At 35.6% G+C, this 72,089-nt stretch overlaps 3 protein-coding genes across 3 annotated transcripts; all 3 read left to right on the forward strand.

The window, feature by feature from the left end:
• The first annotated feature begins 14,884 nt into the window (after positions 1-14,884).
• Positions 14,885-17,347, forward strand: LOC145165286 (BTB/POZ domain-containing protein At1g63850-like). Its single transcript, XM_079083997.1, has 2 exons — positions 14,885-16,068; positions 16,150-17,347. The coding sequence occupies exons 1-2, from the start codon at positions 15,046-15,048 to the stop codon at positions 17,056-17,058; spliced, it is 1,932 nt and encodes a 643-aa protein (XP_078940123.1). The 5' UTR covers positions 14,885-15,045; the 3' UTR covers positions 17,059-17,347.
• An 868-nt stretch (positions 17,348-18,215) lies between these two features.
• On the forward strand, positions 18,216-20,828 carry LOC145163319 (uncharacterized). Its single transcript, XM_079082159.1, has 3 exons — positions 18,216-19,385; positions 19,461-19,877; positions 20,010-20,828. Exons 1-3 carry the CDS (start codon positions 18,216-18,218, stop codon positions 20,826-20,828), a joined length of 2,406 nt encoding a protein of 801 aa, XP_078938285.1.
• A 16,242-nt stretch (positions 20,829-37,070) lies between these two features.
• LOC145165288 (uncharacterized) lies at positions 37,071-41,961 on the forward strand. The gene is made up of 4 exons (XM_079083998.1): positions 37,071-37,207; positions 38,106-38,270; positions 38,385-40,375; positions 40,473-41,961. Exons 2-4 carry the CDS (start codon positions 38,226-38,228, stop codon positions 41,533-41,535), a joined length of 3,099 nt encoding a protein of 1,032 aa, XP_078940124.1. The 5' UTR covers positions 37,071-37,207; positions 38,106-38,225; the 3' UTR covers positions 41,536-41,961.
• The last annotated feature ends 30,128 nt before the right edge of the window (positions 41,962-72,089 follow it).

Genomic DNA, 72,089 nt, shown 5'->3' on the forward strand with positions numbered 1-72,089 from the left:
AAACTTGGGCTAAGGCCCAAAGTTGAGTGAATATACTTATTGGGTTATATTTTGAGTTTACACGAGGGAGTTCTGACTAGAAATACAAATTCTTGGATGTATAAATTCGTATTGTATTGATATTACTTATACTACACATAGAGTTACATGGTTACACCAAGGAATTAGTTGTACATGGATATAAATTTCTAGTCCTAAGATGCTAGTTGTGACATCATCCCCCCGTTAAAGGGAAATTCGTCCCGAAATTCTTTCGTGAGATACCCTTAAGAGCTAGAAAAGAGGTGAGGGTACTTTTTCCTCCTTTGATCCTCGCGCTCCCATGTGAACTCAGGTCCGCGTTTGGCACTTCATCAAACATTCACAATCGGGATACGACTTTGTTTCGTACGCTTCACCTCCCTATCCATGATTTCGACTGGTTCCTCAATGAAATGGATATCCTAATTCACCCGAATCTCATCGAGTGGAACAACGAGGGTTTCATCTGATAAGCATTTCTTGAGGTTTGACACGTGGAAGACAGGGTGTACGTTGCTGAGCTCTGAGGGTAGGTGCAGCTTGTAGGCTACGGGACCGATCCTGGCAAGGACTTCGAATCGTCCGATGTATCGTGGGTTTAGCTTTCCCCGCTTTCCAAACCGTATCATCCCTTTCCAGGGAGAGACTTTTAGCAGCACGTGATCACCTACCTGGAATTCCAACGGCTTTCATCTTTTGTCTGCGTAGCTCTTCTATCTATCCCGAGATGCTTGGAGTCGTGCCCTGATTTGGACGATCTTCTCAGTTGTTTCTCGGATGATCTTAGGTCCTGTGAGTGTGCTGTTCGGTACCTGTCCCCTTGCCAACTGGGTGTCTCCTACCTCAGCCCAACAGAGAGGTGATCTACATCTCCAACCGTACAAGGCCTCGAAGGGAGCAACTTTAATGCTTGTGTGATAGCTGTTGTTGTAGGAGAATTCGATTAGTGGCAAGTGGGTATCCCATTCCTTGCTAAAATCTATCACACAAGCTCCGAGAGTAAATGAGTATGTCATCAATGAAGACGATCACAAAGTTGTCGAGGAATGGTCGGCAAACTCGATGCATGAGGTCCATAAATACTGCAGGTGCATTTGTCAGACCGAAGGGCATTGCCACGAACTCGAAGTGTCCGTAGCGGGTTCGCAAGGCAGTTTTGGGGATATCTTCTTCTCGGGCCCGTATTTGGTGATATCCGGACCTTAGATCTATTTTGGAAAAGTAACTGGCTCCTTGAAGCTGGTCGAATAAATCATCAATCCGGGGGAGAGGGTATCGGTTCTTGATAGTGAGCTTGTTTAACTCCCGATAATCGATGCACATTCTGAAAGATCCATCCTTCTTCTTGACAAACAAGACCGGAGCTCCCCAGGGTGAGAAGCTTGGCCTGATGAATCCTTTGTCGAGGAGTTCGCTTAGTTGGCTTGATAACTCCTGCATTTCTGCAGGAGCTAACCTATAGGGTGATTTGGCAATTGATGTGGTTCCAGGTATCAGGTCAATTCGAAATTTGACCTGTCTCTTAGGAGGTAATCCCGGGAGATCTTCCAGAAATACGTCTGGAAAGTCGCGCACCTTCGGAATATCGTTAATGTTCTTTTCCCCTTTTTGTTTGTCCACTACGTGGGCTAGGAAGACATGATTTTTCTTGTGCAGGCACTTTTGTGTGACATCCCCATTTTACGGCCAGAAAAGATCGATTTCTTTTATGCTTTTTAATAAAAATCAGAGTAACTTCTTAAGAAAAGTGTTGCGGAATTTGTTCCCAAAACAAAATATGATATAAATTTCTCAAAGCATTTCTTAAATAAATGTATTTTCATTATATTACAAAAACTCGGGATGTCAATCATCGATACAGACCATAAGCATAAACCAAAAAGAAATAAACATCTTAGGCCACAAAACAAAATCTGGCCTCAAATCCATAATCTCTCGTTAAGTCATCCAACTATGCTTTTGCCACTACCTGTAATACAAGAAAACTGAGTGCGTCAGGCTGGGGAGCCTGGTGAGCATATATGGTTTTCAACCCACAATAATAAGTTCATAATTATTTTCATCAAATCACTAACCCGATTACCCGTTCCCGTTATCCTCACTTTACGTCTCTAAAGCATCTATTATAAGGGACCTATCCTAAGGAATTTCATTGGGATGGGCACTACTGCTAAGGGATTCCTCAGCCATATGTGTCCGTAAGGCAACCATGGGGGGGGGGGGATGGAGTACATCTTCAAAAACACCTACAGGTTGCGAGCCTGCTAGCGTTCCACTGGACTGCCTAGAAAAGTCTGTGGTCGTGATCTATACTCCGCTAGACGACTGGATCATCTTAAACATCGTAACATTGAGGCCTCTCATCATTTGAACACACATCATCTATTTCATCTACCCATTGTTCTACCCAACATATTTGTAGATATAAATACATACACAGTCCAGATCTGAAAAACAATGTTTACATCTTTCATCCAGCATAACTTTCAAAGCATAAAATATTTACACAGTCTAGATCTGAAAAATAATGTTTACATCTTTCATCCAGCATAACTTTCAAAGCTTGAAATACATATACGGTCTAGATCTGAAGAAAAAGTTCAGATCTGAAGGAAAGAAGTTCAGATCTTTCATCCAACATAGATCTCAAAGTATACAGTTTAGATCTGAAGAAAGAGCTTATATCTGAGATGAGAAAGTGTAGATCTGAAGGAAAAAGTTTCAGATCTGAAAGAAAGAAGTATAGATCTTTCATCCAACAAACATCTTAGGTAAACAGATAACATATATATACACATAGCACATAATTTATATAAAATACTTCATATCTATGTGTAAGATGAAAGTGACTATACACTCACTTGATACGGAATGATTCGGGCAGCACCTCGCTTCTAAAAATAATCTTCTTTGACAAAACCGGAAAGTTTTCTTGTAAACCGGGCTCTGCACGGGCAGAGTTTCAAACCGAAAAACTCTTTTTCTTGGAGCCTTCGGGCTCTCCGGGGCTTCCTTCGGGGGCTAGGGGGTTTTCCTAGGCTTTAGGGGGGTTAGGGAGGCTAGAGAGAGAAAGTAGTGAGAGAGAGAGAAGAGATTTTGGTGTGAAAAGAATGGCAACCCTCGACCTCTATTTATAGTTGCGAGACTTCGGATTACGTTGGGCGTAATCCTCGGCTACGCTACGCGTAGTCTCGGATAAGGACGACACATGGCGAGGCTTTGGTGGGGTGTCGTGGCTATCTTCTGGTCCGCACACTTCCAAGAACGCGAGGCGTAGAACCTCATACGCAGGGCGTACTTCGGTACGCTTAGCGCCGAAGGTATGCTGGGCGTACCCTCCTCGCACAGTCTCGCAATTTCATACTCCGACTTCAAAAATTCATATATTTCACGTACGAGCTTCGTTTTCGATGTTATTTATATCCACACGTAGGCGGGACCGTACTCTACAACTTTCATTTAGACTCCGTCGGCTAATTTTGACTTTATTTTAAAAGTTATTTTTTAACAGGTCGGGACAGGATTGGTCCGTTAAAATCCATAACTTCTTCGTCCGACGTCCGTTTTCGTCTGTATTTTTATCATTACGCTACTATTAACGAGATCTTCGATTCTCGTTTAGGTTGTGTCGACTAAAAACCGCTCGATCTAATATTCGAACTTCGGGTTGTACACTGCTAAGCCGAAACTTCGAAAAATCATAACTTCCTCATACGAAGTCAGATTTGGGCGTTCTTTTTATGGACGCTCTCGGTTTAACATATTCTACGACTTTCGTTTAGATTGCTAATGCTAAAAATCGCTCTATCGTAAATTCGCTATTTACGCTTCCCGGTGTCGTGCCGGTTCCGTCGCGAAACTTTGACAGATCATAACTTCTTCGTTATAACTCGGATTTCAGCGTTCTTTATATCTCCGGAATCTTTGTTTCGACCACTACAACTTTATTTAAAGATATCGGGTTTACCTCACATTTTATTTTTGACGCTTATTTTTATCCTTTATTTATTATATTGTTATAAACAAGTAATAAGCACACAAAAGCACACAATTCACATAGTATTCAAGTAATTCATCTTTATTACTTTAAAATGAGTTACAATGGTTGACCTAGACTATTACATCATCTACTAATGCTTAGCCCCGAAACACGGGCGTTACATTTTGTGCCTGATGCACGAGATAAGACGAAGATTTACACCAGGTTTATCGCTGTAAATGATTAGAGTTTCGCTGGTGGGTAGGTGAAGGAGAATGGCCTTCTCGTGGCACATAATATCGGCATGGTGGGGGCTTAACCAATTCATGCCGATGATCACATCAAAACTTCGAATATTAACCGGCATCAAGTCGATTGAAAACGAGTGGTTATATAGTGTTATCGTGCATCCTACGTAAATGTTTTTGGTTGTTTCAGTCTTACCATTAGCCATCTCCACCGTGAAGGCTTCTCTTAGCTTTTGGGGTTGTTGATTTAGTAGGTGTTTGAATTTGTGACTCACAAAACTCCTCTCAGCCCTACTATCGAACAAAATGCATGCATAAGTGTTGTTTAGGAGAAACGTACCATTGAATCCAACCGTCAATTCCTCATTACAGACTAAAATTCATAAATGAATTTCGGTTCTCAGAAAATATTTTTTATGTTTTTGATTTTTCAGAGCACTAAAATAATAAAATAAAATTATTTTTGATTTTTTTTTATTTTGAAAAGAAAATATAGAAACGAATAAAATATTTTTGGAATTTTGTTTTTCTGAAAAGAATAAAACAGAAATAAAGAAAAGAAAAAAAGATGTATAAAGAGAAAAGATTCTGGAACACAAATGAACAGTTACTTCAGAACCATTCTGAAGATCGGAACAAGTCGGAATTGAACAGTTGATTCTGATAGCTTCCTCGGAACCATTCGGAAGTCAGTAGTAAAATCTGACAACTTGCGAAGATCGGAACCATTCAGAATGCTATAGTGACCCTAACTTTTACGATGTGGATTTCGGAACAGATTCAGCTTTGATCATTTCCCAAGCCTTGTAGAATCCGATTGATTGATACTTATGGTAAGGCCTTCGTAAAGATATCTACTAACTGATCTGAGGATCGAACAAATTGAACTTCCACATTACCATCTTCGACGTGGTCCTTTATAAAGTGGTATCTCAATGCTATATGTTTTGTCTTGGAATGTTGTACCGGATTGTGGCAGATTCGTATGGCACTTTCGGAATCGCAATATAATGGAATTCGTTTTATATTGATTTCGTAGTCTCTTAGTTGATTCTGAATCCAAACCACTTGTGATGTACATGATGCTGCTGCAATGTATTCTGCTTCAGCTGTGGATAAGGAAACACATGTTTGCTTCTTAGTTTTCCAGCTAACAAGCTTGTCATCCAGAAACGGACATCCACCTGATGTGCTTTTACGATCAATACCACAACCCACTAAGTCAGCATCGGAGTACGCTTGCATAAAGAATCCCGAATTGGATGGATACCATACACCAAGAGAAGTAGTTTGCTTCAGATACCGGAATATGTTCTTAACTGCCAACATGTGAGGTTCTCGAGGATTCGCTTGAAACCTGGCACGGTAACAAACAAGAAACATTATATCAGGACAACTAGATGTCAGATACAACAAAGATCCGATCATCTGACGAAACAAGGTAATATCCGTTGCTGGTTTATCAAGAGATGGAGTGATTTTCGTTCCAAACGCCATAGGGGCTTTGACTTTTGAATCACCCACCATTTGGAATTTGGCCAATAACGCCTTTTTGAATGCTTCTTGATTGATGAATATTCCCTCCAAACTCTGTCTTATATTTAAACCAAGGAAAAAGTTAATTTTACCCATAAAACTAATTTCAAATTTTGTTTCCATTAATTTTCGGAATTCACTAGTTAAGTTGGGAATAGTTGATCCAAAAATAATGTCATCAACATAAATCTGAACTATCATTAGATGGTCACTCTCTTTCTTCTGAAAGAAGGTAGGATCAACTGAACCTTGTATGAATTTAGACTGTTTTAGAAAACGAGTTAGAGTTTCATACCATACTCATGGAGCTTGTTTAAGAACATAAACTGCTTTGTCCAGAATATAACAGTGATTCAGAAAATTTTCATTCACAAAACCTGGAGGTTGTTCAACGTAGAGTGTTTCTTCAAGTTCTCCATTTAGAAATGCACACTTCACATCCATTTGATATACATCAAAGTTTTTATGGGCACCATAGGCTAGAAATATGCAAACTGGTTCAAGTCTAGCCACAGGAGCGAACGTCTCTTCGTAATCGATGCCTTCTTCTTGACAATATCTTTTGACGACCAGACGTTCTTTATGGCGAATTACATTCCCTTCTTTGTCCATCTTATTTCTGAATACCCATTTCATACCAACCACAAATGCATTTTCTGGAGTGGGAACCAATAGCCAAACTTTGTTACGATCAAATTCATTAAGTTCTTCTTGCATTGCTTGAACCCAATCTGCATGATCAAGAGCAATTTTAACAGTTTTAGGTTCAAATTTTGAAATAAAAGAATTAAACATGCAAAATTTCAATTTATAAAATAATGCAGTTTGCTTCGCTTTTTGTTGTTGAGCCCGAGTGAGAACTCCTGAAAAAGAATCTCCGATCACTTGAGACCGAGGATGATCTTTGGTCCATTTTGTTATTGGTGATAGTTCTGATCGTAGACTGGATCAATTTCAGCAACGGTTTATTCAAATTCCGATTGAGCATCCAAGTCATTATTTTCATTATTCTCCCCCTGGAAATTTTCATGTGACCCATCATTCGGATTTGAGTTCTCCCCCTGAAGTTGAACATCTGTATTAAAGTTTGGAGTGGAACTCTCCCCCTGGATTGGAACATCAAGAGATTCTGATTGAGTTGGGATTCCAGTTGCATTCGGAATAGGTTGCTCGTGAGGAGTCTCTATTTATTCAACAAATTCATCAACAATCTTTATTAATTCATCCTCATGATTATCCTTGGCTTTTGATTATGAGGATATTGCCCTTTCAGGTTCATCAAACAAATTTCGAAAATCCTCATATAGATTCATAAGAGGAATAGTCTTAGAATTTGTTGATGGGAAGATTTCTTCAGTTTGATAATCACCCTTTTGATATTTCTTCATGTAATTGTCATCAAACATAACATAATAGCTTTCTTCAATCTTCTTTGATTTCTTGTTTAGAACACGATATGGCTTTGATGCCAATGAATATCCCAAAAAGATTCCTTCATCAGCTTTCACATCAAATTTGTTCCGATTTTCTTTGGAATTGTGTAAAAACACTTGGATCCAAACACATGAAAGAATTTAACATTAGGCTTTAAGGGAAAAAGTTACATATTCATTGCCTTATTGGGCCTAACCTATCAAGGCCCATATGCTACGCCACGAAGCCCAAAAGACAATCTATGTCCAAAATGGGACAAGCCCAAAGGCCCATCACAGAAAATCTTACGGCCCAACAAGGGCCCAAAGTTCCTAAGTCCCACAAATGGCCCGAAATAAAGCCTAAAGTCAACTCTAAAGAGTACGCTCATCAAATCAGTACGCTCGACGTACTCATGACTCTTGCCTAGTCGGCACCTCAGACGTGTACACGCAACGTACCCCTAGGTACGCCCGGCGTACACTGCAACTGGCCAAACCTCATTCTAAGGTCTTAATCAGTTAAGAACCAACATCTAGTTTTAGATCTAGGCTTATTAAAGTGTATTAATCCATAAAGTTGCCAACTTTATGCTTTTGCATGTCTTAATGGGGCAATTCTTGGATTTAACCACTTTATCTTCATGAAGCCACCTTCAATCCTTGCATGATTGAACTTAATCCATCAAGACTCCATTTTTATGCTCAACGGACGTTAGAAACACTAGGATCTAACATTATAACTTTTTGGAGTAGCTCATACTCTCAAGAAATACCTTAAGGACCATTTTATGATGAAATAAGCCCTAAACTAAAAACTAACACATGGAGTCATCAAGGTAGAAGCTTTTTACCTCCAATAAGGTAGAAATGATGAGAAACCTCTGGATCTACAAGCTCTTTCTGATTCAAAGCTTCTTCACAAGTCTCATTCTTCTTATCTAAGCACCACACACCCAAAACACACATACAAGCTCAAACTTTAGGGAAAATAGATTAGGGTTTTGAGATATGGCTCAAGAGGCAAAGGAGGCTGATAAGGTGATAGACTTGAGGGACTTAATGAGCTTAAATAGGGTGCAAACCCTAAAAATTAGGGTTTGCTTCTGGCTTAAATACGCCCTGCGTACGTATGGGTATGCCCAACGTACGTAAGGGTCACCCTGATTCGCGCATGCATAGGAGTACGTCGTGCGTACCAAGTGTACACCCAACGTACTCATGTCTAGACCATGGATAAAACTTGAAATAACTAGCAAAGACATGCCAAGACGGGTGTTGCACCTTGAGTGCGCTTTCCATGAATTGAAACTTGAATTACATGTCGGTGAGGGATGTGGTGGTGTATATATCTGAATTGAACCCAATTTTTATAAGATGGGTGTGAAGCATTTGACCATGAGGGAGTAGTTTGAGCTTCAAGCATGCTTTAAGAAGGAAATGAAAGGTGAATTCGTTGAGGATGTGACTGAAAATGAAGCTTTGAAAAAAAAAACATATGCATTTAATTGATGCATTGTTTTTTTCTCCTCCTTCACTTTTGATATCAACATTATTCTCAACACTATTTGTCATTTATATTATCCAAAAAAAATAAAAAGTAAAAAAATTACTATTTTTTTCAAATATACATGAAATATTCCAATAGAATATTATACTATAAATATTCAAATCGAATTTTTAGAATGTTACAATATTCTAGTTGAATATTAAACTATAAACATTCAAAACATGCTAATTGAATATTAGAATATTCTAACAAATCTAACAATGCTAGTAATATTAGAATATTTTAACATATTTACCAAATTTAGTAGAATATTAGAATATTCTAAAATTCTAAAAATTCGATTTGATTATTTACAGTGTAATATTCTATTAGAATATTTCACGTATATTTTGAAAAAAAGGGTAAATTTTTTATTTATTTTTTTGGATAAAGTAAATAACGAAAATACTATTTACAAAAAGAATTTTAGGATTTTTCTTTTTATTTTGCATTTTACAGGTTTTATTTTTATTTTTTGATCTCCAAGATGAGTGGTTAGGATCGTGTCATTATGTCTTACAAAATTAGCATGGTTATATATATATATATATATATATATATATATATATATATATATATATATATATATATATATATATAGGTGAGATCCGTTGAGAACTCATAGTTTCTCGAGAAACCGAGAACTAAAAGTGGAGCGTTAAATCAAAATCAACTCATTAAGGGAATGATCGTCATCTTACGTTGGTATGATACTACCGTGGTATTGAAAACTTTGTACTAATAGGGTACCATGATTACTCAATTGGTACATATTGGTTACCGACATTTTTGGTTCGGTTAGTAACATGTTGGTTGGTTTTCTGTGGTACATATTTATCACCTTAGTAGCTATCGTATATTGATTTTTACAACCTTTGTGTACAATGTATTTTTTTAAAGTTTTTTACAAAAATTACGATGTGTATATTATCATGATTACGGTGTTGAGTTGATCATTTTGATTTGCCACTGAAGATGAAGAAATGATGAAGGATTATGCCAAGTTGTGTTCATTGATATTATGAGGAGCCAACGGAGATGGATTAGTTTTTTTTTTTTTTTTAAAGTTTGTAATTTAATATAATTGTAATAATGATATTTTAAAAATGACAATAAAATGGATGGAGTTAAGGACTCAAGAAGGAACCTTGCAATAAAAACCAATATTTTAAAAACCGGTTCGAAGCCATCGATCGAATTGAGACCTGGGTAAATGAACGGTTCATCTATCACTGATTTTATGTAAATTTATAGTCCAGATCGAACCAGACATTTTCTTCAAGAACCAAGTTAATAGAACCGATAAATAACCATTTGAACCGGTTTATTGGACTTAGATAATTAGATTTATTTAGCACCTAAAAACACCTCATTTCCAAAGAAAATTAAATATCTTGATCTATGTAAAACTTATTATTATGTGTTTTTTTAAATGTATTTGGATTGATCTACCATTTATTGTTATGTATTTATGTGTATTTTTAATGTTTGAATATGTTGATGTCGAATTCTTGGTTTTTTAAATATATTTATCCAGTAAAATAAATAAGGGAAAACTGCAATAAAGTCCTTACATATTGGCCTCATAATCGATTTAGTCATTATATATATTTTTTATTCAATTAAGTCCCAAATACCGGTAATCGTATTCAATTTAACCCATTGACCCGGTCAACAGGTCATCCAATTTACGAAAATTACATTTTTGGCCCAGATTTCAATTTTTATTACAAATTTGGTCCAAAAATTACACTTTTGGCCCAAATTTTAAATTTTGTTACAAATTTGATCCAAACTTTACCCTTTTTGCCCAAATATTAGAATTTTTTTATGAATTCATCCTAACTTTAGTTTTTTTTACAACTTTTTTTCTCAAAATTTTGTTTCTAATGTGTTTTTTCTGTATAAAATCATATTTATACAAAAAAAACATATTTTCACATAAAAATCTTATATTTTCTATATAAAAAAAGTTTTAAAAAGTTTTTTGTATATGAAATATCTACTTATAAAAATAGGTATTTATTAAGTACATAAATATATACAAATCCGTTTTTATAAAAAAAATGTATGTTTTTTTTTATAAAATCGTGTTTGTTTACATTTCTTTTATAAAAACGTGTTTGAATAATTTTTTATATAATATGTGTTTGTATATATTGTATAAAATCGTGTTTGTATACATTTTATAAAAACGTGTTTGAATAATTTTTTATATAATACGTTTTTGTATACATTTTATAAAATCGTGTTTGTATACATTTTATAAAAACGTGTTTGAATATTTTTTTAATATAATACGTGTTTGTATACATTTTATAAAATCGTGTTTGTATACATTTTATAAAACCGTGTTTGAATAATTTTTTATATAATACTTGTTTGTATATATTTTATAAAATCGTGTTTGTATACATTTTATAAAAACGTGTTTGAATATTTTTTTTATATAATACGTGTTTGTATACATTTATAATAAAATAGGTGTTTGCATACATTTTTTTGTAAAATACGTGTTTTTATACATTTTTTATAAAAACGGATTTGTATATATTTGTATACTTAATAAATACCTATTTTTATAGTAGATATTTCATATACAAAAAACTTTTTAAAAAAAGCTTTTATATAGAAAATATAAGATTTTTATGTAAAAATATGTTTTTTTTGTATAAATATGATTTTATAAAGAAAAAACATATTAGAAACAAATTTTTGAGAAAACAAAGTTATAAAAAAACTAATGTTATGATGAATTCATAATAAAATTCTAAAATTTGGGCAAAAAGGGTAAAGTTTGGACCAAATTTGTAACAAAATTTAAAATCTGGGCCAAAAGTGTAAATTTTGGACCAAATTTGTAATAAATTTTGAAATCTGGGCCAAAAATATAATTTTCGAAAGTTGGATGACCGATTAACCGGGTCAAAGGGTTAAATTGAATACGATTACCGGTATTTGGGAGTTAATTGAATAAAAAAAATATATAAGGACTAAATCGATTATGAGGCCAATATGTAAGAACTTTATTGCAGTTTTCTCAATAAATAATATATAATTTTTTTAAAAATTGGATTGAATCTGGTCGCTGACCGGTTTCATCTAAAAAACGGGTTTCAAAACATGGAAAGAAAACAAGCTAAAAGAAAATTGACGCAAGAAAAGTAATTTGAAGTGAAGTTGCAGTGAACCATCAAACGAAAGGGACCATTTATGTAATTTAGTGTTATTCCTATCAACAGTTGAACACGCAAGTCTCAGGTACGGAGAAAATATCAGTTTTGTCCCAATTGTGTGTTCTTTCATCGTCAAATGGTCCTTGTTTTTCAATAGCATAGCAGTGGTATTTGATTTTTCAAGTTTCAAACGATATCTGAATTATTGTCATATGTATTTGAAGGGTGATTCTAAGCGCACGAACAAATATCTACCTACACGAATGAACCAATTGAATTGATGTATTTGACCTTTTACTGTGAGTTTTTAATCATTTTTTACCTAAATTTTTATTGTTTTTTATTATTTAAATGATGGTGGAGTGTAAACGTTTTACTCTTAACATATCACATTTCGATTTATATCACTTTAATAAATATGCACGTAAGTTATAGTGTTATACATCATTTATTTTGATTTTTCTAATTTATTTTTCCTTATTAATGTTTTATCCCTTTTTTGCTTTTTTTTTGTTTTCTTTAATCTTAATAATTTTAATAAATAAACATTATTATTATTATTAACATTAAGAATATATTTTTTTTGTTCGTTCAAACTATTTTTGTATTATTTTTTTCATCGAAACTATCACTATTTTTCTGTTTGGATTATTATGTATGAGAAATTAATTATCCTCATATTTTTTTCTTTCATATCCATCATTCTATCAACTTTAGATAATGACAAATGTAATAAAAATTTATTAATTTTATTAAATATGACAAATATCACAATCTTAAGTGTATAGGAAAATGACAGAACAAATAGGATGATATTTGATTTCTCATTATACATATTATTATTTCATTTTCACTATTCATTTATTATTCTTTTGTTCAAATTATATTCATGTTATTTTTTTTCGTTACGATTATTTTTGTTTGTTTTTTGGTCGGATTATCTCGTGTTAGTTTTTCCGTTCGGACTATCCATGTGTTATTTTTTTTTCGTATAGACTATTTTTGTGTTATTTTTTTTGGTTTCGACTATTCTTGTTGTTATTTTTCAGTTCGAACTATTGATGTGTTGTTTTATCATTCAGATTATCTTTTTGTTATTTTTTCGTTATGATCATCATTGTGTTATTTTTTTTTTTTTTGTTTTGACTATTCTTGCCTTGTTTTTTTCGGTTGGATTATCTTCATGTTATTTTTTCCGTTCAGACTATCTTTGTGTTATTTTTTTCGTTCCGACCATCTTTATGTTTTTTTCGACTATCTATGTGTTATTTTTTGTTTGGATTTTCATTATGTTTTTTTTATTCTGACTATCCATATGTTAGTTTTTTCGTTTGATCCACTACTAGAAAACTGGTGCAATAGCTACAGCAAAATCCGTAGCTATAAGTGGATAGCTATGGAATTGCTACGGAAAAATGCATGTAGCATAATGGCCCGTGGCTAAATTATAGCTACGGATTATCTACGGAATCACTGCGGAATAGCTACAGAAATAAATAGCTACGGATTTTCTACGGAATAGCTACGGAATTGAATAGCTACGGAATAGCTACGGAATTAAATAGCTACGGATTTAAATAGCTACGGAATAACTACGGAACTAAATAGCTACGTAATACCTACAGTTCTATTTAGCGACGAAAATCCGTAGCTATTCAATCAATTTCAAACTTGCATCATGTACGTTTCAATGTCAAAGGATTTACCAATAGGTAGGGCATGTCACATCCAACTACAAGGGCTCCTTAAGTCTTCTTAGACAATTACGAATTCCATTCCTTTATTATTATGCATTCCGTTAGAACTCCGTAGCTAATTAGTTACAGATTAGTTACATAATTTTTTTATTTTCGATTTTTCGGGCACCAAACGTCATTTTTTCAGCTTTGTTTATTTTCACATCTCTATTATACATGATTATCTATATTTTAACCAACTTATAGCTGATAGTATCATTCATAAAGTCGTGTGCACCTTCGGGATCCATTACTCATTTAATGGTTTAACACTATAATGTTTATTAATACATTCACATATAAATACTTACAAACACGTATACATACACATATACCACAACTCATTCATGTATATAAATATACATATACAAACATAAACTCATCATAAGTTGGTGAAAAGTATATGCATTACAATGTTAAACCGTTAAACGAGTACTTGATCCCGAAGGTGCACAAGACTTTATGAACGATATTAATAGCTATAAGTTGGTGAAAATACAGATAATCATGTATAATAGAGGTGTGAAAAAAACGAAGCGGAAAAAATGACGTTTGGTGCCCGAAAAATCGAAAATAAGAAAAATACGTACACACACATACATACACATACATACATACATAAATACATACATACACATACAAATATACATGTGATAATTGTGTTAATTTTTAGTTCGAACTATCTGGTGTTATTATTTTTTTATTCACATTATCCATGTGATAATTTATAGTTCGAACTATTTTTGTGTTAATTTTTAGTTCGAAATAACAAATGTATAGTCTAGGTGAGTTGGAAAAATTACAAATTGGCTGGTCATTAAAAATGTAAATTAAAATAATAAAATATCTCTTTAACGTTTAGTGAAAGATAAACTTTATTGAAAATGAATTTGTATTTATATTGACAACAAAAATAAAAAATTATCAACATATATATTTTAAGATTTTTAGTATTTATTTTTATATGTGTATTACATATAAAGTTGTTGAATTTAAAAAGAATAAAAAGTAGAAGGGTTTGTTTTGTAACTTACATCTAATTTAAAGGATTAAAATGAAAAAATATAAAAACAATTGAAATTAAGAAATTGACAAATATGATGGGATTAATTGTTCACTATTCAAATTAATCTAATCATTGTTTATACACGAATTTATTCGTGCTAATAGGAGCACCCCTAAATCCAATATGGATCGGATCTTCTTGTTGTCTATGACATATCGTATGTAAACTGTGACAGCTGTCAGTTTCTCTCTCACACACAACATCATTACACATAGTGTCTTGTATCAACCGCCGTTAACAAACAAGATTTACAAGATATCTTGATCTGTACAACTTAGATGCCAAATTAACCTAAAAAACAACAAAAGACCACCCCATTCATATGGCAGCTACTGCCTCTTCACAGTCAAACAACCACCCTCAGAAGAAGAAACCCACAGCCACCATTAGTTTCAGACGCCGCCGTATCAAAGAAACCACCATTTCCACCTCCGCGACTTCTAATACAACCACCACTCACCACCATCACCCATCTGCTGTTTCCCCTGAAAACACCTCCTGGTGCTGCCCTCCCGCTGTCTCTTCCTACAAACCCCCACCTCCACCGTCGGTAACAACCGCCATTAATCCACAACCCATTTCAATTCCACCAGCAGAGTCTCCCTCACCGGAATCTTTATCCACTGAAAAGACTCAATCTTCACATTTCAATTATCGGTCAAATCTTGAAAAACCCAGATCGATACCCACAATGACAACTACCACCACTGTCTACGGCGCCGCCGGCAACAATCAAGAAGCATTACCGTCTTCCTTTACCCAATTTAACTCTGCCCTCACTGCCGGACTTTTAAATCCCGTATCGTCGCCACCACCGACCACCGATAAAACCCGATCCAGCCCTACCCTTTTCGAAATGATGGCTAACGAACCCGATTCTAAGATCCCCAACAATGGTTCAATTACAACTCCAAAAAGACCCAGTAATGGCCATGCGATCCCACCGCCGATGATAATTGACAAGCAAATTTTGATGCAACAAAGACTGTCTGATATTCTGTCCTGTCGTAGCCCCGGAAATCAGTTCAATGATCCAAATTCGAGTGATGTGAAGCTCACTTTGAGCTCCAAAGATGGGTTTAGTGTTTCTATGAATGTTCATCGGCAGATCTTAGTTGTTCACAGTCGTTTTTTCGCAGATAAGCTATCTGATTATCGTCGGAAATTGGGTCTACAAGGGCAACAATTAAAAGGTTTAATTGATAATGTTAATCCGTTCGTTGTTGAGATTTCTGATTGTGATGATATCGAGGTGTACATAGAGTCGATTAGGTTGATGTATTGTAAAGATTTAAGGAGGAAGCTAATGAAGGATGATGTTCCTAGGGTTCTTGGTATCTTGAAGGTAAAATCACAGTAATATATTTATTACATTGCATTATTATAAAGCTTAATTATTGAATCAATTACAAGTACTGTGAGACAGGTATCAGCAGCAATCGGATTCGATGCTGGAGTTTTATCTTGTTTGGAGTACTTAGAAGCTGCTCCTTGGGCCGAGGATGAAGAAGAAAAGGTTGCAGCTTTATTATCTGAGCTCAGGCTTGAAGGAGTCGGTGCATGTGAAGTTTTAAAAAGGGTTTCCATAGATGTTACACCTGGAGAAGATGACACCAACGACAACCAAGAAGTACTACTTAAGCTTTTACACGTTGTTCTCGAAGGAAAAGATGAAAAAGCAAGAAGAGAGATGAAAGTTTTGGTCTCAAAAATGCTTCATGAAAATTCATCAAGAAACGATTTGAAGAAAGAATCTTTGTATTCGGCTTGTGATAAATGTTTAAATTTGTTACGACACCATTTCTTGAAAGCTTCTAAAGGAGACTTTGAAGAAGTGGCTCAAATCACACGACAATCGGGTAATCTACATTGGCTTCTTGATATTTTAATCGATAGACAAATATCCGAGGATTTTTTAAAGATATGGGGATCACAGACTGAATTATCTCAAGTCCATTCCAAAGTGCCTGCCCTTCATAGATACGAAATCAGTAGAGTTACAGCAAGATTCTTTGTTGGGATTGGAAAAGGTCAACTCTTGGCTTCGAAAGAGTCAAGATGCTTGCTTTTACAAACATGGTTGGTCCCTTTTTATGATGATTTTGCTTGGATGAGGAGAGGGTTGAAAGGGCTAGATCGTAATTTAGTTGAAGATGGGTTGAGCAATACTATATTGACTTTGCCTCTTGCTTGGCAACAAGAAATCTTGATGTCTTGGTTTGACCGGTTTTTAAACTCGGGTGATGATTGCCCGAATATACAAAGAGGGTTTGAAGTTTGGTGGAAAAGAGCGTTTTGGAGAAAGCCCCAAATGCCAAATGTTTGGAACACATGATTGCTCAACCATGGTGTGTTTGTTTAATTTCTTTTTTCATATAGTAACCAATGTCATTGCTATCTCAATTAATTTTGCATTTTTTCACTTAATTTATATCTGATACGGGTCTTGATGAGTATCTTGATGGTAAGTAGGTGAAAAATCCATGAGAAATCTCTCTTGTTATATTGTGATTTAACTTTCTCATATTGGCCGGTGGACCAAAGTCCACGGATGGTGTATACCTTATATATAAGGGTGGTGTATACCTTTATATAAATACAAGAAGTTACATTTTTTTTTCTTACTTGGTTTGTAGTTTAATGGATATTCGATCAAAAAAGTTTGAACAATCTTACTTTCTTAGTGTCGTGAAGCTTTTGGTCTTCATAACATCTTCAATTAGACTTGATATTTTATATGGAGTATATGTGTCTTTTCTTCATATGCGGATGAAATGGTCAAATGCACCTTTTTACGAATGTTATATAATGCACCTTTTTACGAGTATGAAATGGTCAAATGCGGATGGTATTTGGTTTCAAGTCTAGGTGTTATTTTCCTGTTCTTAGGAACATTGTGAAAGTTATATTCAGTATGTTAATTATTTATAAAATCTGAAAGAAAGTAGACAATAAATGTTGGAAGATTAATATAATAATATGATCCCACCGATTTAACAAATATTATCACTTACTTGATCTATTACGTCACTAGTCCAATGTATCAACCATAGAAATTCCTGATTTATTGTATTTTTGTGGTTAATTGATATTAATATTGGTTTTTTTAATCTTATATTTTCAAAAACTGTTTTTTTTAAAGAAAAAAACTAGAAGCTAAAAACTCGCTGCTAACATGCCCTTAAGTATTAGGGAAAACTGCAATAAAGTCCCTATGTATTGTCCGTATAATCGATTTAGTCCCTATATTTTTTTTTTGCAATTTAGTTCTAAATACCGGTAAACGTAATCAAAACGAGATATTTAATGGGTTAGCCGGTATCCCACCGGTATTATGCGCATGTGGCACCTTACGTGTACAAGAGAGTTTTACCCTTCCATTTCCACTGCATTCGACGTCTGGTAAATCAATTGAGAGAAAAAGTTAGGGTTTTTACAGAGTGAAACACGAAGGAAGTAGGGTTTTACTGAGAGAAACGAAGGTAAAACCCAATGGCTGTCGAATCAGAGGAAGTTCACCATGAGTCATCTAAAGAATACGACTCTGAAGAATACGAAGATGATGAGGAGGTGCTCGATACTGAGCACATAGATGTGGAAATGGAAGAAGATGATTTCAAGACACAGGGTAAAGAGAGATGCAAGGATGCTTTCCTTAACTTCAGTTCCGATTATGAAGATAATGAAGTCGATGAAGACAATGACTTAGTTGATGAAGATGAAGAAGGGTTTGGTTCAGAAGAGGAAATCGATGACACAGCAGGGGCTAATGATCTTGATTTGGGAGATGCGGTTGGTGCAGGCTTCCCCATTCATGACCCATCAGTTAAGTGGAATAAGATGAAGCCCCTTCTTGGTGAAAGGTATGAATCACCACATCAGTTGCAACAATGTCTCACTAATTATGCTATTAAGTCAGGGTATAACATTAAATTTGCGAAGTGTGACACTGTGAGATTAACTGCCAAATGTGGTTCTAAGATGAAGTCTCAACCCTGTCCATTCAGAGTTCATGCTTCCTGGATGACTCAAGAAAAGTATTTTCAGATTAAAACCTTAGTCGATGAGCACAAATGTGTTAGAAATTTCAATATTTCAAATTTACTGAGTCCCAGCTGGCTAGCAAGACACTTTTTTAAGGAGTTGATAATGAAACCTAACTTGAAGTGTAAGGAGATGCAATCAATAATTAGGACCAAATTTCATTGTGGTGTGTCTTGGTCTAAGGCTTACAGAACAAGGTGTAGAGCAATAACCATTATAGATGGTAAACTCACAGAACATTATGCTAGGGTGTGGGACTATTGTCATGAGTTACTAAGGTCAAATCCTGGTAGCACTGTCCAAGTGGGTGTCACTGTAAATCCAGATCAAACAACATACTTTCACAGGATGTATTTGTGTTTTAAAGCAATCAAGGAAGGTTGGAAAATAGGGTGTCGTAGGGTAATTGGTCTAGATGAATCTTTCTTGAAAGGGACATGTAAAGGAGAATTACTCACAACAATAGGGAGGGATGCAAACAACCAAGTTTATCCAATTGCTTGGGCAGTTGTTGACATTGAAAACAAAGCTAATTGGAAATGGTTTCTGGAACTGCTCACAGAGGATCTTAATCTGCTAGATGGAGGAGGGTTTACTGTAATATCTGATCAACATAAGGTTTGTAATTTCTTAGCATATTTATTGTTTTTCCTTACCATCATCTTATATGTTTATGTATTCATTACATTGTAGGGATTGCTTGAAGCAACCAAGGAAGTACTACCAAATGTGGAGCATAGACAGTGTGCAAGACACATATATGCTAACTTTAGGAAGACCTATTCTGGAGTGGAGTTCAAGAATATGTTCTGGGCAGCTTCCTTTTCAACTGTAGAGAGTGAATTTCTGAGGAAAATGGATGATATAAAAGAGGTTAATCCCAATGCTTATGAACATTTTCTAGCAAGACATCCTCAGACATGGTGCAGGGCATTTTTTAGGACTGATGTAGCATGTGAGGCAATTGAAAATGGCATTGCACAATGCTTCAACGCCATCATATTGGATGCTAGAAAGAAACCCCTTCTAGCAATGTTTGAAGAAATTAGGTTGTACATGATGGATAGGTTCTACCATATGTTACAAAAGGCAAAAAAGTGGGAATCAGTGGTTTGTCCAGCTGCTATCAAGAAAATGAACAAGTTTGGAGAGGATTTGAGGTTTGCCTTAGCATTTTTATTGTTCCTTATCATCATTATTCTAATTTCATTGTTCTGATTTCATTTAGTAATGTCATTGTAGGAATTGGAATGTGAATCAAGTGGACCATCTATTTTTGAAGCCAGGAATGGATTAGAAGGGTACGTGGTTGACTTACAAAGCAAAGTGTGCAGCTGTAGGCTTTGGGATATCTCAGGAATTCCATGTGTACATGCACAGTGTGCAATATTATTCACTGGACAAGATCCTGTTCAATTCATAAGTGAGTGGTTTAATGTGGACAGATTCAAGGCCATATATGCAAACAATATACTACCTGTGAATGGTAGAAATTTATGGTCTAGAACATCATACATAAAGCCTCTACCCCCTTTAGCTAGAAGAATGCCAGGGAGACCAACTCTAAAAAGAAAGAGGCATGTCACTGAATCTCAAGACAAATACTCCCAAAATAAGATGAAGGTTACTGGAATAGGAAGGACAGTCCAATGCAAAAACTGTCTTCAAAGGGGTCATAACAAGGCATCCTGTAAGAATCCCAAGGTCACACCAGAACCCAAACCCAAGAAAAAAATGGGTAGACCAAGACTGGATCTTGATATGAGTCATTGGACTAGAGGTGGTGTAAGAGGTGGTGTCATAGGTAGTAGAGGTGGTGCAAGGGGTAGTAGAGGTGGTACAGGGGGTAAAAGAGGTGGTGCAGTGGGTAACACAGGTGGTGCAAGAGGTGGTGCAGTGGGTAACAGAGGTGGTAAAATAGGTGGTAGGGGTAGTAAAAGAGGTGGTAGGGGCAGTAAGACATCTGTTGGAATTGAAGGTGGTGGAGTGGCTGAAGTTGAAGGTGGTGGAGTTGAAAATGAGGATGACACTATTCCTGAAAAATATTTAGTCCATTTATAGAAGGCAATGCAAGATTTGAAACTATCAGGGTATTCAATTGAAGAAATTAAAAATACACTTAGTCTGACAGATTCACATATGAAACAGCTCAATGATTACAATGACACTATTGAACAAGTTCTTCCTATGTCTATGGTAAACCCTTTATATTACCTTAATGTTAACATTCATTTATGTTATTACTTGCTTGATGTTTTACAGGAAGAGGAGTATCCACCTCAGACTGAGACACAAGATGGGGCTGAAGAAATTATCCCTGAGACACAACCAGAAAGTGAAGAAGAAGAAGAAGAAGAAGAAGAAGAAGAAAGCATTAATGACACCCAGGAATTACCAGTACACCTTAGAATTGTGAAAAGAAGAAGGCCCTCTAAGAGGATTGTTAAAACCAAGCTGAAGAAGATGGGATGTGTTGGGACTTCTGCAAATTCAGCATTGGAGTTGGATTAGGGTGCTAGGGTGTTAAGGGTAGTAAGGGTATTTTGGTACATCTTTTGTGAATGCTACTTTTGTGCATCTTTTGAGAATGCTACTTTTGTACATCTTTTGTGAATGCCCTTAAATTACTGATAGCCATATTTTGTACATCTTTTGTAAACACATTGAAACATTGTGAATGCCCTTAACATGGTTGGTAATGACATATTGGAGTTTGTTGTTTAATTATTTTAGCCACAAGTGTGCATACTTCATGGTTATATTTGTCAAGTGTACACCATTTATGCAAACCATAATAACATATTGACATTTCATTAACCAAAACATTACATGATCTACAAGAACATTTATCCATTACATCATGATAACAAACCAAAAGATTACATCATCCCTACCAAACCATAATACCCTACAACTTACACTAAACTAACCATACATTATCCCTACAATGAAACAAACGAAACAAACCATCATCCACTTGCAGAATCCAAATTCATTACCAGGCACATCTGTATTCTCACGCATTGCAATTTGATTATCAGGTTCAAGAGCATTCACAGGGGCAATAGGGACATCAACATTCACAGGGGCAATAGGGCCATCAATAGGTATTTCACCTTCATTAACAGGGTTACTGAAAGGAATAACTACACCCCCATTAGCAACAGATCCTAATTCATACATTCTTTCTTTATACCACTTATTCAATAGTGGTGGATCAATCCAACGAAAATACCCACAGTCCTTCTCTTCATCCTACATAACATAGAAAGATGCATGTTTTTAACATAGAAGAATGGTAATTTAGTGAAATAGAAGAATTTGAGTGAGATTTGAAGATTATATACCATGTAATTGTTGGGTTTTGAGCATTCTAACACTCCTAAGTGTACATGCAACCCTAAATACCTTGGATCTATGTTTTCTCTATTATACATACAAATATGAATATCCAAGGTATTATCCTAACTAGCATACCAAAACATTGATACTAGGGTAATAGAATAGATAGAATACATACCTTGTTGTTGTTGCTTGACTCCATGAAGCTTGAGAGCCTAGTGCCCCAAGTGTGACACCTCAAATGGTTCACACAACATCATGAACACTTGGAATAACCAAGAGAAGAAGACACTCCAAGCTCAAATTGACTAGACCTCACATATGTATCACTTGTGCAACTTTCTTGCGCTAAAGGGGTCCTTATATAGTGTGCACATTAGGGTTACTCCATGTAACCCATGACTTTACCCATTCCTTATGCTCTATGGGTTTTAACCTCCATGGAGTATCCATGGGTCACCACATGGGTTAAACCCAACATAAGGAATCTTGGATCATAAGCCCACATATATAAGAATGAATGATTTACACAATCAATCCCCATATATTTAATTAGTCTCTTTTGATCACTAAATTAAGTCCAAATTAATTCTTGATCAATACTAATTAAATAACATGATTTCATATTAATATATTAGAACTTATAATATATTAATATGTCACAAATGTCTTCTTCTCATAAAACGGTCTATCCAAATGTTCCGATGCCATGCAACCCAAATGGACCATGTCGGGTCGGGTCAAGTACATACCAATTATAGTTATGGACTTAGACACTAATCCAACAGTCTCCCACTTGGATAAGTCTAAAACTATTATTGCATATGACTTCAAGAACCAACTGGCAATCGTAGCTCTCAAAAGCCGTTGTCGAACTCTGACATTGTCGATGAACTCTAACCTTTGTCAATGACTTGTCCATTAGATAAGGGATCATATATTCCTCCATTCTAGATATCATATGGATTGAGACATGGATTATAAATCATTCTCTCTGTCCATGTGTTGTTTCCCGATTTCCGATTTATGACGACTGACTAATTGAACAAATCAAATTAGTCCAGGCCCGGCCGAGCACTTACGTTTGTCATCACTAAATCATCGAGGGGCCCACATATATCGCTTTTATCCCGAAGGTAAAAGGAATGGATAAACTTCGACTCATATGGCTTGTTCTACTACTTGTTGAATCATACACAAAGGCACGTCTTATAACATCGAGTTACCAATGCGTTTTCGCGCAATCAATGTACAACCAACTCATAGTAACAACTCATATCTCTAGGTTTGAAGAATATAAGATATTATCGTCTCATGATCACTCGTGATAAAATCCATGAAGTGGTTCAAATGAGCGCGGGTTGAATCCAATACTCATAACTTATGAGCACTCATGAGTGTTGTAGCACCGCTTTGTCCAACATCTTAGACCTCTACAAGCCAACCCATGACAGTCTTGATTCATATCTACTTCCAACATATGATCGACTGTGGATGGTTTGAATAACTTAGTCATTCGGGAAGAATGACCTAGTTTATTCTGGAAGTCAAAACATGCAAAATGAAACACAAGAATAATCGAATCCAATATGGTCTCAGAACTTATGAATATAAATAAAACACCTTTTATTTATCACCATATTGATTACCCATTATTCATTGTATACTGTTTCAACTATCAACGTTATTCTTGAATTAAAACAATAGTTGTCCCATGCTCCAAGCATGTACACTATGTTTTCTAAACACTAGTCATGCCATACTCTAAGTATGCACACTATGTTTTTCCAAACATTAGTTATGCCATACACCAAGTATGCATACTAAGTTTGTCTATGATCTTTTACTTTGTGAAATAGATCGATTGAACATAATTCCAATGATCCTAATTTCACACTCCCAAATCCATATCGTAAATGTAAGAATTCCAAATTCTTATCATTCATCGAAATCTGTTTTGATTTTAAACTTATATGCACTAACCCTCTTGTAATGATTATGCACAAAGTCACAAAGACTTGTCAACAGACATTACAGAGTATTCCAATGGAGATCAACTCCATGTAAATATCCTTCTTGCATTAAGTTTTTTTTTTCTAATCTTACACAGATTGAATAATTTCCACCTGTGGAAACATTTCCATATTCCCATTTTGGCTATCACTTCTGAACAAGAGTTGCCTCTTTTCAGAATATGTCAATAAGGTCCTCTCCAAAATTTAACACTATACTTCCAACTGTCCATGAGCAACCAATATTTGGTAAACCTTAGATTGTTCTCGACAATTGCTTAATCATTTTAGTCATATCCAATTCTAGATTTTTCCCCTTAACGCCCAGAGCATTTGGAAAATTTAGAAAGGATGAATTATTATAGCACATGCAATCGATCCTATATCCGAAGCATATGGGACACGATTCATGATGTCTCACATAAAGACATGATACTAGACCGGTCTTTTTTTGCTATAATATTTCTATGTCTATTTGCCAAGTTCTTATAATTCAGATTATGAAAAGGGATGCCGTAATCATAATCGAATTTTAGAACGCAAATAATGAACCCATATATAGAATTTCCTTATGTTGAGCCACTCCAACATAAAATTCATATATATAACCTTGACTAAAGACGATTAAAACCTCAATCTAAGCTTTTAGAATTGAAATGAAGTATAATTTCCTCTCCCTTAATTATAGCAAAACAACTTTTCAACCCCTACAACTTCACGAATTGAAACTTTTGTTTTCTATAATTAACATTGCTAACTTGCAATACTTATCATAATTATCATGCTCCCACTAACATGAAAATTATTAGCATAACACTTATGCTCCCACTAGCTTTGACATGTACTCAGAAATCAGCTGGACTTCTAGAAAATAATATTTTATTGACTTTCTTACCAAAGTTCAGATTTCTGATACGATATGCTTTTGATAAAACTTCATCAAAATCATACACCTTTCCTCAGATAGCACACATGTGTGTCTAAACAATTTCAGAACTATGAAAAGGGATGCCGTAATCATAGTCTCAATTGTTAAGAACTTTGCCATTCCTCACTAGTCCATGTTAGTGTGCCGGTTAACCACACACGCTTCACTAACGACTTTGAGAATGCAAATATCACAACTGTTATCTACTTAAAATCTACTTAGTGAAAGTGTTTCCTCACCATCATTTTCATGAATCGGAGAGAAACCTTATGACACTTAGATTTGTTTATGGTGTAAGTGTTCTTATCCATGTGAATTTGTCAAAACCATAATCACAAGACAAGGATAATGACAAATCCAAACTCATATGGACTGAACTCAATCTTAATTTCTTGCCACCTGGCAGCACAAGGGCCTGCCATTGCTTCCATGTTGTTATGCAAACAATTGAGAACTCTCAGAACTCATATGCAAAGCCAACTTTAACTGGAATGGCACAAAAATAGAAATATGTCAAGACGATAGGTTATAAACCTCACGTCGTGTGCTAGTGATGAACTACATGTTTTTATTCTTGATTAGATCTTGAAGCTTTTCCAAGATCTCTAAGACTCCCACTGTCCTCTTGACATATCAGATTCACTTGTCAAGTATTCAAGAAATAGTGCGGATTCTTTATCAAGATAAACACTTTACACAATTGGCCTAAGTTGGTCTTTGTTTTATCCAAAACATCACAACTTACCAATTTCAAATGTACAAGAGTAGGACACTTTTACTCTTACATTTGACAAGTGTTATAAACCTTTCTTTAAGATATATCACTCATCTTACAGTCTTGGAGTATGACTCTAAGACTTGTTTTGGAACGAAGTATGACTCATCTTCTTGATTTAACCATTCCAAGAATTCAAGATTTCTCTTCTTAGTCATAAGAAGCACTAAGATGTCCTTAGAGGACTAATTGTGTCATGATTTCTAAATCATTAAGATGATCATGAAACATGATACTAAAGTACTCTCCCATCTTTTCAGATTTGAGAAACTTTTATCCTTCTGCCTAATTTGATTCTTCTCATTCGTTCTGCCATACACTGAAAATTTTCCAATGCTTCAGAATTATACTTAAGCCTGTAAGTATAACCATATTTACTAAATTTTAGTAAATCATGACGAATAGTCTTATCGATCTTTTGTGGTGGACTTGACCAGTGCACCAGAATGTGTACTCGATCCCTTAGTCCTTCACTTGACTCACATATACATGTGAACAAGGAATTAATCTTAATTTTCCAAAGATGAGAATTCTCATTCATCATACTATACAACTTGCATGATTTCCAAGTTTCTATCCAACTGAAACCTTGGGTGATGAGAATCTTTCCTTATTTGGTAAATTTAGACATTACCACAAATGGAAGAAACAAATCCATTTTTCCAATATTGCTATCAATGGAATCATATAAGCAACAATTTTTCACAAATGTCATTGTAAGTATACTTAGAATAAATAAAATCAAAAAATCCTTTAATTTTAAAACTTTGCGGAAAACTTACCCTTACAGTGCAAAAGCATATGAAAAACTTGTTGTTATCTTTTCCTAAGCAATATATCATAACTCCTAAGTTAACAGCTCAAAATTCTGATCACTGAACCATGCAATCGAGATCCATCTTCGTGATCAGAATCAGCATACACTTCCTTTAAGTTTCTTCACTTTTCTTTGATTCTTAAACAACAACATGTGACCTAGTCACATCATGTAATGAGAATCTCAAAATAGAAACTTAACAGAGTTAGATAGTGGACTTCACCTGAAGTAGAATCAAACATCTTGACTTGATCAACCCTATGATCCTTCAGTTAAATAGGCAGTTTTGTAATCAATGCCCCTTCCTTTGGCAATACAAACATATGGACTCTATGGAAATGGTACACGGGACTATCACAGACTTAGACTTTCTCTTTACCATTTGGTCAACCGAGTTGACTATGGCCGATCCCTTTCCATTGGGAAGAGAAAGCTTTTTCTAGACATCCAATGTTACCATTGTCAATGTCCATTTAAGGTTTGGGAAGTTGATCTTCTTAATCAAACTTGCTTTACTAGTCCTCAAATCATTTCTGATTCAACAGCACCAAGCAAATAGATAAGATCATTAAGGGTCATGTCATAGTCTGTTTCATAGTAGTCCCAAAGGAACTCACCATGTGACTTAGAAAGTGATTGAACATCCAACTTTCTTAAGACTTTGACACCCAACTCTCCCGGCTTGTCAATATGTGACTTCATCTCCAAGATGTGAGCACACATAGACTTTGCTTTCCAATAGGGCTTGAGTGACATTGAACTTGTGGGTTAGGGAGAATAATTGGAGGAGATGGAGGAAGTGAAGTTCCAAGAGATTTGGGAAGATCATAGATGTCTGAACTAGACATCTTTTGGGAGATATTCAAGATAGTTGATTTAAAGTCCTTAATATAACACCCAATATGAAATATTAAGGCTAGGACCCAACACAATATTTTATAACTTGGAAGAGGGATGTCGTAATCCAAGCTATAAAATATTTGAAGGTAGGCGAATAACGATCCACCAATTTCCACCATGAAAAACGAAATAGAAATATTAGGTTTTAATTGGATTTGAAACTCCTAGATCTTTTGAGATTCATTGAACTTTTCAATGGCATGTTTCAATCTCGAGTGTGCCCTTCAGGTTTTATGACTGGGATGCCGAGGATCACAAAACAAGGTGTGAAGTAACCATGCAAATTACTTGGTACTCTTAAATGTTTATCACCCAACCGATGTGCCGGTTAACCACACACGCTCCACCGGCCTATGATAAACTTTAAGAAACCCTTTGCCTACCTTGTTAAATCAAGCTAGTGTGCCGGTTAACCACACGCGATCTACTAACCGACTTAAGCAAAGTACAAAGTGTAATTTCATGGGTTAGCATCTTATTCACATTTTCCTAAGTAACTAAGATTGGGAATTTATAAAAGTTTAGTTACTTAGTATTTATCATTAATACTTTTAATGAAGGGAGAATTATAGTCCTTGTCCTACCCGTTCGGCTAACGACCCTCCACCAGTCAAGGAAGCGGTGGGTGAGAGTGGACACCCATTAAACTGCCATTTTATAGGCAGTAACCTTATACCCCCCTTATAGACCGACTTCGTGAATGAGGCCTACTAACTGTAAGACTGACTTGCTCTTATACATATATATATTATTAACTTATAATATTATAAAGTATAAGGGTTGAATTTTAACTTTTAAAATCCTAAGGGCTTAATTTGGAATTAAAGTATTCATGAAAGAAAACTTTTCAAATTCCAAAACTTGAGGGCAAGTTTTGAACTATTCAAAAACTTTTCAATTCCATAACTTATGTGTTTAATGTAGTTTTAATTCAACAAACTCTTCAAGTTCCATAACTTGAGGACAAGTTATGGAAGACTTTAAACCATTAAAGAATGTGACTTTTCTTTATTCATAACCTATGGAAATATTTATGAGTTTTATTACTTTTAAATGTGACTTTTCATCTAACTTGAGGACAAGTTACAAAAAACACATTTTAGAATCAACTCTTAGATTAATTTGGATTGAAAACCACAATTTCATATAACATTCCTATTAATCTAAGCAACTCATAAGAACAAGATAATTCATTCAAACTTCTTTCATGTAATTAGCCTAATCATTAAACTAATACAAAACATGAATCTATTGATAATTATCTTTGAAATTGGATTAGCATGAACATTACCACATCAAAAACAGATTTATAGGTTCAAAAACAGCTTATGGTAATGTTCCGAGTCCATTTCTAGCCAAAAAAACTCGAAGATATGCTGTCAGGGGGTCCAACTCGTCGAGTGCATGAACCAACTCGGCGAGTTGGATCGTTTTGCACACTTTTAAGCCTTGGACTCGTCGAGTCCCTGTTGGGTTTTGAGCATTCTAACACTCCTAAGTGTACATGCAACCCTAAATACATTGGATCTATTTTTTCTCTATTATACATACAAATATGAATATCCAAGGTATTATCCTAACTAGCATACCAAAACATTGATACTAGGGTAATAGAATAGATAGAATACATACCTTGTTGTTGTTGCTTGACTCCATGAAGCTTGAGAGCCTAGTGCCCCAAGTGTGACACCTCAAATGGTTCACACAACATCATGAACACTTGGAATAACCAAGAGAAGAAGACACTCCAAGCTCAAATTGACTAGCCCTCACATATGTATCACTTGTGCCAATTTCTTGAGCTAAAGGGGTCCTTATATAGTGTGCACATTAGGGTTACACCATGTAACCCATGACTTTTCCTATTCCTTATGCTCCATGGGTTTTAACCTCCATGGAGTATCCATGGATCACCACATGGGTTAAACCCAACATAAGGAATCATGGATCATAAGCCCACATATATAAGAATGAATGATTTACACAATCAATCCCCATATATTTAATTAGTCTCTTTTTGATCACTAAATTAAGTCCAAATTAATTCTTGATCAATACTAATTAAATAACATGATTTCATATTAATATATTAGAACTTATAATATATTAATATGTCACAAATGTCTTCTCCTCACAAACGGTCTATCCAAATGTTCCGATGTCATGCAACCCAAATGGACCATGCCGAGTCGGGTCAAGTACATACCAATTATAGTTATGGACTTCGACACTAATCCAACAGTCCCTTCATGGACTCGGCGAGTCTGCTGAGTAGACAGCACAAAACTTCGATTTTTCAGCAATTTTCGCAAGTATAATAAGAAAACAAGCCTAGGCTCTGATACCACTGTTGGGTTTTGAGCATTCTAACACTCCTAAGTGTACATGCAACCCTAAATACCTTGGATCTATGTTTTCTCTATTATACATACAAATATGAATATCCAAGGTATTATCCTAACTAGCATACCAAAACATTGATACTAGGGTAATAGAATAGATAGAATACATACCTTGTTGTTGTTGCTTGACTCCATGAAGCTTGAGAGCCTAGTGCCCCAAGTGTGACACCTCAAATGGTTCACACAACATCATGAACACTTGGAATAACCAAGAGAAGAAGACACTCCAAGCTCAAATTGACTAGCCCTCACATATGTATCACTTGTGCAAATTTCTTGAGCTAAAGGGGTCCTTATATAGTGTGCACATTAGGGTTACTCCATGTAACCCATGACTTTTCCCATTCCTTATGCTCCATGGGTTTTAACCTCCATGGAGTATCCATGGATCACCACATGGGTTAAACCCAACATAAGGAATCATGGATCATAAGCCCACATATATAAGAATAAATGATTTACACAATCAATCCCCATATATTTAATTAGTCTCTTTTGATCACTAAATTAAGTCCAAATTAATTCTTGATCAATACTAATTAAATAATATCATTTCATATTAATATATTAGAACTTATAATATATTAATATGTCACAAATGTCTTCTTCTCATAAAACGGTCTATCCAAATGTTCCGATGCCATGCAACCCAAATGGACCATGCCGGGTCGCGTCAAGTACATACCAATTATAGTTATGGACTTAGACACTAATCCAACAATAATTTGGGCAACCAAAAAACCTCCGACATGGATTCTTTCGAGTCCATGATGTCCACATTCCAGCCCTATCTCCACAATATCACATTCTGATGTTGGTGCTTGACGAACTCGACATCGATTTCCTGTTTCCAATTTGCCCTAATCGTTCGCTCCTTTGACTGTCGAATGAAGAAGAGCTCGATTCTTTGATTTAGCCCTCTTAAATGGCACGTAGGATGTTATTTAACATGATGACTTCCACGTAAGCTGCCACATCAGTTAGATACCGGCTAATCCATTAAATATCTCGTTTTGATTACGTTTACCGGTATTTAGGACTAAATTGCAAAAAAAAAAATATAGGGGCTAAATTGATTATACGGGCAATACATATGGACTTTATTGCAGTTTTCCCTAAGTATTACTGCTCATAAAAAGTAATATACCGTTAACAAACTAATACCAATTTAACAATTACCAATATACATATAGAGGAGCAAAATGAGCAAATTATTCCTAACAAATATTATCGATATGGGTTTAATGTTTTAAGTGGGTTATAAGCAATGAATGGTAGATAGTCGGGACGGATTTACTATGTTGCATGGAATAACACGTGCTACCCTTTAAATTTTCCCGTCAAATGTAAATAAATTTAGTGAAAATTCGTCAAAATCTATCACAAACCCGTTGAAAATCCGTCACTAATCCATCAAAAAGTCTGATAATTGTGAATTTAGTGTAAATTCGTCGGTTTATTATTGACGATTTTGTGACGGAAAGTGCCTTTAGAAATGAGTTCTTTTCTAGTAGTGCAACCTCTAAAAAATTTGTGGAACCATTAACTTTTCTTTCTGGATCCGTCTTAAGATAGTTAAGAAAAAAAATCCGATATAATCGTTTTAAAGATATATAGTTGTGCGATATATCCTTCAAGTTTCATAAATACGTATTTAGAGGTTATTTTATAAATGAAATAAAAAGAAAATCAAACAACAATTGTATTAACTTTTGGTGTCTCGTTGACTCTGACTCGTTCTACTCCATTATTCTGAACCCTTGCTTCATCCTTGGGTCCCAGCCTGACCACATAAACTCGGAAAGAGCAAATAAAAAACAATCGAAAACACTATTTTAATTTTCCAAAAAGATTATTTTATTAAGATACAAATATCACAAAAAATGCATATAAAAAATTAGAGGCCATATGGTTTTGTTATCAGTTATTTATTATAATTATTAAAATATAATAAAAAAAGAATATTTTACTTTATCAGATATAATATTTGGAAATAGACTTTGGTCCAATAACATTAGTACAACGACCGCATATATTAAGTAAAAGTTCTAGTCTTTTTAAGCACACCCATATATTTAAACTTAAGTGAGTGTATTGTTGATATGGCGTCAAAGGTATATGAAATAATATATGATGTCAATTGGTACATCTGAGTCTAATTTCCTTTTAAATGTTAAGACTGATATATAATTTTTACCTTATAAATTAAAAGCCGTGCATAAAATATATAATGATAAATATCAATGAAATTAAAAATCACAACTTGGTTATATTTCAATACAAGTTGCTTGACTCATAACCTGTTGGTAATTGGTTGCTTTCAAGAAATTGTTTTCTAGTGCTTTTAATTGACTTCTTATGCCATGTGATAGCTAAGCACACATAGAGACCATTTAATTGAGTCATTTGTAGGGCATCTCTAATTTTATCTTCTTGTCATTTTAGTTTGCACACAATTCTTCTAAATATTCTTCTAAATAATATGTTGTGTACATAAATTTAAGCATAACATGATTCACTGACAAAATATTAAATTAATACCTTATGGTTTTACCATATGTCTTTTGAAAATATTGTTAAAAACGTATAACATCACCAAATAGGGTTTTATATATATATATATATATATATATATATATATATATATATATATATATATATATATATATATATATAGTGACGATCACAAAATTTGAACTATTGAAATGTTATCAGGTGAGGGGGGAAGTTATTTCTAAAAACACGACTAGTAAGCCTATTTGTGGACATGAAGTTTTAGAAAATCCTTCATGAAACGGGAAATAATATAAGACATATGAATGTATTTAGGCCACACGGGGTATCTGGCTTGCATCCTCATGAGATGGTGACATGGTCTCGGGCCTTGCACGAGAACACTACGCCCCTTATGCGAGGTGCATGTATTCTAGTGGCACGGTGATGAAGGATGGCGTATGGAGATCCATTTCCAACATCTTTTTGAGCATCTTTTTCAAATTTGAATCTATTTATTAATATTATTTTTAATTATTCTATAATTACCAATACTTTTATCATTATTGAACATACTATTTTCATCTCTTTTCTCTATATACCATTATACTCTATTACAGGTAATTACCAGTACTATTACCTTATTTTGAACGGATCAAACAAGTTTACTGGTCAAATGTGTATGAAAAAAAACATGGTTACCTAAATATGGACAAAAAACCAAAGTTTCTTACCATAATCATAATGCAAAATGACTATGTCCACAAAATCATTACCAATATCTTTATAGTGAAGGAGTCTTTTAGCCAACTCTTTTGAGACTTCAAAACCAAACTTCTACTTATGAAAAGGAGGTAATCTATATGATGAGAAATAATAGAAGTCCATGATTTGTAGTTTGTTTTGTTTTACGAAGAATAAGCTCAGTATCATGCATTTTATGTGGCTGTGTGCTCGATTTCAATTGTCTCATAAACATTCACATTATGAAGCCGTGAAACACATTTTTCACTATACCGAGGCACTTGTTATTGATGATTTTAGTGTCACTGGCCATTTAATATAACTTGAACTAACACAAATATCAAATAGAATTTAAGTTATGATCTAATACAAGTCAAGAGGTGTGGAATACACATTTGTATAAGACAAGTTTGATCCGGAACACGACGAAAGATGTGGGTAGTGCCCCTTGCAGGGTTCAAAGGGCTAACCCCTAGCGTCGTAGGGTTTCAGGAAACACCCCAAAACCTTTATAGAAATCTGGACATGGAATTTCATGGAAAACATGCTCAAAATGAAGTAAAGCAAAAGAAAATGGGCAAGTTTGTCACTTCTCAAAACCAGACTAACTGATAGCCCAAGATGCTTAGGCAGCTTGGAGCCACGTTACCATTCTATTTAATTTGACATGAAGCGTGAGTTATCCGGACAATTTTTTTTAGAAAACCGTTTGTAAAGGTAGATTCCACAGTTTTCTTTAATCATATCCATATTTTAGATAAATGAGCACATATACGTATATTTCACTTACTTGGAACTCATTTACTAAATCTAATATTCCATACACTTTCCATAAATATACATATTGTTTTATACCTAAAACTTTTAAGTATTTATATATATTATCCCCCATTAAATTTCCCACTAACCAGATGTACGGGAGAAATATCAATACAAATAATGAACTTACAAGATCCATGAGATATCCATATTCTTGATTACAAAATCCTTGGTTCAAACCCTGCTTTCTAACACATAAAATATTAAATTATGGTATCCTAAGGGGTTCATCATGGAATTTAATGTTATGTAGATTTGAGGCTTGATGGATCCCTTCTTCGCCGAAAGCATATTATTGGATTTTGTGCTTTCTTTGGAAACTCCTTAGTCTTTTGGTTCTCGATGAAGCAATAATAAGTTTTTTTTTGTTAACAATGGAAGTAGAATATGTGGTGGCATGTCGGATGTGCATATACACTCTTTGGATGAAGCAAACTCTCTTATATCTTAATCCTTTTCAAAATAAAACTCTAATATGTTTCGATAAACCGATATCTGTTTGAGTAAAAATCTTATCTTGCACTCATGCATAAAGCATATAAACATAATACAACACTTCTTGCATAATCATGTTTCAAAGGATAACTTTGTGCTTGAAAAGGTTGATAAATATACTAAAACCCTCAATAAAGAATCCTTTTGTAAATTAAGAATGAGACTTGACATGATTGAGCATAATACTTGAAAATTGAAATTTTCTTACATGAATGTGCTTAAATGTTGGGTGTTATTTCCTGCTCATGTTAAATATTTCATTTACTAGGAACTTTATATTGAGGGGAAACTTACTTCCCTAATTTTCCTTGATAAAAGGGAAAATAAGACCCACTATTTGCTTTTTAGTAAGTATGCTTTATCGGGATTTTGTTTGTGTGATTGATTAACTAGATTATGATCCACGTTAAACGCGTGGAACATATAAAAGAAATATATTTAAAGTTATAAAAAAACGACACAATAAAAAAAAAAGATAAAATAACATAAAAAAAATAATATCATAAAACAGAATAAAACATAAGTTGATGATTAAAACTATAAATAAAACAAAACAAAGTATTCAATCATAAACTAATATAAAATAGTAAATATCTTTATTAGAAAAAACAAACGGTTTTCGAAAGCAATTTGAAATATATATAATCACACATTTCTACTTGGCATAGTCATTATCTCAAATCTGAACAAAATGAAAAATACTTCATGAGAACGATGTCCCGGAACGACATACTCAATCGTATTTCCTTTAAATAAATAAAGAAGATTGTTTCGATAATTCCACCATTCATTTGCACCGACATTGTAATTACTAACATCTACTTTAACCCACCGATTCTGAATGAAAACCCAAATAGCCCACAAACGATCTCCACTTATAGAAAAATATCTCAATTTTCCGTCAAACTTGATAAGCCCCGATGCATACGAGTTGAAATCATTAATAATATAAGGTACAGATATCACTAAATATTCTTCCAATATACATCGAATCGCAAAATGTCATAGTTAGACAATAAAAAGTAAACCACACCTCCACTTATAATTGCATCATCTGAAACAAGATAAACAGAAGGTGGTAACTAGATATTACGAAGCTCCCTCCATTCTCGTATAGTAGAGGCAAACAATTCTAAGTGGAAGTAATCATAGTCCACCTGATCCTTAAGCAGATCACTACAATGAAAATAACATATCAGTAATAAAATAAATTAAAATAATATACCTAAATATAATATAGATAAAGTTTTATGATGACAGTGCGTATGATAATCAAATGATCTTGAAATGCAACAACTTCGAACTCATAACTACCATAGCAAACTTTAACGCAACGTATTTAGAGATTGAAAATGACAACGATTTACAATATTTAATAGACGTTAAATGCTTGAGCACCCACATTAATGTATTTTTATATAGTCTAGAATGTATACCATCTTTATATATTAGTAGTTTATGTTTCTTCTGCAATTGTAAGAGTTTCTTGATCCAATATTCAGATTAAGATTTATGTGGGGGAATTTCAAAATTTTCGATAGATACACCGTTACTTTTAAAGAAAATGATCATAATAGCCATTTTTTTAAGTTTTTTTTTCCACAAAATAGCCAAAAATTCGAAAAATGACTAAAAAAACCATGATTTGTTTAGTTGGCCTTTAAATTTTAGCATATGGTAACTTGCGAAAATCTCATTTTTGTGTCAACTTCAAACATTTAGAACTCTTTTTTACGTGAATTCCGTTTAAGCTGATTATTTTTCATCGTGCTATTTGTAATGAGGGAAATCCATGGACATATTGAACTCCAAATTTTGATGACGGGAAGTCATAATTTTTTAGCTCCAAAAGTAGGTTACTCGGTGTAAAATATGAAAAAACTAAACTTGATCCTTAACAATTTTCGCATACAAACTCCGTTTTAGTTAAAAAAAAATTAATTGTGTTTTTTTTCATAATAAGGTCTATCCATTGACATATTACACTCATAATTTGAATGTCGGGAACTGGAAGTCATATATTTTTTTTGTTTCAAAATAAGATTATTTGGTGAAAATTATGAAAAAAATAATTTTCTCATACAAACTTCATAACAATCATTAGACCGTTAGGGTTCTCACAATCATAAGATGACCTGCAAAAATCTCAAAAAAAAAAAAAAATCGCATGTCAGCTAGATATTTGAAAATGGTAAATTGTTAAAATTATGATTATTATGATTTTTTTAGTTATTTTATGGAAAAAATAATATTATGGTTATTTTCTATTAATTTTATAGTCTCATAACATTTAATTGTATGTTTTTGTGGAAGACGATTTATATAACCAAAGCATATTTTAGGAAATTTTCACAATCAATGATACTTTTTCTAGATCTTGATCATTTATTTCGTTTGACTAATGATTAATGACGAAGAAATTCAATTTTAGTAGTTGGGGAGGGTGAATCGTAGTTTTAGAAAGAACCAAGGACAAAACCGTCAAGATATTACAATGGAGCATGACGTGGTGATTAGTGAATACGAGCATAATCGCTGTATATATACAGCGATAAGCCTCATTCCTTCATCGATAGGCCACTCGATTGCGCGATTCTTTGCTTCGATTGTGTGCATCACTGATGATCAAAATTTTGTTTTTCCAATTGTAATAGTTCGCCAAAGTTTGGATTGACGAGACTCGTTTGATCTGTATATTTTGATTTTCCGCCAGGTATCCGAAACCCTACCTTTTTGTATTACATATGTATGTCTGTTTATGTTGTGGTTGAGATTCGAATGGTTATGGTATTAGATCGATTCAGTTGGTAGATCTGAAACGAAATAAAATGGAAGTTATTTGCTTCGAGAAACTGATGCTTGTCCGGTTCGAAGTGTTGGAATGAACAATGAACGAGTTTGGGACTGGTAATGGTTCTGTTTGAAGAAAGATCGGTGCTTCGGTTTTTATCTGTTTCAATTCCGTGTGCCTGAGACTTCATTGAGTGCCTTCGTTAAGATTTTGTTTTACTATATATCTGTTAATTTCTACGAGTTCATGACATAGACGTTACACCGAAGCTTTGCTGGATCTTCAATTACGTTCTCAGGGAGCCAAGTTGTGAAATTATATCTACTTGCTCAACTGGGATGTTCATTTACTCGTCTATCTTTACTAATGCTTTAGCATGATCTAGGTTCAGTAATTGTGGTATTTAATATCCTTAGATATTAGTTCAAAGGATTAAACCAAGTGGAAACAGTTACAGATTTACAGGGCAAAACAGCGTGCAGTGTTCTCCCTCTTGAGTATTTTATTCTTAGGGTTTTGTAATTCTTCTCAAGTGTAACTACTCTATTCTGCCCTGTATTGAATGCACTTTTTGACACTGTAATCCTTTTCCATGAATTGGGTTTAGAACAGTTGGTTATGTATAGAAGTTCCATGTTTTTCATGTTGAAGGATATGACTGCCTAACCAGCTTCTGTATACTCGATATATCTTCCCATTGGAACAATAAGATCCCACATCTAATAGTGTGGGACTTTGAAATTACCTAATATGAACCATTATAGCACTTTTTTGATGTTATGCCACATTTTGAAGGATGTTCTTTTCTTCTGGACTGCAGACTGGGCTACTTACTTGTTACTTGACTTGGAAAAAGGTCTCAAAGGGTTATAGGACTTCATAAAGGAGGCTGTGGAACTCAGATATATTTCACATAGCTGGTGGAGAACTACTACTCACCATGTCTTCAAAAGGGTTGGAAATGCCTGTTTCCGGATCTGACAAGGTGAAGCTCACCTAATCCAGTTAGTTCAGATGATGTCTTGTTAATGTTGATGTTTTTAGCTTAAAAACTTTACTTTCCAAAATTTCATAGTTTTCCTGTTTTCTTGAACTGCAGTTGGAAGTCCCTGTTCTTGGATGTCGCTTCAGTGAGAAGGCTGAACATTTACCAATTAAGAAAAGGAGATTTGTATTTAAAACTTCATCTCCACCTCATAACACTGCATCCTCAGATGTGCCTGAAAGTGCTGCAGCATGTCTTGATTCTTCAAATCAGGAGATCCAACCAAGACCAGCTGCAAGTTGCCCATCTGCTGAATCTTTGACAGTGGCTTCCCTGTGTCAAAATGGTAGTGTTGATAATAAAGTGCATGGAGAAAAGTTTGCAAAAACTAGTGACAATATTTGTGGCATATCTTTAGGCTCATATGGGACAAAGAGTCTTGAAGCTCGTGCCACTATAAAACTTGAACCAAACAGTGTGAACTTGCCCAATATTTCTGTTAAAGAAACCGGATTACATACATCAACAGTTCCACTTAAAGATGGTGATTGTTCATCTCCAGACAAGGCCAGAGTGGATAATTCCACCCTAGACAATCAGGTAACAAGTCAGGGGCAGAAGTCTGCTGTTTGTGATGAGAGATTAAACTGGGACTTGAATACTGTAATGGCATGGGAAGAATCACCAGAATGTGACCACAACATACACACAACATATCCTGAGGGAAACAACACCTGTAAGGAAGGAAATTCTAAAGTTTGTAAGCAAGAACAGGTATCTGGAAGTGCATCTGAAAACTTAGGCAATAAAAGTTTAGCTAACTTGAGAAGTTCACCTCATACAATTCATGAAAAAGAACCAGAAGAACGCAAACCAAACAGTAAAAATATCAACAAACTGTTGTTTCCTGTTATTCCCAGTGCTCCTCCTCATGCACCAGTCAACAATATAAAATCCTTGCACGCTCAAAATCTTGATATTTCCAATAATGCTGTTCCTAGTATTGTCAAAGTGGAGCATCCAACATGTGACATTTCCAAAAATCACAAGAATGGTAATGATTTGGTATTTCCTATGACTGTTAACACAGGCTTTTCATTGGACTATTCTGTACCCCTGGGTTTTAATCCTTCCATAAACACACGTCCCTTGGAAGAAGAAAATGTTGTTTCAGGGAGTAATGTGAATCATGCTATTACTACTCCACTACAAACAACCGAGAATGAGAATCTTAATTTATCACTTGTCACTGTGGCCTCTCTAGAAAATGAAGTTCATCAAAGTGGAACTAGTTTTGAAGAAGATGATAAAACTAAGGTCAAAAGATTAATTACTAGCAATTGCATGACCATGGAGAATTTGATTGACAAAGGGAGTCCAAGGACTCCCCAAGATGCTTACAAAGCAATAAACCAGTCTACCATTGGTTCACTTTTTGCCATACAATCATCAGTGTTACCAGAAGGTGAAGAAGATCAACCTTGTTCTGATGCTCTTCAAGTCAAACCTGAAAAGTCAGCATCAACTCCACCATCTGTAAGTCATAATAACAAAGAAGCATGCCAAGTGGGTGTGGACAATGGTATTGAGAATTTTCCTAGTGACATTCAAGGAAGTGAGGTTGATAATGTAGAGGAATTGTCAGTTGGATATGATTCTCAATTTGAAGATGGAGAAGTGAGAGGGGAATCAAGCATACAGACATGGGAAGGATCCGGATCCGAGGGCGACAATAGAGAAAACGAACATGAACACAATTCCCAATGTGTAGCACCAGAAAGCTCTTCAAGAATAAGATCCAACACTGATATGGCCTCCTCTCAAAAGGGAACCGATGAAATTTCCATTTCCAGTGTAGTTTTGGCTGAACAAGTATCTAATTCTACTGAACCAAACGAGACAAATACAAGAGAAGTTAGCATGAAGGATGAAAGTGAATCAGATCAATGGAAGATGAATGTATCAGGATCTGAGGATTACAATGTTGCCAGGATGAAAGACTTGCCAAGTATAAAGTTGTATAATAAAAGAGAAACACCAACAACAACAGCACGTGATGTGTTTATTAACAGGGGTAGTAGATTCCGGATGCAAGGCCACTACAGGTACTACTACTACTACTGCATATCAAGAACCAAATAATCTAATCTTAACTTTTCAAAAAAAAAAAATTAATATTTTTCTTCCATTCTATGTGCACAGTTCAAACAATGGAGGTGATGATTCGGCTTCAAGATCTAGAGAAGCAGGGTTAGTAAGATCATCATCCTTTAGACGTGGTAATAACAGAAAATACTCTCCGCATGTCCGTGCTGGTAACCGTGGAGGTGCGACATGGAATCGTTCCCCAGGAAGAGACAACAGGGAACCACCTTTGCCTTTCTTCCGCGATGTCGAGACTCTGACAAACGAAGTCTGTTTGGATCAAAATCAAAACGATGATGTCATCATCCGACCCGGTGCTCCGTATCGTCAATCTTTCAGAACCAGATTAGTAGGAAACCGAGAGGAAGACGATTTCCGTGCGCGTTTGGGATTACGTCCAGCTGGCGACACACGCTTTGTGGGCCGGGGAAGATCTTTGAGATATAATCCGAGAGGTGTGGGCCCCAGGGTACGTTACAGTGGACCTGCAAACGATGGATACAATGAACAGTTGGAATATTCACATAGTTTTAAAAGGCGGTGCTATTCTCCAACAGAAAGGAGAGAGAATCAGAATCAGCCGTGTGTGCATCACCATTCTGGCTCTACATCTCCTCCAAGATCATGTACTCGTAGTAGATCGCCTAGAATTCGAAGGCCGAGATCTCCCAATTTCCGTTTTGAAGGAGTAGATGGAGGATATAATAATAATCATGATAACAACTTGTCTCCGGGTAGTACTAATACCAGATGGGTGAAATACAAACAACGAACTACTGTTTTTAACAGATCACCTCCTCCACCAATTGGGGAGAGGTTAAGTTTTTATGATTCTTCAAGAAAAACAAAACAGAATGAGAATTACAGATCTGGGCATCCTGGAAGATTTTCTGATGTGATGGATCATCATCATGGGTATAGGCGGGGTGGGTTTGTTAAACGGAATGAAATGGGTAGGCCTTTGAAACATAATAATGAGTATGATGAGGAAGATGGTTATGGTCCAGTGGAAGGTATGGACTTCCATGGGAGAGGAAACCCTAAACCTTATACTAATGGGACTGACACTAGGTTTCGTGACCTTCCAAGAAGGGCTAGAGAAGAGAGAGAGAATTGGTGAGAGGTAACCAAACATCACAGGTCACCACCAATCATCACCCAATGGAGAGAGAGAGAGAGAGAGAGAGAGAGAGAGAGAGGGTTAAGAGAGAATGATGACGTATCCATCAATGGATGGAAGCTTCTAGAAGAGAGAACAGATGAGTGATAGAGGTGTGGTTTACAAAAAGTGATGGAGCTTTGAAAGGTTGTCTATACTCTATATATATAGAAGAGACTATTTCGATTATGTTTTGTGAATTGGTCTCTCTCCCTTGACAAAGTTGAGACAGAAAGTTAGAAATGTTGCTAAAGTTCATCACTGATATATGATCCACTTAGGGTGCTTTTATGGGGGTTCTTAATGGGTTGTAACTAAGGCGTGTTTTCTTGTTTAAGTGCTGTATGGATAAATGATATATACGAAGGTGATAAGTTTTCTTGTTAAGTGTTGGATGGATAGAGAAGTTAGAACTTAAAAGGATACATCGTTAACGCATCTCAAAAGTCAAATCCATTCTCAAAACCCTTTTTTACATTGAATTTGATGTTAAATCATTCCAAGCCAAAATCAATTCATTGGTAAAACACTATATTGTTGGTGTTAAACTTATTGCTGTAAGATTTAGGGGGTGTTTGGGACTGTTTTTTTCAAGATACTAAAAAACTCGTTATCGCTTCAATGTCGCATTTTAACAAAATGTTGTTTTAAGTTAGATATGTCGATAAAAATGAATAATAATAGAAACTATATATAGTATTATTAATTATATACAAAATTGTTGCCTTAAGTCACACCTTCCAAACGACGTGGTTCGTTACGATTTGTAAAAGTTTGAGGTTTGACATTGCTTCTAAATCACTGTTTAACGTTATTTAGAACCTTGTTTTTTTTAAAACAACTTATTCTTTTTAGTAAAAGTGTTTATTAACTTATTTTTTGTCAAAATAATTTTTTAAGTGTTTGATTTAGGTTATATGGTAGCAAAACTTAACAAACTGATAAATTAATAATTAGTATATAACAAACGCCTTCATGTGTGTAATTAGAAAATAACTTATTAAGTAATTTATCAAAAACTCATTATTTAAGTCAATAAATACTTATGAAACCTTTATATCAAAACACTTAAAACTTTTTATTTTAGTAATAAATCAATAAACACCTTAAATAATCAACCCCAAACAGGCAAACACCCCATTTAATTTTTCAATTTCGATTGTTATGTATTTTAGGGTTATTATATATGTAATATTTGTTACTTATAGTATTATATTATAAATTAAATTGACATTATGATTTATATCAAATTCAAATTTTCATGTTTCAAACTTATTTAAACACATAATCCTTTTTAATAATGGAAAACACAATACATAATCAAGTAAAACACATAACCAATGTATACTTTTTAATATAGCTGTAAATGAAAAAAATGTGACTAATACAAATATTTATTTGTTATCATGTTTTATTTGTTTATATTAGGGCATCTCCAACCCATCCCCAAACTCCATTTCTTCCCCCATTCTTCTCCAACCCTACCCCATTTTCACCTCCATTTTTGGAGATATGAATAGTATTCCCCCATATATGGGGAATACTATTCATATTTCCAAAAATAGAGGTGAAGTTTGGTTGCCAATTTTAGTCTCTCTCATTTTTATTTTATACATTTCTAGTTTATTTTATCTACTAATTATAGTTTAAATGCAATATTTAATATTTATAATATCATGTTATATACTAATTTATATTAATTAATCATAAATATAGAGTTTAATTAGTAGAGGGTGTATTTGACAATATATATAAGTTATAAAAATAGAATATTCTAGGAATATACTTTTTGGGGTAAAAAATGGGGTAGAAAATTGAGTAGGGTTAGAGATGAATCACTATTTCCTCCATTTTCTACTCCATTTATGGGGGAAAAAATGGAGATGGGTTGGAGATGGTCTTAGAATGAGCACCAGCAGGTAAATTTCATGGAACCGAAATTAACGGTTTATATTGGAATTATTTTCACAATTGGTGACTACGTTTCTTTGGACTTTACTATAGACCCTAAAAAAGGTAGAATCGGTTCCAATAATGGTTGTTGTTTTTAAAACATTTAACTAATTGTTATTAAAACAGTTGAAATAAACACGAAATTAGTTTTTGAGTATACATAGAAGGTTTCGTTAATCTAAATTGAGAGGAGCTTTTGATCTCGTTGTTCTCTTCTACTCTAATAAATGAAAGTTTTTTTTTTTTGTCACTTGTCACACTCTCATTCAATTTGCCAAATGTTATTTTGTGGTTATTTTGAATTAAGTTTTATTCTACATGTCATTTTATGATTTTTCAATTTTATTAATTCCAAATAGTATTTAAATTTAAATGCAATAATAAATGCATATTACTTTTTTTTTAATTTCAAAAATATTAAATTAAAACTTTATTAATTTTCTTTATTTATTTATCTAAATTATTTGATTAAATTTAGAGAAAAAAACATTTTAATTTTTATAATTCAATATTTTCTCATTTTTCTTATAAATTCAAACTTCTCAAATGTTTAGAATTTTATATTTAGTTTTTTCTTTTAAATAAATCCATGTAATACATGTGTCTCATACCTAGTTTGAGGTAATATAATATGAATTACTTTTTATACTTAAGTTTTTCACAAATTCTATATCGAATAGGTCTTAGTTATTGAAATCTAAAACTTTAAAATGCAATTAGCTGGATACCCCTTTCCCTCCACAAGTTTTATAAGGCTCACGATCGAGCTTTTTTACGACATTTATTTGTATCTTTTTTGTTAACAAGTAACCTTGCCAAATTTTATGGAACTGATCCTAGAACCAGAACCTACATGAATTGTTTCCCATATTTGTTACATGCTTTAATTTTTTATTTAACCATTTGAAATCCCCAAAAAGGTAGTTTTTAGTAAGCCCAAAAGATTTCATTGAATTTATATAGAAGAGCTTTTGAGTTTCTTCACTATAACACAAGACCATTCATAAATTATTTTTTAGACTTGGGTTTTCGAAACATCCTATGTCGGATAAAAGTTGAAAAATAATGAAATACCAATGTTTATAAAAGAGAAGATGAAAAGACTTTTCATTAACATCATTTTAGCTATTTACCAAAACAAATAAGACCGTAAACTCTTAGTCACTGAAAATTAAAAACTTTAAAATACAGTTCACAGGTATCCAGTGGGTATCGATTCCAAATTGTGACAAGTTTATAAGGCTCACGGCCAAAATTTATACCTCAAGCGACTAACATAAATATTAGTAAATATGTTTTAAATGTAAATGTGCATTTACATGGTCGTGTAACTCGTGTTTATGATTGATAACATCTTATTAATACTTAATTAATATAAAATATTGTCGGCTAATTAATTATTGAAAATTTCATATTTTGTTGACGGTTATTTTTAACAAAACATATCTATCAAATATCAATATTTCACCATGTTTATTATTCTCTCACAACATGAGGATGGGAAATAAAATGAACATTAAATTTGAGGGAGTAAAAGTAACACATAAAGAATTCTATACTATTTTGGTGTAAAAAATAATATAACACTAAATTTGATGTGATACTACTTATTTATATCAAAATAGAATGGGAAATAAAATGATTTCGAAAATGCACCATTGTGTTTAAAGATAGGATTTAGTGTTATATTGAAAAAGCCCTAACATGGTGTTTATTTGTGACTTAATTAACTAATTGACTTCTTAAATAAAGTTATACAATGTTGTTTGTTTAAGACTTATTTAAACGGACATAGACTTGTTTTTCTTATAATAATCCTTTATAATGGTATGACTTATGACTATCTCCTTCAAAAACATATTTCATTATTATTGAGACAATAATTTATCATAAACCATTAATTATCCTTTATGATGTTATGATTTATGACTACCTCGTATTAGCAATTTGATTGCTTATTGGTGATTTCGTTCCCGTCGTTTCTGCTAATTTGTTTTCAACCAAAAGAGAAGACATCTGGAATGCCAAACCAATTATCCAACACTTAACTCCTTCAAACCAATCATCCAAGCAATGATGCATGTCTTTCAACCCCCTTCATTAAGAACATGACTTTTTTTGCCTATACAAAGGTAGAGAGTACATTTGGAAAATCTTTGTCCCTGTGTGTCAGATACACGTCGTCAACACAACCTCTCAAAGGGACTTCCCTTACGCCTTCTCATTATTGATTTGGTGATTCTCATGTCATAGACACTTTTTTTTCCAATGCAAAAGCAAACAAAAACCGACATTATCATGTGGTAATCATCTTTTGAAAAAAAAATTAAAAAAGAAAGTAGAGTTATATGGAAAAGTTATCAATGGTCCATGATAGGGAAGTGACGAAATAATACACACGAATTTAGGACGCAATGTGGCCCGAATTTTTCGAGGGGGCGTTTTGTCTCATTTGTCAATTTCCATGGGCTAAACGGAAACCAATAGGAGGACTCGATTGTACACATTCTAAACAATCGTACACATTCACAAAAAGGTTTGGCACATGGTCTATCTTATATTATTTTGCCCTTTTTATAAATATAATGGAAAACAAAAATACGATGAAATAAAGTAGATCAATACAATAGAGTTTGACTTGCCCTGATTGTTTTCTATTTACCTCTTCATGTTAGTCATGAAACTGGCCTAACGTCCATTGGTTATTTAAAAGGAAATAAATCAAAAGGAAAAAGTAGTATATATATTTTTATTAACTGTTGCATTGTTTAAAATATTTTTCTAAAGGAAAACTTATACTATCCACTCGAACGATAGTTGTTTGTTCCTTCGAGTAGGGATGTCAACGGAGGCAAACAGGACGGTGAGTGTATCCCCAGCCCCCGCCCGCGAAATTTCTCAGTTCCCCCGCCCCCACATCCGAAATCTCCAACCCTCCTACTCCTTATGAATCCCCTTTTTCTCTTTCTCTCCATAATAATCATTTTGCAGAGTTAATATAAGACTCTACACATATCTTACAAATCTTAACGAACATAAGTTGTTTTAAAGGCATACAGGTTAAAAGTTACATAAAGCCATAAATGTTTTTGAGATTCCTATATAGTAATATTTTTCTTGGTCCTCTATGATCTAAAACTACTTTGGCGGTATTTATACAAAGCTTTGATATAATTATGATTTAAGTTGTTCGATAGATTAACTGAAAACCTAATTATTTGCTGATAAAAAAAATAAAATTTGGTAAAAACTAGCTGAAAAATGTAACAATTTAAAATAATATAAAATGATATAGAAATCATATAGAAAGTTTCTATGCTCATTATTATAAGACAAATATATATTAAATTTAATCAAATTAAAATAATTATTGAATAACAGTTTAATTATTATCAAAGGCTTTCAGCATAATGGTACCAAAGTGTTTGAAAATGTATGTCTGTCCTAAACGGTTGAGGGTTCAAGTCCCATCGTGGACAAAATGAATAGTTTATGAGTAAGATTTGGTGGATGTGTATGTTATCATTTCAAAAAAACAACAATATTACTTGATGTCAACGATAATTTTTATTTTGGTTTTTGAATGAGTCATTTTATGTTATAATCCATTAATACATGCTTACTCAAATTTGTATTATATTTCTAACAGTATATATATATATATATATATATATATATATATATATATATATATATATATATATATATATATATATATATATATATATATATATATATATATATATATATATATATATATATATATATATAGAGAGAGAGAGAGAGAGAGAGAGAGAGAGAGAGAGAGAGAGAGAGAGAGAGAGAGAGAGAGAGAGAGAGAGAGAGAGAGAGAGAGAGAGAGAGAGAGATTCAAATGTGGATTGATATCTATTGTGCGGTGGACAACGCTATTATGTGAGAATGAAAAAGAAAATATGTTGTTTGATAATATGAATACGTTCAATCTTACATAACTATTGTCATTATCACACATTCTCACTAATTAAATCGTCTATAAGGTTATTATTGAGTTTTTATTATTATTCTCATTCTGTCAGAATATTGTCAAAATGTTTATTGAGTCGTATTCTATCAGAATGAAAATGAGTGAAAAACGATGTGTGACAACAAAAATGAATAAGAATTAGTGAGAATGCATGAAAATGACGATATTTTTGTAAGGTTGAACGTATTCACATTACTAAACAACTTATTCTCTTAGTAATTCTTATAGAATAACATTGTCCACATATCCGCACAATAATTGTCCATCCGCATTATAACCTAGCCCTATATATATATATATATATATATATATATATATATATATATATATATATATAAAATAAAAACCAACTTATGTAGGAATAGTATAGTTTTACCTTTTGATCTGTGTTGTATTAGTTTTTACTTTTAGACTTTTGTTATAATAGTTTTGTATGTTGCAGATTTAGTTTCTTTATAGAAAATAAATTACAAAAGTTCTCTATGTAATTTAAAGAAATGGTCACTGTCCATTTTTTTGCGTTTGGATCTTAAACATTGGCTATAATATTTTCATATGTTGATAGATTTGTTCCTTATATAAAAAATAAATTACAAAAGTTGTCAATGTAATTTACAAAAAATTTCCCTATGCACTTTTTTACAAAATTTGTCCATGTGTTTAATAGTATACTCTTTGGGTTTAATATTTTGGCTGCAAGACTTTCGTATATTGGTAGCTTTGAGCTATGTGTAGAAATTAAATTACAAAATTGTTCTTGTAATTAACAGAAAAAGGTCCATGTGCATAATTTTTATAGCAAAGTTGTCCATGTTTCAAAAAAAAAAATAGAAAAATCATTCCTACCTGATAAAATTTTTATAATAACGGCATCCATAAAACGAAAATACGTAGACTCTCGGTATGCTTCCCTGTGAAACGGGAAGGGGACAATTTCTAGTTGCATTAAATAAGGGACAATCTTAATACCTAATTTTAAACAATAATTGATTTTTATATTAAAAAAAATCTAATAGCAAATATATATATATATATATATATATATATATATATATATATATATATATATATATATATATATATACAAAATTACAAAAATGGTCCCTGTAGTTTGCCAAAAGTCACAAAGTCAGTCCCTGCTAATTTTTTTTGATGTAAATGGTCCTTGTGGTTTGCAAAACTTGCAAGGATGGCCATTTTTACTAACGCTGTTAGTATTCAGCCGTTAGGGACTAAATCTGTAAGGGTATTTTCGTCTTTTCAAGTATAAATGAACTGAATTCGTGACATTTGAATAACCACAGGGACCATTTTTGTAATTTGTCTTAAAATAATATAAATGATAGAAAATGAAAGGTACTAGATTCAAACTTTGGACCTCCTACCTTTCTCCCTTAATCAACCAAAGTCTTAACTAACTAGGCTAGTGCCACATTTGATTTATATTTTCGAAAACTAACTAGTATTATCTACAAATCGTAAATAAATTAATAATAAAATATTAAAAAAAATATATTTTTACAAAAAAAAAATTAATAAAACAAAATATATTTTTAGCGTATTGTAAAAAAATACAAACAATTATTTGTTTTTTTACGTATTTGTTTTACGTAAAATATATTTTTTTACGTATTTAAAAAAAATAAGTTTTCGTATACTTTTAAATACATAAAAAAAAAACGTAATAACATATAATACAAAAACGTAATCCTAAAAAACATAAAAAAGTTTTTTGTATATATTTATTTTATGTGAAGTATGTTTTTTTATATTTTTTTATGTATTTATTTTATGTAAATATGTTTTTTTATGTAATTAAAAAATACGTTTTTATATAATATGTTATTACGTTGTACTGGAATACAAAATTGGTCAAATAAGTTTTTGTATTGGCCCAATCGGTTTTCTAAAAACCATTTTTCGGTTTAAAAAATACGTATTAAAAAAACATAACTTTTTTTTGCCGGAATTCATGAGATCTTGTTTATGTTTATAAAAATGAAAAATAAAAAATAAAATGTTATTTATAAGCGTTAGCTTAACGAAGATATAACTATACTTTTCATCCTAAATTGGAAATATGTTATTATAATACCAACGAACAATGTCCGGATTACTATTGTCAAATCTATGTAAAGAAACATTTAAGAAAATGTGGTTGTTCCAAAATTAATGCGATATATTTTATTTTTTAAAAACAATTCGACCGATTTTGCATTCAAATACAACGTAATAACATATTATATGAAAATGTATTTTTAAAATATATAAAAAAAACATATTTACATAAACAAAATACATAAAAAATACATATATAAATTATTTGTATAGTTTTTTTTATATAATACGCAAAAATATATTTGTTTTATTTAAAAAAAACATTCACCTAAAAATATGTTTTTGTATTTTTTTTCATTATTATTTATTATGTTTTAACGATTTTCATACTATATAAATTAGTTTTAGGAAACAAAAAACATGGAAGTGTTTAGCTCAGTTGGTTAATAGATTTGCCATGTATAGGTTGAGGTCGTGAGTTCGACGCCAACCCCTTAATTTCTTGACTTTTTAAGGCAAATAACAAAGATGGTCCCTTTGAAGACTAAAATACCCCCACATGGGAGGCACTAACAACAGAATTTTGACGGAGTTAGTAAAAATGACCATCTGTGCAAGTTTTGCAAACCACAAGGACCATTTGCATCAAAAAAAATTAATAGGAACTGATTTTGTGACTTTTAGTAAACCACAGGGACCATTTTTGTAATTTTGTCATATATATATATATATATATATATATATATATATATATATATATATATATATATGACAAAATTACAAAAATGGTCCCTGTGGTTTACTAAAAGTCACAAAATCAGTCCCTATTAATTTTTTTTGATGCAAATGGTCCTTGTGGTTTGCAAAACTTGCACAGATGGCCATTTTTACTAACTCCGTCAAAATTCTGTTGTTAGTGCCTCCCATGTGGGGGTATTTTAGTCTTTTTAAGTATTATATATATATATATATATATATATATATATATATATATATATATATATATATATATATAAGATATCTACCTTATTTTTTATTAAATGGTAATCGTTAGTGGTTTATGTTAATCTGCCCCAAAGACTACATGAGAAATAAAATGCGAAATAATATCAATATTTTAGACTAGCCACTATTTGAACCGTGAACATCTTGTATGGAATTTTGTATTTCAACCCTTAGACTTCAATCATAGGAATGATATTTACATAATAAAGGTGTCCAACAGGAAGCTGGAACCAAATATACAAAGTTTAAGAAGAAAGATACAAACCAAAAGACATAATAGGGTAACCAAAACCACATCCTACTAAGGATAAAGTTTGCAACTTCAAATCAGGAAAAGCATTCCCTCCATGTTATCCTTTTCCATATATCTCAGATAGGGGCAAAATTGTCCAATCTTGTCAAAACCAACACAAAATGCTTTCTCTAACATGTGGAAATTCACATAACAACCCAGTTAAATACTAATATTCCAATTTCGACTCATGATCTAACCCACCCACTGTTTTCATTGCATCACAGATTCTGTATTGAGAGAATTAATCACTGTAACATACCAAAAATCATAGTAAAAGGTTTTATTTTTAAAACCATTTAATTGTAACATCCTAAAATTTAAGATCGGGTTCTTAAATTAACAAATTAAATAAATGAAAAATGATTTATGTAGTTAAATCATCAACGGATAATCATATCATTAGTTGATATGAAGTTTGGAAGTTTAAAAGTGAAAATAATAACATTTTAGAAGTTAAAGGGGCAAATGTGTCAAATTGGCAAAGTGAGTTGACCAAAAGGGTTGACTTAGTTAGTCGAAAGGACTAAAAAAGTTATATAATGGATGAAGAAGTGCTTACTATGCCAAAACTTAAGTTAAAATCATAAATATTGAAGTTTGGTAGGTTTTAGCCAAAGCAAGGAAACTTGGAGGACCAAATATGACAAATCCAAAAATAAGAATGCATCCTCTCCATTTCAGCCAAATATGAACGATGGGAGGAGAAGAGAGGAAGTGAAATGGTGATTCAAGCTCAAGAGAAACCCTAGGAATCGATCTCAAGCCTTCTTGGTTCAATTGGTGCAAGTTGTGAAGAAATCAAGTGGCTCAAGGTATACTTTCTTCCTCCCTTAATATAGAATTTGAGTTTAGTCTATGGATTGGGAGTTATGTACAATTTTCATCTCATATGAGGATTATGGTTTTGGTTTCTAACCTCCCTTGAGTTGTTTTGATGATCTTAATCTCAATCCAATCATACCATTGATGGATTTGAGGATTTGGGTGTAAACCCTCACGAACCCTATAAATTCAAATTGGGGATTTTATGTTTATATGTTATATTGGAATGGATTCAATGACCTAGATGATGTTTTGAAACAATAAATCCAATTGGAATTATCAAACCCAGCCATGATGGTAAAATCATGTATAAGCTTGGATTGAAATGGATTTGAGGAAAATATGATGAAAACAATGGAATCCTATGTAGTTGAGCATTTGTTGAGCAAATAAAGTTCTAACCATGAATGGATGCTATTAGATTGATTTGGATGCAAAATACTAAGTGTAGATTGATTATTGGATGAACCCATGGAATTTGTGGCATAAGGGGCATTTTAGGAAATCTGGGGATAACTACATGATGATTGACATATTGGAAGTGAATGACATTCATAAACATGAATTGAAACTCTAAATATGTTATTGGAACATTAAAATGAAGGGATTCTAGTGAATTTCTAGCCCTAGTGATAGTTTTAGCCCGAAGGGCAAATTGGGAAACATAGAATGGAATTGAGGATTCATTTACCTACAAAGATATTGGTTGTGGTTTTATGTAATTGAAAACACCCAATGTTGTATTAAATGATTTGGGAATAATTCATATTGTTTAAAGAGTGTTCTTGATCAATTTGAACTCTTAACCCTTTCAATTTAGTGTTTGTAAGAACTTAACATTTTGATAAAAGGTTTTAATGATTAAGTCAACATAAGGAAAAGGGTTAATTGAGTATTTGAGAAGTTGATAGTCCTTATTATGTCCATAATAACCTTGTGGTGAAGTTTGGTAACCAATGGAGGTATAGAAACAAGTTACAAAGCTTTTTGCAAAATTATGCACAAAATGATGACCTGCAGTTTTGACACGGGGGCGTGTCAGTCACGACACGGGGGAGTGTCCCTTTGACATGGGGCGTGTCAAAGGTTGTTTTAAGTGTATGTTTTTTCATGAAAAACCTAGTAAACGACCACTGATTTCCCTCGAACTTTATATATATGCTAATAGGAAGTAAATAAGCTTATCGGGAATATCTAAATGTTAAAAATCTTAAAAGAGTATTTTGGTTATTATGTTGACCTTCACCTTTATGTTATATAGGTGGTGTTTGAGAAGTGTTGATCTAAGCAAAGGAACTAGAAGATGACTAGCTAATCTACATTGGAGAACTAGGTGAGTATGTGTTGGCATTTTTCCCAATTTGGGGTACATGGCAAAATTATTTTATGACAAGGAAATGCAATGTTTTGATATATGAAATGTTTTGAAAAGAAAGTGTTAAATGTTTTGGAAAGAATGTTTTGAAAGAAAGCCTTGAAGACAAGAATGTTTTTGAATGCAAAGAATGTTTTGGAAGAACGAATGTTTTGATAACGTGTTTGAAATATAAATCCTTTACTTTTGAAATGAGTATTTTGATACTTGTGCATGAAATATATAGCATGGAAAGTAATGAAAAGAATGTAAAGAAATGGAAAGTACTGAATAGAATGGAAATAATTGGAAAGTAGTGAAAAGAATATATTTTTCCCGGGCCATGATACCTCGTAAGAGGCACTAGAGGAATCTATCGGGGTGATGCCTCCCCTTCGCAAGATAGATGTCCTAATGGAAACGATGCCTTGGTGGATTGATTTGTTCTTTCCACCTTGGTCTAGACTTGGGAGTGGTTCCTTTATTGGACGTATATCCTAAATATAAAAATGGCAACATTTTAATACCAGAATTAGCCCTTAATGATAAAATAAAATGGAATATGGAAATATGTCTTTTGAATTGAAATGATACGATATGAAATGATATTTATGATGTGTATGAAACGAGTTTTCCTTGAAAATGCTTGAAACTGATTTATGGTCTAAACTATGTTTTACAAAGATGAAACGTTTTTGATGAAAATGTGATAAATGTTTTGGGTCACAAACCTATGTAGCTCACGAGAAATTATTTTCTTATGTATTTCTTTTAATGCCATGTATCTCTGGTTAAAGATAAGGAGATAGGATGATAAATGAAAGTTAGAAGTCAAGAGATAGAGAATGGTGTGGAACTTGTTAAGTTCCTTTCTAATTGCAGCGATGTAATTCTTATTTGCTTGCTATGGTTGTAATGATACTTAATGGTAACACCCAGGATGCTCTAGTCGCCCCCGCAAACCTCTCGGAGGAAGAGGGTCCGTCATAGGACGAAGAGGACGACGATATAGAGGAGATTGCAGAGTTTGACGATGAGGGCATACTTCAGGCTGCCCAGGCGATTGATGATGACGACCCTATCAAGAACGAGGAGAGACTTACCAATAAGGAACCCGCCCCTCCTACCCCACCATCCTCTCCGTCCAGGCCACAATATCAACCATATATCCTTAATGGCAAGGGTCCTTCTCTGATGCGGACCTCGAGGATGAGCGTTCCTCTTATATACCACTGGACCCTACTGTACATGTTTCCCTACCCACTTGTGGTCAACTGGGGAAACATACCATGCCCTATGAGCCATCTTGGCTCCTCGACATCCTCCGCAAGCGTAGGATTACTGACCTTCCTCCCCAGTACGAGATAGGCGAGTCTTCACAGGCTCCGTCACAGGCACCACTCAAGGACGACCCTGAGAATGATCTGATCCCCTGCGTTTTGACTCAGGGCGACCAGCTGTCTGATAGATTCGGATCCCTAGAGAGTCTCATCAGAGGTTCAGGCTCTACTTCACTAGAGCAGCGAGTCGAAAGACTCGAGGAGGAGAAGAAGGAGGACAATGAGGCTATTCATACACCATATCATCGCGTAGGTGCCCGCCGCACTGAGGCGAATGATATGAGTTCTCATTATAGAGCACTAGCCTACAAGAGCTAGATCGGTGAAAGCTGGATAGATGAGGCTGAGCACCGAGCGGTTGTTACCGCAAAAGAGCGATGTCATATCCAGGAGCAGTTCGATGAACTGGTCATCTATCTGATTTTGCGTTTTGGGCGATAGACGTTTCATATAAGGTGGCTTGTGACCTAGGGTAGGGTTAGAACTTTTTAGGAATAGTTTTTGTTTTGCAAGTGTTTATCACTGCCTGATTTGTAATTGTTCATTTGTAAAGCTTTTCCATTTCTAACCTTACATGGTTGGTACCTTTGTGTTGAATCGTAAAAGTGACCCTCTTGAACTTCAGCTACCGCAGCCCTCAAGAATCCGCAGTCAGATCTCCTTCTGCAACCGCACCCGGAGTCATCATCAACCGCAGTCACTCTTACTTACTAGATTACTTTACTTTTATTGTAATACTCTCTTTTGTCCAGTATGCCTTACATGGCTACTCTTAGAGATTTGATCCATGTAACTCCTGAGTCTCTATTTATAGAGCTCAATCTTTCTGATCAAATATATCTTTCATCTCTTCTACAATCCATCGCAACTTCTATGCTATCAAATATATCTCTCATCTCTATCTGATTATGCACCTTAAATCTCTCCTTACTCTCAAAATTCACTAGAACTTTACTGAATACTATTACTCTTCGGAGCAAGTCATTCATGACTTAATCACTAAGTTCGATCTCACTTACTAACTTGGTCTGAATGCATTCCATGTTATGAATCAACTTATGTGTATACTTGATATATCATCTGCTGTCATTTATATTTCCTTACATTTTCGCAACTAACTCTCTAACTATCTAACTCGTTAACTTATTATTATTGTTGAGCTTTTAGATCCTCTGAGATAAACTATTCCGCAACTATACTTGTTCTAACGTTTGTTCAAGTGTGTCTCAAGTTTTTCTCTCAACAATTGGTATCAGAGCCATAGTGGTTGCTTTTTGAAAATAAAACTCTGATTTTCAAAGGGCCTTCTATACCACTGAAGCTCATTTCTCAAAAAAAAAACTTTAAAAAACAAGGAAAAATGGCACAAGCACTATCTCTGAATGTTTCCAACAGTGTTGGTGGTTCGAATCGAGCCCCAATACTGGTTGCAAATGAATATCATCACTGGTTCAGAGAATGGAAAGATACTTAAGGAGACTTGGTAGAGATGTATGACGATCCGTAGAAGAAGGACCACATGTCCCTGTTCTTACACCAGTTCAAACCGATGACGCAACCGCCAGACTAGGAGGAGGACAACCAGTCATGAACCATCCCACCAAGGATGATCTCGATAAAATGGAAAATGATGCTGTTGCTTTTTATGAAATCTCTTGTAGAGTTGCTCCTGACAACTTCGACATTATCATAAACTGCAAATCAGCAAAAGAGATCTGGGAAGTTCTCAAGAATTTGTACGAAGGCTCAAAACAAGCTCAAGACAAGAAGCTTACAACTGCACTCAATGAGTTCAATAATTTCAAAGCTCATACTGGCGAAAGCTTAGAAGACTCCTTTAAAAGGTTCAACCTGATAGTCACCAAGTTATCAAATGCTGGCACCATCCGCAGTAACCATGAAACAAACCTTCAGTTTCTCAACGGTTTGGGAAGACATTGGACTACTGCTAAGATGATAGTTCAAGGAGATAGAAAGATTCATTCTTTGTCCCTCTATAAGCTCTGCGGGGAACTGCAAGCACAAGAATCAACCGTACTCAAAGACTGTGCTGACTTAGGAGGACCACTTGCTCTTATAGCACAAGCTCCACATAATCAATCCTACTCTCCCTTGTATGACACTACACTGCAGTCATACGAAGCTGACTCAGAGTATGATGATAATGAAGAATTTCAGAAAGCTATTGCTCTTGTTAGTCAACAGTTGAACAGGCTACCACCTCCTTTTCGTAAAAATCAACAGTTCAACAAACCACCATTCAACTGTAACTTCAACCCGCAGAACAACCATTCTCGTTATCCCAAAAGTTCTCATCCACCACCGCAATCTCAAAATACTTAACCAAAGGAGGCACCGCAGTCCATTCAAACCACTGACTCTGGTACTCCCTCAGAAGACAAAACTGATGTTGTAATTTGTCACAAGTGCAACAAAGAGAATCATTTTGCAAGAGATTGCAAGGCAAATGTAGTGAAAGACAGAGCATTCTACCTTAGAATGGCTCAAGAATTGGAAGAAAAAGAAAAGGCTAGGGCATACGTAGCCCATGTCAAAAGAGACCATCAAGTTTGGTCATCCGGAGATGAAGAAGAAACCATCAGCAATGTCAAAGGAAAAGGCAAAATCTGCATGCTGGCAACTACGGATGATGATGGGTCTACAAAGCTGGAAAAGAACTAATGCTACATGGCAAAGGATGGAACTCTAAGCATCGTCGAACAGGTAAAACTCATGATTCAAACTCTAAACTATAACATGCATGACTGTAAACCCTTCATAGACAATCTTAATGACACATGTGCTGCCGTCCTTACAGACTATAACAAAGCCTTAGATGAGAAGAACATAGCGTCCCAAGAGATGTTTCATGTAAGAGGACGACTGGACAACAAAAGACTCAAAATGGCTATGTTAGAAAAGGACTTAGATTTAGAAAAAGATGCAAGAATGTTGAGTGAAACACAACTTAGCTCAGAGTGAGATTGTACGCTTAAATCTTTTAATAGAAAAATTGTTCCATGAAAGTGAAGCTATCGAAAATTTGGTGAATAATGGAACTATGGACAATACATACAATTGGGGTTGGTCCAATGGATATCCTACCGCAAAGGATTCCTCACCCCGGTTTAACAAAGATCGACTGTATGTCCCTCCGGACCGAGAATTTCATTTCCCAGTCAATGACAAGACCTTTCCCGAAGATATCAGAACACACTTCGGTAGACTTCATAATCTAAGTAATAACTGTGTCATAGAGGAAATCGTGCATGAGGTTTCGGGTCACACAAGTGATCAAACTCCTATCTGTGGCACAATCTATCCAAATTCTCAGACCTCATCAGTTGTTGATGAAGAAATTGTCATAGAGAGTCCCGAAGTCTCAAAGGACTTCCCATCTCTGCCCTCAGACCGCAGTGTCTCTCTTTGTAGTCATAAACCATAGAAGTCCCACAAAAGTTCCACTGAAGTCCCAACTCAGACTTACTCTGCGGTAGTCAAATCATCCCTACCGCAGTCCTCAATAAAAGTTTATGTGACTCTTCAGCCAATTCATCATGAATTACCCATAGAGAACTTTGAAGTGGGTCAATGCTCTCAAATCCCTGAATCTTCAAGTTCGGATGAATCAAGTCCTCGTTTTCAAAAAATTTCAAAGGCTTCCAGGAAACCACATCTGAACACTAATGACTGCGGTTCTCCAAAAACTTTAGCAAAAAAGGCTTTCAAAGACGAAATTCGATCCCGAGGCACAAATCGACAAAACTTTTCTAAAAACAAAAGACATATCAGATTCCCAAAATCTAAGAGTCCAGGAAAGTTTGTTTTCTCTCACTATTTTTCAAAAAACTCTCCCATCAAGAAAACATGCAAAAAGGAATGTACAGTTTCAACAGTCATTCCTAAATCATCTGACACAACCCACAAAGGTGTAAGGTCTTTTCGAAGCAATGGTTTTCAAATCTATTCCTCAGATGATCCAAAATGGAAGGGTATCTTACCCACTCCAACACTTTTAAAATCACATCAAAATTTTAACAAGTGTAAGGGCATTTTACCAAATCCAATAATGAGGTCCAAAGACTCTACACGTGCTAAATCTTTTTCGAAACAAACTTTTTCAAATTCCAACAACACCAATGTCAGATTTTACCAACCTCGGACCGGTCACAAGTCTACTTCATCCTTTAGACCGCTGACCAAACCAAGTGTCAGAACAAAAGACAAAATTTCAGCATGTCAATGTCAATGTAGTTGTCAAAATGGTTCATCTCATGTCAAATCTAATCCGTTTCAGAAACCTCGTAACTTTTCCAAAAAACGCAACACTCCAAAAACTCACAAATACCCAGGACTAGGATTAAAAGTTGATACGAAACCAGTCCCTGCAACCTCGGTTCATGCATCATTTAGAAATTCAACTTTTGGCCCAGGCTCCAAACTAGTTTGGATGCCTAAACTAACCGTGTAATTCTCAGGCTTTGTGTAAGGAAGAACAAGAAGAAGAATGGTTAATAGACAGTGCCTGCTCCTTGCACATGACCGGAAGGTTAGAATACCTTCAGGATTTCAGGCCAATTTGCAACGGTGGAAATGTCACATTCGGCAACAATGCGAATGGGATAATCCGAGGTTATGGTGTTCTTACTACGGGAAACTTCTCTATTCAAAAGGTTGCTTATGTAAAAAGCCTTAAACACAATCTCATCAGTGTTGGCCAACTATGTAAGGCAGGCCATCGAGTTGAATTTGATGACCAATTTTGCTATGTAATGACAAGTGATAGGAGCACATGTCTGATCAAGTCCCGATCCGAAGGTACTATGTATCCTCTGGATGTATCTCTGATCATAGGCAAACTGCAGTTATGCTTCCTATCCAAAGCAGTATCCGAAGTCAGCTGGCTATGGCACCGCAAGCTAGCTCATCTCAACTTCAGATACATCAACAATTTGGTCACAGGAGAACTAGTCAGAGGTCTTCCAATCCTCAAGTTCAGCAATGATACTCTCTGTCCTGTATGTGAATGTGGAAAGCAATCCAAAGCAAGTCACCCCATGGTGATTGACTCCTCAATTTCTGAACCATTGGAACTATTGCACATTGATCTCTGCGGTCCATCTACCGTAGCTAGTCTCCATCACAAGAAATATATATTGGTTATAGTTGATGACTTCACACGGTTCACCTGGGTCTTTTTCTTAAGACTCAAATCAGAAACTCCGCAGATTATGATTAATTTCATCAAGGAAATTGAACTTCAGATCAAGTTACCAGTACGACGTATCCGAAGTGATAATGGAACCGAGTTTAATAATCATCTTCTAAATAGTTTCTTGGTTTCAAAGGGCATCACTCACAACTTCTTAGCTCCTTACACACCGCAACAAAATGGGGTAGTAGAGCGAAGGAACTGCACTCTAGTAGAAGCTACCAAATCTATGCTCAACTTCGCACACCTTCCTCTCTACTTCTGGGCCGAAGCAGTGGCCAAATCCTGTTTTGTACAAAACCGAAGCATTGTGTGCAAACGTCTCAGCAAAACACCGTATGAGGGCCTCAACAACCGTAAGCCAAATGTCCGATTCTTTCATATATTTGGGTGTAGATGTTTCGTAATCAACAATAGAGATCACCTCAACAAATTCGCACCAAAGTCTGATGAAGGCATCTTCATTGGCTACTCCACTAACAAAGTTGCTTATAGGGTTCTCGTTAGACGCACAAGGCTGATAATTGAAAGCTTTGATGTGAAATTTGATGACTATCACATCCGCAACACCGCTCCATCAACCGAAACCACAGCACGGGTCCACTCAACCTAGTTGAAGTAAACTATGATGATCTCTTTGAACCTGTAGAAACATCCAAGTTATCCGAAGTTCTTGTGTCCCAGGAAGCTCAACAGCAGCATGCTAATGTATCTGGTCCTACACCGTCCAATGAGGTATCACTAAATACTTCCACCTCGCCGGTTGAGGAGGAAAAATCAACTCCGGACCATACAACAACCATCGAGGTTCCAGTACTAGAAGATGCAGCTCCAATCCCTATCCGCAGAGACTTTCAACCATCAAACGTTTCTTCGGACTCAGATGATGAAATCATAGAGAACATTGACACAAGAACATACTCGAGGATTATCACACTCCCATCCGCAATCCAGGGGAACCTTCTCAGGTTCAAGAGGAACTCCCGTCTGCACCCCAGGGGGAACCTTCTCCATCTGTCCAAGAAAACTCTGATCCCACCTTTCCAGTTCAAGACAACTCAGCAGGATGTTCTCAAGTCCAGGGGGAACTGCCGTCTCCAACCGCAGAGTCTTCCGATATTGAAGACTTTCCCTCTACCGCAGCTGTTGATTATCTGCAACCCCGTCTACACGTATGGACGAAGGACCACCCACCAGGTCAAATCATCGGCAACCCATCCGCAGGTATCCATACTCGATCTTCGAAGGATTTATCTGATCATTGTCACTACGCAACATTTATGTCCTCGATTGAGCCCCGAACGATCAAAGAAGCATTACTAGAACCAGACTGGATATCCGCAATTCAAGAAGAGCTAGAAGAATTCAAAAGAAACAAAGTATGGCAGCTCGTTCCGAAGCCGAAAGGTCACACCATTGTTGGTACTAGATGGGTGTACAAGAAGTTAGATGAATCCGGTGCGGTCGTCAGAAACAAGGCAAGGCTAGTTGCCAAGGGATATAGTCAACTTGAAGGTATTGACTATGATGAAACGTATGCTCCGGTAGCACGAATGGAAGCCATCCGAATCTTCTTAGCATACGCAGCTCACAAGAACATCAAGGTTCATCAAATGGATGTGAAAAGTGCTTTTCTCAACGGTGAATTAAAAGAGGAGGTTTATTTTCAGCAACCTCCGGGCTTTGAAAGTCTTGAATTCCCAGACCACTGCTACAAGCTTGAAAAAGCAGTTTACGGTCTAAAGCAAGCCCCAAGAGCATGGTACGAGACTCTCTCTAAATTTCTTGTCTCGTCCGGATACAAAAGAGGAGTGATTGATCCCACCTTATTTAGAAAAGCAAATGGTGATCACCTTATGCTTGTACAAATATATGTGGATGATATCATCTTCGGATCAACTGATCAAAAGATGGTGAATGAATTCGCTAAGCTCATGACCAACAAGGTCCAAATGAGCATGAATAGAGAGATTAACTTCTTTTTAGGACTTCAAGTGAAACAAGTTCCTCAAGGGATATTCATTCATCAGGAGAAGTACACCACTGAATTGTTAAAGAAATATTCAATGGAAAATTGTTCTTCGGCTAAGGTCCCCATGGCCTTCGGATATAAGATATATGTTGATCCCTCTGGTGAATCAGTGGATCACAAGACTTATAGAGGTAGCATTGGTTCATTGATGTATCTCACCGCAAGCCGACCAGACATTGTTTTTTCAACAGGTGTATGCGCAAGGTACGAGGCTGAGCCAAAAATGTCACACCTGACTGCAGCCAAGCAAATTCTAAGATACTTAAAGGGTAGCAAGACTCTTGGCTTATGGTACCCCGCAGGGAATGACTTCAGCCTACAGGCATTCACTGATGCAGATCATGCCGGATGCAGACTAGATCGAAAAAGCACCTCCGGTGGATGTCAATTTCTGGGTGGAAGACTCGTTAACTGGTCATCAAGAAAACAAAGTTGTGTATCATTGTCTACCGCAGAAGCTGAATATGTGGCCGCAGCCAGCTGTTGTTCACAAGTCTTATGGATGAAAACACAACTCATGGACTACGGATACAGAATGCTGCGGATACCAATTTACTGTGACTCTGAAAGTGCTATAGCGATTTTTCACAATCCAATTCAGCACTCCAAGACAAAGCATATTGAACTACGGTATCACTTCATCAAAGACCACATCCTGAAAGGTAACATTGAACTAATTTTTGTCCATACTCATGAAGAGATTGCTGATGTGTTCACAAAGGCACTTGACTCTACAAAACTCAACAGTTTCTTACAAATGTTAGGGATGATGAATCCGGACCCACAATTCTTCTTGAATTGATAGGTACCGCAGACCATCCTTGGTCTCCGTTGCGGTCCTAACTGAAGTTACGTATGATAGATGGTTTTAGTATATTCTGTGTACCACAGTCTATGTACCGCAACCATATATCATAATTATCTCTCAACGGTCCTTATTGTTGTTGTTACTAATTTTTGTTCAAGTGTTCTCCTCAGTTCTTCTACTGTAGTCATTCAATCATCCATCCGCAATGACAAACAATCCATCCGCAATGACAAACCGCCCATCCGCAATGATAAATTTTCCGTCCGCAATGAAATCTCAATCCGCAACCACATTGATTGTTTTCTCAACTGTTTCATTAATTCTTGATTCATGGTGTGCTATTTAATGATCCTTCATTAAATAAGAAAATCATTTAAAAAAACATTCTTTGTGTTACTGTCCCATTTCCCTTTTTGAATAAACCTTGTGTCAGACCTATTTTAGGTATGATGACAAAAAGAACGTTTTTCCATAAACAAATCTTTTTAAGCTGTCCCTTCCTATACCCCCAACACGTCCAATCTGTTACACCTTCCCCTTTACACAACGGATTAAACCCACCCTTACCACATGTTCTTCAGACGTGACATTTTTTGACTGACACTTCATTAAATGCCAACCCTTTTTTGGAAAATCAAAAAAATAGATTAAACCATTAATCTGTGGCTGAGATTTCATCTCCCAATCGAAGGAAACACCCAAACGTTTTTACCTTATCTTATTTCACCTAGGGTAAAAATCAGTTACCGTTCCCATTCCACCGCTATAAAACCCCTTCTTCTTCCCCAAGAAAGGTTTACGCTTTCTGAATATCGAACTTCTCCATATTTCTTGCACTCTGTTTCTGCAACTTTCTTCAACCTCTCAACAATGGTGAAATCCAACATTTCAAAGAAACACTCCAAGGCTTCTGCCTCAGCAGACCCTACTGGTCCAGACTCTGCAACAAGGAGCCAAATGCCAACAATTGCTTCTAGCAATTTTAGGGCTGTGTTTGAAGAGCATTCCTCCTATAATGCTCCGATCAAGCTAATGATCAAGTTCCTGAACAATCACCCTCTGTTTGGCCCCTTCGATTCATTCACAGATGTGGTTCCTCTTTCAACTCTATTCAAATGTGCCTTTTCTGCATATCGACCCCTCGAGAATTTACAAGAGGTGCATCTTAATTTGGTGAATGATTCTTTGGTCATTCTGAACAAAGAAAAATTCCTCAATGCCATCAATCTGCTTTTTCATCCTTCCACTAAGGTTTTTACTCCAAGCATGGCGGACATTCTCTCTGCTCTATACCAGATGGGTTACCAGAAGAAAATCAAAGGAATAGGCGAGTTCAAGAAAAATCAGCTGCCTGCGGTGTGGCAATTCGTTTGTCACTTTGTCATCCGCAGTTTGTCAGGCCGAACCGGAGGCACTGATAATATGGGTCTCAAGCTATTGGAGCTGGTGTGGAGCATTTTTACTGGCCACGACGTTAACTACGGTCAGATACTATGGGATGACTTCTTGCAGTACATTCCCAAAGAGAGTCCAAGAGAAAACCCTACCGAACTCACTTTTGCTAGGTTCTGGTCTCTTTACATCTCAGATCTTCATGCGGATGCAGGACTTAGCATGGGCAACGACACCAATCTCTTCATCACCAAAGATCTGAAAAGGTACAATCACTCTACTGATCAATCTATTTTTGGACCAATCAGACGACTACCAGTCCACATCCTATCTTCCCTTGGTCTTGAAACCCCTGAAGTCACAGACCATATCGAGGCTACGGAAGGTATTAGCCCATACCTTTCTACCCCGCCTCTACAAGCCACAACCGCACTCACCACTCCTGGTAGTACCGCAGTCCCATCCTCCACCACTCTTTCCAATCTGTCACAAAGACAAAAGAAGTTAGCCTCAGCCCATCAAGGCCCCCGCAACGTCTCCAAGAAACAAAGAACTCCAAAGAAGAAAGATACTCCCAAACAAGCTGAACCCTCAAAGAAAAGAAAGATCATACAAACTGTGCCCTCAGATGACGAATCATCCGAACATCAACCTCGCTCTCCCTCTGTGAGTGATTGTGATGAGGATGCACAACCCATCTTCATCCTTAAGAAAAGAAAAACCAATCCCACATACCAAATGCGTGACCGGACTGAGACTGAAGCCTCTCAAAAGGCTTTGGTTGTCCTTGGGGTGGCCGCAGACCCATTCAATACCACAATCGAATTCCACTCAGACACAGAAAGTGAGTCTGTTTCATCTCAACGTGGAGACTCACCCCCAGCTCACTCCCAAGGGGATGGAGCTGGTTCTCGCCCTAAGGTCTCCAGGGCTTCCCGTCTACACTTCTTTTCCCCTGAGGAGTTGAACTCCATACTTTTGTCTGTCACCCAAACACTGCAAACACCTTCCCAACCGCAAGGCGATTCTTCTGCCTTTGCCAGAACTGAGCCGGGGACAGACTTGACCACTGGTCAAGGAGACCGAGGAAGCTCAGGAAATCCTACTCTGCTTACATCTGTTACAGGTGGTTTAGGCACGGTGAGCACCAATGTACAAGGATCCGTGGACCCGAGGGACACCTTGGTGCATTTCCAAGGATTTGACGGTGATGAGTCGAATGACTCATGGTTACATTACACTCCGGTATCTGACTCCGATGTCAAGAAATATGTCGCTTTCCGTAGGGAATTTCAAGTAAGGAAGGATCAGCAAATCAAGCAACTTCAACAGAAACAACAGGAGATCCAATCCGTAGCCAAGTATTGGGCGGACGCAATCAACAATGCTAATACCGTAGCCACCATTCTCAAAGTACAAGAGTGGATGACCGAAATGGATGAGACGATCCGCAAGGCTCAGTCCACTCATGGTGGTGAAGGTACATCTAAGCTCCCTCCAACTCCAACTCCAACTGTCAGAGATTCACAAGAAGAGGGAACCGCAATCGAAGTTAGCTCTGCTCCTACCTTCGGATTCGACGATTTCGATCTCAATGAGGTAAACCAGCCTAACCCTTCTGATGATGATTTGATGATGTTTGATGAAGAAGAAGAATCTAGTGGCTCTCACCACTCAACCTCCAAGCCCAAAGAGAAGAAGAAGAAAAAGAAGATGGCTGTGTCCAGAAAAGAGTTTCTGAGTCTACAAGCCAAAGTAGACCAGATCCTAGCTGCGGTCAAACTCACTCAACCGCAACCTGAAGACACTCCAGGACCGCAGTCCTTAATTGAACGAATTGAAAGATTGGAAACCCGTGAAAGACTGGCTGCTGAGCGCATTTCCTTGAAAGTTGAAATGGGAATCCGATCCCTGGATACAAGTCGCCAAGCTGATCACAAGCAATTCATGGCTGCTGCGGAGCGCCTCATCTCTGAGGTATCCACAATCAAGGCAGACTTACAAGCAGCCATTGCGGACCAATCTACTCACTCCCAAAAGCTGATTGCAGAGACTCACACTACTTATGAGTCCACCATCTCAGTCGTTCAATCCACAATCAACAGACTTCAACGATCTTTATCGTCAAATTTTCATGGCCCGGAGATTCTTCAACTGACAAAGGAGATTCATCGACTACTCTTCAACACTGCCATCCCAAACAATCAGCAACTAGCTGATGTTCTTAAAGCTCAATTCCAGGAGGTATGTGCCAAAGTTGATGGTCTCAAACAATGGCTTGAGGATGCTCCGGTGTTGCATTCCTCAAGAGGGGGAAGTGATGAAGACCATCACTCAAACAGCGTCTCTCACCAAAGGAGCCCCCCCCCCCCCCATCATAACTGAAAAAATTCCCTCACCGCAACCATCACCTCATCAAACACCACCTCATCAAACACCACCGCATCAAACACCACCTCATCAGTCTCCACCGCAACACAAAATCGTTTAAGAAAGTTCTTCTGAGTGACCGGAGACTCCTCCCCACTTCAAGAATCTTGCATCCAATATGTCATCCGAACACTCCGACGACTCTCCCACTACGAAACAGAAGAAAGCAGATTGGAAAGCAGCCAAGTTTGCTGAACTCATCTGGAGAGAGAACGGATTCGACATCACTATGGATGAATCCTTAGTCAATTCCTGGATCAATCCCCACCGAAGAGTACTGGATGATGACTACAAACCTTACCTTACCTACGCTGAACCCTCTGATGGCTACTGGGATGTTCCAATCTCCCCAAATGCTAAATACTTCACTATATTTGAGCAGTTTGACCGTAGCCTACCCGATCACAAGAGACTACCTATGGAATTCGAAAGACTTAACCGTTTCTATGCCAAACATGCTTCTTCCATAGAGAAAATCTGGTCTAATGATAGACCATCCGCAGTCAAGAGCTTTAAGCCCCGGAAATTCATGAAAGCTGACTTCATTCAGTACACACTTACAAGAAGGAATCAGGACTATATCCGCACCCAAGCTGACTTCCCATGTATGAATCCAGAAGAAGTCTTCCTGATAGCAAAGGTGTTCAAAAACAAAAGCGAGAAGTATCCGAAAATGAAAATAGCACTTGAAAGGGCAAGCACATTTCTGAGGGAAATTGTCTGTGACTTTGCAAAGATTGATGCAGACATCTACCCCACAATTGCTAAAAAGTTCGATCTACCACCACTTGATCCTGCACCGATGCCTACCGAAGGTTATCAAGAAAGATCCCTAGGTGCAACAAACTTCCCTGAGCTCGGAGTCATTTTCAAAAGGAAAGTTGATAAAATCAAATACTTCATTCCTATGACTGCCATGAATCGTCTTACAAGGAAGCAACTTGAAATCTGTCGAACCGCAGTTGAAAGATCAAAACACACGACTGCCGAAGTCAAGTTCGAAATTTTAAGAAGGATCACATGGTTGGAAAATATCAGAACGTTTTAGTGGATTCCGATCAAGTTCCTAAAACTTGATAACTGAAGAAGAAGTTAAAGAGGTCACTTAGGGGGAAATTGTTGAATCATAAAAGTGACCCTCTTGAACTTCAGCTACCGCAGCCCTCAAGAATCCGCAGTCAGATCTCCTTCAGCAACCGCACCCGAAGTCATCATCAACCGCAGTCACTCTTACTTACTAGATTACTTTACTTTTATTGTAATACTCTCTATTGTCCAGTATGCCTTACATGGCTACTCTTAGAGATTTGATCCATGTAACTCCTGAATCTCTATTTATAGAGCTCAATCTTTCTGATCAAATATATCTTTCATCTCTTCTACAATCCATCGCAACTTCTATGCTATCAAATATATCTCTCATCTCTATCTGATTACGCACCTTAAATCTCTCCTTACTCTCAAAATTCACTAGAACTTTACTGAATACTATTACTCTTCGGAGCAAGTCATTCGTGACTTAATCACTAAGTTCAATCTCACTTACTAACTTGGTCTGAATGCATTCCATGTTATGAATCAACTTATGTGTATACTTGATATATCATCTGCTGTCATTTATATTTCCTTACATTTCTGCAACTAACTCTCTAACTATCTAACTCGTTAACTTATTATTATTGTTGAGCTTTTACATCCTCTGAGATAAACTATTCTGCAACTATACGTGTTCTAACGTTTGTTCAAGTGTGTCTCAAGTTTTTCTCTCAACACTTTGTAACCGAAAACTTGCAGTTCTAATATATAAAATTATTTTTAGTATTTGTTAAATGTTGAAACTTATTATCTGTATTGCTTGTAACATACTACCATTACTCAGTTGAAAACATCAGTTAAAACTCTCATTATATGACTTGGAAATTTGTAAGATTTCAGGAACAAGTTACACAAATACACTATCACAAAACACAACTTGTTTATGACTTCATAGTGTAAAACAACTTAATATATGCGTCTAAACATATTAGGATGATGCCTCCACAGAAAATTCCACGAGTTCGTCCACCACCAACTCCCCGAGGCAATCGAAGAAGTACTCCAGAAGTAACTCAAACTTCGAGAGAACCTACGAACCTCGGAGGAGCTCCAGGCACAACTAATTCAAACCTACCATTTCAAATAGATCCTACTCTAATGCATACCCTGCTTGTGCAAGGGATTGCTACAGCCTTAGCCACATATGAGGCTGCCAGAAATGACAACACTGGGAATAATAGAAATGGTGGCGGCACTCCTGTCTAAAACCAAAACAATTCAAAGCCTTGTTCATAAAATGATTTCATAGGTTGCAAACCCCGATCCTTCTACGCCATGGAAGAAGCCGTTGGTCTATCCCGGTGGATAGAAAAAATGGAAGTATATTTTCACATCAGTGCTTGCACTAAGGACTGCTGAGTGAAATACACAACATGTACAATGATAGATTCCGCCTTGACTTGGTGGAATAACCATGCTAAGTGCAACTTCCACCATGTTGGAAATTGGTTTATCTGCAACAACTTTAATTTAAGGGGCCACACCTCTAAGTTTTGTAGAAGGGCCCTGGACAACACAACCTCAACCACTACCTTAGGAGGAAGTCGAACCGATTCGAATGCAACCAACCAGGGCATTTTAAAGTGGATTGCCCTAAACTGAAGAAACATGGTGGTAAAGGAAGGGCATTCCTGATAGGTGCGGGAGATGTACGCCAGGAACCAACTATGGTTACTGGTACGTTTCCTATCAACAATATGTATGCTTCCGTATTATTTGACACCGGTGCCGATAGAAGCTTTATGTCCCATAAGTTTAGAAGAATAATAAATCATAAATCATGTAAATTTAATGAAGCTTACACGGTAGAAATAGCAAATGATAAAATAGAGAGTACCTTAGAAATACTCACCAATTGCCTTCTCACCCTGAATAACCACGTCTTCCATGTCGACTTAATGCCTATGACCATTGGAAGTTTCGATGTGATCATCGGAATTGACTGGTTATTAATTCATCGAGCATAGATTCTATGTTACGAAAAACCATCCGATTACCTTTACCAAACATCAAATCCCTTGTGATTTACAGAGATAAATCAGGGAAGAACCTAAGAGTCATCTCTTGCATGAAAGCAAGGAAGTATTTGCAGAAGAGATGCTTCGCTTTCTTAGCCCACATGCTAGATATGCAAGACAAGGCTAAGGAAATTAAAGACATACCGCAAGTGTGCGATTACCCAGACATATTTCTAGAGGATCTACCTGGAGTACCTCCAATCAGACAGGTCGAATTCCGAATCGACCTAATCCCGGGTGCAGCACTAGTGTCCCGATCGACTTATCGTCTGGCTCCATCGGAAATGCAAGAACTTTCCAGTCAGCTTCAAGAACTTCTTGAAAAAGGCTTTATCCGGCCAAGCTTCTCTCCATGGGGAGCTCCAGTATTGTTTGTCAAAAAGAAGGATGGATCGTTCAGGATGTGCATTGACATCGAGAGTTGAACATGCTCACTATCAAAAACTGGTATCCACTCCTAAGGATCGATGACCTTTCGACCAACTTCAAGGATCCTGATACTACTCAAAGATCGATCTAAGATCTGGCTACGATCAACTTAGATTTCAAGAAGCAGATATTCCAAAGACGACATTCCAGACTCGATATGGTCACTATGAGTTTCTGTTTATGCCCTTTGGACTGACCAACGCACCACCCATATTCATGGACCTTATGAATCGGGTGTGTAAACCCTATTTGGATAAAATTATGATCGTTTTCATTGATGCCATATTGATATATTGACGAACCAAGGAAGAACATGGCCAACACTTGCGTTTAGTTCTGTAACTATTAAGAAAAGATAAACTTTATGCAAAGTTTTCTAAATGTGAGTTCTAGATTAACTAAGTGCATTTCCTTGGCCATGTGGTCAGCAGTAAAGGGATTCATGTCGATCCGGCAAAGATCGAAGCGGTTAAGGATTGGAAAGCACCAACTGAAGTACACCAATTCTTAGGACTTGTGAGCTACTATCGGAGATTCATCGAGAACTTATCCAAGATAGCCAAACCTCTCACCACCCTAACCCAAAAAGATAAAAAGATTGATTGGGGAGACAACCGAGAATCTGCCTTCCAAAAATTGAAACAATTATTGTGTAGTGCACCAATTTTGTCTCTTCTAGAGGGAACAAAAGACTTTGTAGTATTCTGCAACGCCTCACACCAAGGGTTAGGATGCGTTTTAATGTAGAGAAATAAGGTCATTGCATATGCAGCCCAACAACTGAATCCAAATGAGACAAACTACACTAACCATGACTTAGAATTGGGAGCCGTAGTGTTTGCTTTATTTGGAGGCACTACCTATATGGAACAAAGTGTGTCGTATTCACCGACTACAAAGGCCTTCAACGCATCTTTGATCAGAAGGAGCTCAAAATGAGAAAACGAAGATGTTTCGAGTTGCTAAATGATTACGAATGTGAAATTCTTTATCATCATGGTTAATCAAATGTCGTCGCAGATGCTTTAAGCAAGAAAGAGCGAGCAAAGCCACTTCGTGTAAAGGCTCTAACCCTAACCGTCCACTCAAACCTCACCACCCAAATTCGAGATGCTCGGCTAGAAGCACTAAAACCCAATAATATCATGGAGGAAAACCTGTGACGTATGGACAAACAGTTCGACCTCAAGGAAGACGGAACACGATATTTCATGAACCGAATTTTAAATCCCAAGTTTGGAGAAGTGAGGAGTTTAGTTTCAAATGAAGCTAATAAATCGAGATAGTTAATACATCCTGGATCAGATAAGATGTATCTTGACCTCAAAAAGCTTTAGTGGTGGCCTAATATGAAGGCAGAGATTGCCACCTATGTCGGTAAATGCTTGAATTGCTCCAAGGTCAAAACAGAGTACTAGAAGCCGTCTGGTCTACTACAACAACCAACAATCCCATAATGGAAGTTGGAAAAATAACCATGGACTTCATAACAAATATTCCAAAAACATCAAGCGATTATGACACCATCTGGGTAGTGGTTGACCGTTTGACCAAGTCCGCCCGTTTCTTAGCCATCACAGAGACCGACAAGATGGAGAAACTCACCATGACCTATCTTAAGGATATAGTCAGACTGCATGGTGTGCCAATATCTATCACCCGGACCGAGATAGCAGATTCACTTCCAGATTTTGGAAATCAATGAAAAGTCCCTAGGAACCAAACTCGATATAAGTACAGCATACTATCCTCAAACATATGGCCAGAGCAAAGGAACAATACAAACTCTATAAGATATGCTTTGTGCTTGTGTGATAGATTTCAGTAATGCATGGGACATTCACTTGCCGTTAGTTGAATCTTCATATAATAATAGCTACCACACTAGCATAAAGGCGTCTCACTTCGAGGCCTTGTACGGGTGCTGATTCCGTTCTCCGATATGCTGGGAAGAAGTAACAGATACACAACTAGCTAAAAATCATGTTGGAGATACTCTACTCACTGGTCTCGACATAATTCATGAAACAACAGAGAAGATCGTTAAGATAAAGGAATGATTAAAGGCCGCACGTAGTCGACAGAAAAGCTATGCTGAAATAAGATACAAACCATTGGAATTCAAAATAGGAGACGGTGTCCTACTAATGGTTGCACCATGGAATGGTGTCATTATATTTGTAAATCAAGTTAAACTAAACCCCCATTACATCAGACCTTTCAAAATCCTGTCAAGGATTGGTCCGGTGGGTTACAAACTCAAGTT

Source organism: Lactuca virosa, chromosome 3, assembly GCF_052849685.1.
Source record: "Lactuca virosa cultivar CGN04683 chromosome 3, Lactuca_virosa_CGN04683_v6, whole genome shotgun sequence".
Classification (NCBI taxonomy): Eukaryota; Viridiplantae; Streptophyta; class Magnoliopsida; order Asterales; family Asteraceae; genus Lactuca; species Lactuca virosa.

What these genes read in the sequence shown, in the direction of transcription:
- LOC145165286 (XM_079083997.1), top strand. Translation starts at nt 15,046, where the DNA reads ATGGCAGCTACTGCCTCTTCACAGTCAAACAACCACCCTCAGAAGAAG. An exon ending in GGGTTCTTGGTATCTTGAAG is followed by an intron (nt 16,069 to 16,149) that starts GTAAAATCACAG and finishes ACTGTGAGACAG; the next exon opens with GTATCAGCAGCAATCGGATT.
- LOC145163319 (XM_079082159.1), top strand. Translation starts at nt 18,216, where the DNA reads ATGGCTGTCGAATCAGAGGAAGTTCACCATGAGTCATCTAAAGAATAC. An exon ending in TAATATCTGATCAACATAAG is followed by an intron (nt 19,386 to 19,460) that starts GTTTGTAATTTC and finishes ATTACATTGTAG; the next exon opens with GGATTGCTTGAAGCAACCAA. An exon ending in CAAAAAAGTGGGAATCAGTG is followed by an intron (nt 19,878 to 20,009) that starts GTTTGTCCAGCT and finishes ATGTCATTGTAG; the next exon opens with GAATTGGAATGTGAATCAAG.
- LOC145165288 (XM_079083998.1), top strand. Translation starts at nt 38,226, where the DNA reads ATGTCTTCAAAAGGGTTGGAAATGCCTGTTTCCGGATCTGACAAG. An exon ending in CTGTTTCCGGATCTGACAAG is followed by an intron (nt 38,271 to 38,384) that starts GTGAAGCTCACC and finishes CTTGAACTGCAG; the next exon opens with TTGGAAGTCCCTGTTCTTGG. An exon ending in CGGATGCAAGGCCACTACAG is followed by an intron (nt 40,376 to 40,472) that starts GTACTACTACTA and finishes CTATGTGCACAG; the next exon opens with TTCAAACAATGGAGGTGATG.